Source organism: Apodemus sylvaticus, chromosome 20 (genome assembly GCF_947179515.1).
Source record: "Apodemus sylvaticus chromosome 20, mApoSyl1.1, whole genome shotgun sequence".
In the NCBI taxonomy this organism is placed as follows: Eukaryota; Metazoa; Chordata; class Mammalia; order Rodentia; family Muridae; genus Apodemus; species Apodemus sylvaticus.
The window spans coordinates 56,007,480-56,079,568 of NC_067491.1; the positions used below are offsets into that span (position 1 = coordinate 56,007,480).

The window sequence follows — 72,089 nt, forward strand, 5'->3', positions numbered from 1 at the left end:
GTCAGGCACTGGCAGAGCCTCTCATGAGACAGCTGTATCAGGCTCCTGTCAGCAAGCACTTGCTGGCATCCACAATAGTGTCTTGAGTTTGATAACTGTATATGGGACTGATGCCCAGATGGTTCAGTCTCTGGATGGTCTTTTCCTCAGTCTCTGCTCCACAGGTTCTCTCTTTGTCTTCTCCTGTGGGTATTTTGTTCCCCCTTCAAAGAAGGACCAGAGTATCCATACTTTGGTTTTCCTTCTTCTTGAGCTTTTTTTGGTCTGTGGATTGTATCTTGAATATTCTAAACTTCTGGGCTAATATCCACTTATCAGTGAGTGCATACCATGTGTGTTGTTTTGTGATTGGGTTACCTCACTCAGGATAATATTTTCTAATTCCATCCATTTGCCTAATAATTTCATGAATTCATTGTTTTTAATAGCGAAGTAGTATTCCATAGAGTAAATATACCATATTTTCTGTATCCATTCCTCTGTTAAGGGACATATGGGTTCTTTCCAGCTTCTGGCTATTGTAAATAGGGCTGCTATGAACATAGTGGAGAATATGTCCTTATTACATACTGGAGTATCCTCTGGGTATATGGCCAGGAGTGGTATAACGGGGTCCTCTGGTAGTATCTGAGGAACCGCCAGACTGATTTCCAGAGTGTTTATACTAGTTTGCAATCCCACCAGCAGTGGAGGAGTGTTTCTCTTTCTCCAATCCTCTCCAGCACCTGCTGTCACCTGAGTTTTTGATTTTAGCCATTCTCACTGCTGTGAGGTGGAATCTCAGGGTTGTTTTGATTAGCATTTTCCTGATGACTAAGGATGTTGAGCATTTCTTTAGGTGCTTCTTAGTCATTCAGTATTCCTCAGGTGAAAACTCTTTGTTTAGCTCTGTACTCTATCTATCTATCTATCTATCTATCTATCTATCTATCTATCTATCTATCTATATTTATTTATTTATATATACTCTTTATTTACATTTCAAATGATTTCTCCTTTCCTGGATCCCCCTCCCCATAAGTGCCATAAGCCCTCCTCCCTCTGCCCATTCCCCAATCAACCTCTTCCCACTTTCTGTCCTAGTATTCCCCTACACTGCTGCATCAAGCCTTTCCAGGACCAGGGGCCTCTCCTTCCTTCCTTCTTGGTCATCATATGATATGTGAATTGTGTCTTGGGCATTCCGAGCTTCTGGGCTAATATTCGCTTATCAGTGAGGGCATGCCATGTGTATTCTTTTGTGATTGGCTTACTGCACTTAGTATGATATTTTTCAGTTCCACCCATTTGCCTAAGAATTTCATGAATTCATTTTTTTTTATCTGAGTAGTATTCCATAGTGTAAATATACCACATTTTCTGTATCCATTCCTCCGTTGAGGGACATCTGGGTTCTTTCCAGCTTCTGGCTATTATAAATAGGACTGCTATGAACAAAGTGAAGAATGCGTCCTTATTACACACTGGAATATCCTCTGGGTATATACCCAGGAGTGGTATAACGTGTCCTCTTGTAGTATCATGCCTAGTTTTCTGAGGAACTGCAAGACTGATTTCCAGAGTGGTTGTACCAGCTTGCAATCCCACCAGCAGTGGAGGAGTGTTCCTCTTTCTCCACATCCTCGCTAGCACCTACTGTCTCATGAGTTTTTGATCTTAGCCATTCTGACTGGTGTGAGGTGAAATCTCAGGGTTGTTTTGATTTGCATTTCTCTGATGACTAAGGATATTGAACATTTATTTAGGTACTTCTCAGCCATTCGAAGTTCTTCAGGTGAAAATTTTTTGTTTAGCTCTGTACCCCATTTTTTAAATAGGGTTTTTGGTTCTCTGGAGTATAACTTCTTGAGTTCTTTGTATATATTGGATATTAGCCTTCTGTTGGATGTAGGGTTGGTAAAGATCTCTTCCCAATCTCTTGGTTGTTGTTTTGTCCTATTGACAGTGTCCTTTGCCTTACAGAAACTTTGTAATTTTATGAGGTCCCACCCGTCAATTCTTGACCTTAGAGCATAAGCTATTAGCATTCTGTTCAGTAAATTTTTCCCTGGGCGCATGTGCTCAAGGCTCTCCCCTAGTTTCTTTTCTATTAGTTTCACTGTGTCTGGTTTTATGTGGAGGTCCTTGATCCACTTGGACTTGAGGTTAGTACAAGGAGATAAGAATGGATCAATTTTCATTCTTCTGCATGCTGACCTCCAGTTGACCCACTACCATTTGTTGAAAAGGTTATCTTTTTTCCACTGGATGGTTGTAGCTCCTTTGTCAAGTTCAAGTGACCATAGGTGTGTAGGTTCATTTCTGGGTCTTCAGTTCTATTCCATTGATCTACCTGCCTGTCACTATACTAATACCATGCAATTTTTTGTTTTGTTTTGTTTTTGGTTTTTTGGATTTTGTTTTTTTCAAGACAGGGTTTCTCTGTATAGCCCTGGCTATTCTGGAACTCACTCTGTAGACCAGGCTGGCCTCGAACTCAGAAATCTGTCTGCCTCTGCCTCCCAGAGTGCTGGAATTACAGGCATGTGCCACCACCACCCAGCACCATGCAGTTTTTAAATACTATTTCTCTGTAATACTGCTTGAGGTCATGGATACTGATTCCCCCAGAAGTTCTTTTACTGTTGAGAATAGTTTTAGCTCTCCTGGGTGCTTTGTTATTCCAGATGAATTTGAGAATTGCTTTCTCTAACTCTATGAAGAATTGAGTTGGGATTTTGATGGGGATTACATTGAATCTGTATATTGCTTTTGACAAGATGGCCATTTTTACCATATTAATCCTGCCAATAAATGAGCATGGAAGATTTTTATGTCTTCTGAGGTCTTCTTTCATTTCTTTCTTCAGAGACTTGAAATTCCTGTCATACAGATCTTTCACTTATTTGGTTAGAGTCACACCAAGATACTTTATATTGTTTGTGGCTATTGTGAAGGGTGTCATTTCCCTAATTTCTTTCTCAGCCTTTCAGTATAGGCAGGCTACTGATTTACTTGAGTTAATTTTATATCCAGCCACTTTGCTGAAGTTGTTTGTCAGCTGTAGAATTTCTCTGGTGGAGTTTTTGGGTCACTTAAGTATACTATCATGTCATCTGCAAAGAGTGATACTTTGACTTCTTCCTTTCCGTTCTGAATCCCTTTGACCTCTTTATGTTGTCTAATTGCTTTAGCAAGAACTTCAAGTACTATATTGAATAAATATGGAGAGAGAGGGCAGCCTTGTCTAGTCCCTGATTTTAGTGGGATTGCTTCAAGTTTCTCTCCATTTAGTTTGATGTTGGCTACTGGTTTGCTGTATATTGCTTTTACAATGTTTAGGTATGGGCCTTGAATTCTTGTTCTTTCCAAGACCTTTAACATTAAAGGATGCTGAATTTTGTCAAAGGCTTTTTCAGAATCCAATGAAATGACCATGTGGTTTTTTCTTTGAGTTTGTTTATGTAGTGGATTGCATTGATGGATTTCCATATATTGAACCATCCCTGCATCCCTGGGATGAAGTCTACTTGATCATGGTGAGTGATCATTTTGATATGTTCTTGGATTTGGTTGGCAAGTATTTTATTGAGTATTTTTGCATCAATGTTCATAAGGGAAATTGGTCTAAAGTTCTCTTTCTCTTTTGGATCTTTGTGTGATTTTGGTATCCGTGAAATTGTGGCTTCATACAATGAGTTGGGTAGTGTTCCTTCTGTTTCTATTTTGTGGAATAGTTTGGAGAGTATTGGTGTTAGGTCTTCTTTGAAGGTCTGATAGAATTATGCACTAAAACTGTCCGGTCCTATGCTTTTTTCGGTTGGGAGACTGTCAATGACCACTTTTATTTCTTTAGGGGTTATGGGAATGTCTAGATGGTCTATCTGATCCTGACTTAACTCTGGTATTTGCTATCTGTCTAGGAAATTGTCCATTTTCTCCAGATTTTCCAGTTGTGTTGAGTATAGGCTTTTGTAGTAGGATCTGATGATTTTTGAGTTTCCTCAGTTTTTGTTGTTACTTCTCCCTTTTCATTTCTGATTTTGTTAATTTGGATACTGTCTCTGTGCCCTTTGGTTAGTCTGGCTAAATGTTTATCTATCTTGTTGATTTTCTCAAAGAACCAGCTCCTGGTTTTGTTGATTCTTTGTATAGCTCTTTTTGTTTCTACTAGGTTGATTTCAGACCTGAGTTTGATGATTTCCTGCCTTCTACTCCTCTTTGGTGTATTAGCTTCTTTCTGTTCTAAAGCTTTCAGGTATGCTGTTAAGCTGCTAGTATATGCTCTCTCCAGCTTCTTTTTGGAAGCACTCAGAACTATGAGTTTTCCTCTTAACACTGCTTTCATTGTGTCCTATAAATTTGGGTATGTTGTGCCTTCATTTTCATTAAATACTAAAAAGGTTTTGATTTCTTTCCTTATTTCTTCCTTGACCAGGGCATCATTGAGTGTTCAGCTTCTATGTGTATGTGGGCTTTCTGTTGTTTTTGTTGCTATTGAAGACGACCCTTATTCCATAATGATTTGATAGGATGCATGGGATTAGTTCAATCTTCTTATATCTGTTTAGGTCTGTTTTGTGACCTGTTTTGTGTTCTCAGTTTTGGAGAAGGTACTATGAGTACTGAGAAGAAGGTATATTCTTTTGATTTAGGATGGAATGTTCTATAGATATCTATTAAATCCATTTGGTCTAAAACTTCTGTTAGTTTCACTGTGTCTCTGTTTAGCTTGTGTTTCCCTTATCTGTCCATTGAGGAGAGTGAGGTGTTGAAGTTACCCACAATTACTGTGTGTGGTGCGATGTGTGCTTTAAGTTTTAGTAAAGTTTCTTTTATGAATGAGGGTGCCCTTGTATTTGGAGCATAGATGTTCAGAATTGACAGTTCTTCTTGGCAGATTTTTCCTTTGATGAGTATAAAGTATCCTGTGTCTTTTTTGATGACTTTTGGTTGAAAGTCTGTTTTATTGGATATTAGAATGACTACTCTAGCTTATTTCCTGGAACCATTTTCTTGGAAAACTGTTTTCCAGCCTTTTACTCTGAGGTAATGTTTGTCTTTGACACTGAGATGCATTTCCTATATGCAGCAACATGTTGGGTCCTGTTTATGTATCCAGTCTGTTAATCTATGTCTTTTTATTGGGGAATTGGGTCCATTGTTGTTAAGCGATATTACAGAATAGTGATTGTTGCTTCCTGCTATTTTTGATGTAATTTTTATGTTTGTGTGGTTATCTTATTTTGGGGTTGTAGAAAGAAGATTAATTTCTTGCTTTTTCTAGTGTGTAGTTTCCCTCCTTTTGTTGGTGTTTTTCTTTCATTATCCTTTGAAGGGCTGGATTTGTGGAAAGATACTGTGTAAATTTGTTTTGTCGTGGAATACCTTGGTTTCTCCATCTATTGTAATTGAGAGATTTGCTGGATATAGCAGTCTGGGTTGGCATTTATGTTACCTTAGGGTCTGTATGACATCTGCCCTGGCTCTTCTGGCTTTCATAGTCTCTGGTACGAAGTCCTGTGTAATTCTTATAGGTCTATTTTGTATGTTACTTGACATTTTCCCTTACTGCTTTTAATATTCTTTCTTTGTTTAGTGCATTTGGTGTTTTAATTATTATGTGATGGGAGGAATTTCTTTTCTGGTCAAATCTATATGGAGTTCTGTAGGCTTCTTGTATGTTCATGGGCATCTCTTTCTTTAGGTTAGGGAAGTTTTCTTCTATAATTTTGTTGAAGACATTCACTGGACCTTTAAGTTGGAAATCTTCCCTCTCTTCTATACCTATTAATCCTTAGGTTTGGTCTTCTCATTTTGTCCTGGATTTCCTGGATGTTTTGAGTCAGGAGCTTTTTGCATTTTTAATTTTCTTTGTTGTATCAATGCTTTCTATGGTATCTTCTGCATCTGAGATTCTCTCTTCTATCTCTTGTATTCTGTTGTTGATGCTTAGATCCATGACTCCTGACTTCTTTCCTAGGCTTTCTATGTCTAGAGTTGTTTCCCTTTGTGATTTGTTTATTGTTTCTACCTCCACTTTTAGATCCTGGATGATTTTGTCCAATTCCTTCACCTGTTTTGTTGTGTTTTCCTGTAGTTCTTTAAGGGCTTCCCCCTGTTTACTTGTGTTCTCCTGTATTTCTTTAAGGGAGTTATGTCCTTCTTGTAGCCCTCCATTAGCATCATGAGCTGTGATTTTAAATCCAAATCTTGCTTTTCTGGTGTGTTGGGGTTCTAGGATTTGCTGTTGTGGGAGAATTGTGTTCGGATGGTGCCATATTGCCTTGATTTCTTTTAGTAACGGTCCTACATTTACCTTTTGCCATCTGGTTATCTCTGGTGTTAGTTGGTCCTGCTGTCACTGGCTGGTGCTTATCTTTCCTGTGTGCCTGCAAGCCTGTCTCAGCACCCCTGGGTGACTGTTTTTCCCCATGGAACAGTTTGCTGTGGGCCTGCCCAGCTCCTGGGTTCAGGTGGGACCCTTGCAAACTCAAGTGACCCAAGTGACTCGGGTGTTCTCTGTGTTCCTGGCTGCAGCAGCCTGCTCAGTCGCAGGAGTGAAGATGGTGGCCTCGGCTCTAATCTCGGTACTTAATGCAGAGCAGATATCCCCTAGCAGACTAGGTGCCCAGATGGCGGTGGCAGTGCTGCCCAGCTCCTGCGCGCAGGTATAGCCCTGGCAGGCTGTGTCCCAAGCGATTTTATACTGAGGTGATCTCTGTGTCTCTGGCTGGATCTGTCTGCTAGGTCACAGGAGCAAAGATGATGGTGCTTCATTTCTAAAAGTGGGACTTCTTCTAAACGGGGCACTCCCCGCAGGGCAGATGTCCCCTTTTAGGGTAGGTGCACAGATGGCTATGGCACTGCCCAGCTTCTGGGTGCAGGTGGAGCCCTAGCAGGCCATGCCCCAAGTGATCTTTTTTTTTTTTTTTTGGAGTTGTTTTTTTGTTTTGTTTTTGTTTTTTTGTTTTTTTTTTTGAGACAGGGTTTCTCTGTATAGCCCTGGCTATCCTGGAACTCACTCTGTAGACCAGGCTGGCCTCAAACTCAGAAATTCGCCTGCCTCTGCCTCCCAGAGTGCTGGGATTACAGGCATGCGCCACCATCGCCCTGCTCCAAGTGATCTTATACTCGGGTGATCTATGTGTAGCTGAGTGGACCTGTCTGCTCAGTCAAAGGAGTAAGATGGCGGCCGGGTATAGTTGTTAGTCCTAAAGCCACTGTGTGTTTGGTCTGTAATGGTCTTGAGAAATCCTGTGTTTTTATGGCACAGCATGGTTTAATTAACTACTACTGACTTAGTTCCATAGTGTAATTTTTGTAAATGTTGACCTATTTCACCTTCAAAGACAATATATAAAATGCTGTACTTCAAAGTAAGCTCATGTGACATAATAACCAGAATATGCAAACTCCTTAAGACTGTATGTGATATCCATTTAATCTCTGATTACTTGAATCTTCCTTCTCAGGACCCTGTCACTGAGGAATAACATCCTTAGGGAATGGTCCCAGCCATATTTGAAGAATCATTATTTCTGATCAAATCCTTCATTTCTCACTTTATTTCTCACTTCAAGAAATGTCTGTTCTGCTTACTTGTCCTTCCCACTTACTATATGACTCAAATAATTAAGTATCAAGGCAGAAAACAAATTAAGTATAAGTTAAATCAATGTGTTCTGAAACAACATGGAACTTTGTCTCTTACTCTATGGGGAAAAATACATTCAAGGTGAATATATGACCTGTAGGTTTGAAATAGACTTAGTATATTGTATGATTCTTCTTCCAAGCACATGTGAAGCAGTGGCATCCCTGCTGTCTGTCAACAGCTTTGAAGAACCTTTAAGAGCTGCCATATGAAACACTGCAGTTAGAAAGTGTCTTCACAACAAGAACCCAGTGGTAAGACAGCCTCAAAAATGCAAACAAAGTCTGTCTGCTCTTCCTTTCACAAGTGATTAGCATCCGGAATACATAAAGATGGGACATAATGAGAGCACACTACTTCCTCATGTCTTCCAGTATCTAAGACCGAGCAGAGGTGAAAACAGTTCCTCACACAGACAAACATAACACACACCTATGTGCCTCTTTTATGGCTGTGAATGACTGGGTGGAGGAGAGCACATTTATACCCCCTGGTTCCCTTAGGCAAAGGTTGCACTGTGCTGTATTCACCCATTCATTAAGCTTGCAAAAGTACTGAGAAGATATGAAAAATAACAAACATAGGATACAAAGTTTTTTTTTTAAAGGTTCAAACTTCTACTGACAGAGAAAGTACAGCTTACATCCACATGGGATTCTATACCAACAAACTAAGGACAGAAAACATGCAGAAAATAAATGCAACAAATTAGCTCAGCTTTTATAGCAACAGAATCCTCTTCAAGAGGAATTCAAATCTACCTACTGTGGCCATTATGGAAATTAGTATAATATTGGATCAGAAATTACAATTCAAACTATGTGGTCCCTCTTTACCACTCTAGGGCCTGTAACCAACCTGTGTAACTCACCATCCTACAGTTTCATGCACATTTATGACCCTATAATCCAGGATAGTCAAGATATGAAAATCACACAAGTGGCATAATTAGATAGATGAACAAGAAATAGGAGATATATATTCTGCCAAAGCAACTGTGGGATTCACCCACTTAATGTAATGTTTGAATATGTTTTCTCTGATATCCATAATGATTCATGAAAGAAGCAAATTTACACTCATTCAGAGACTCTATATTAGGAAATGGTTTTCTGCACACTATCCAAACAAAAGTTCTTTTTATAGGCAAAGTTTTTTTTAAAAAGAAGAGATTGAATATGGAAACAAGATATGAAACCTAGCTGTTACCCAGCAATAGAAACAAGTCTGGAGGAAATCCCCATTCTGGATAAAGAAATATTTCATTAGAAGACACTAAACATAGGAATTGAATGACAGACAAAGTGACCAAGGTTCCTGAACTCAGTTTTATTGTGAATGTCAGTATCAGTATGGGTATTGGACTGAGTGGCTGTTGAGTCACTGTAAGTCATAAATTTTCTATAAATTTCATGGTGACCTTCTCACCCTTCATCTTATTGTGAAAGCTCTGAGGAAATCTACTAGAATCTTTGAAAATTGTATTCATGCAAATGGATGTTGACACAGGCTGGGGACCAATGTTGCTCAAGAGAATATTGTCCTTGGGGCATTCATGTCATGGACATGAAAGAAATTATGGCACCCAGGGCTGGAGTGCATGGCCTTCATAACATGTTTTCTTACTAGTCTTGAAAAATATTGCAGAACTCATATCCAGATCCCGAGGCCAGAATATTTCAGATGTATCTAGGGAGTATGACACAATATTGTATAAGGGAACTAGGGGGTATAAATGTGCTCTCCTCCACCAAGTCATTCACAGTCATAAAAGAGGCACATAGGTGTGTGTGTTATGTTTGTCTGCATGAGGAACTGTTTTCACCTCTGCTCAGTCTTAGATACTAGAAGACATGAGGGAGCAGTGTGCTCTCATTGTGTCCTTATTGCTTCTGAAGCTTTCTCTCATCTTGTGCGGTTTGACAGACATCAGCTGCTTTTGGAGAATAAAGTACAATGAAGATGATGATGGAGATATGAGAACTGACTGTTACTTTTTTCTTTTCCTGTCTCCGGAATTTGTAGATGAAAATTTTTATAACACTCTCATTGATTTTAGGTAAATCACTAGCTTCTCCATTTCCTCCATAAATGTCCTGAATAAGAAAACTGTCATGTTCTTCCATCTATAACTATGAGTTACAGATAATTTTCTCTTTTTAAAATCTTTATTTTAATATTTTCAAATGCATTTCATTGTAGTGTATATTTGTTATATTAGACTTCATTTCACTGAGATGTAAGGTAAGAGATCCTGCCTCCTCATGAATCTCCTTATGTTGAGTGTTGTCATTGCACAGTGTCTGATGATCTGACATGAAAACAGAATCCACATTCTGGCATGAGATTAGTATAAAGAGGCTGCATCACAGTATCTTCATCTTTCTGGCAAGGATTCCCTAATTCAATTTTTTGCACTTAGATGCACTATCATATCATCTGCAAATAAAGATACATTGACTTCTTTCTTTCCATTATGTATCTCCTTGTTTTATTAATTGTCTTATTTCTCTAGCTAAAACTTCAAGTGCTATATTGCACAAATATGGTGAAATATGATGAAAGTGAGAAACGTTGTCTTATTCGTGAATTTACTGGAATTGCTTTGTGATTCTCTCCACTTAACACTATGTTGGCTATAGGCTTAGTCTAATCTGGCTTTATTATTTTTTACATATGTCCCTTATTTCCTTAATTGGTCTAAGACATTTATGAGAAAAAGGTGTTAAATTTTGTAAAATAATTTTTAGCATGAGCTGATTACGTTTTTTTTTTTAAGTTTGTTTTTATGGTGGATGGCATTGATGTATATCTGGGTCTTCAGGATAAAATTTTCACTTTTCTCAAGAACCGCCAGATTGATTTTCAGACTGATTTTACTAGCTTGCAGTCCTACCAGCAATGGAGGAGTGTTCCTGTTTCTCCACATCCTTGCCAGAATCTGCTGTCACCTGAATTTTTGAACTTAGCCATTCTGACTGGTATGGGGTGGAATCTCAAGGTTGTTTGGATTTGCATTTCCCAGATGACTAAAGATGTTGACCATTTCTTTAGGTGCTTCTCAGCCATTTGGTATTCTTTAACTGTGAATTCTATGTTTAGCTCTGTCCCCCATTTTTTTCAATAGGGTTATATGGTTCTTTGAAATCTAACTTCTCGAGTTCTTTGTTTATTTTGGATATTAGCCCTCTATCAGATGTTGGATTGGTAAAGATCTTTTCCAAATCTCTGGGTTTCCATTTTGTCCTATTGACAGTGTCCTTTGCCTTACAGAATCTTTGCAATTTTATGAGGTCCCGTTTGTTGATCGTTGATCAGATTGTTGGTTGTTATTCTGTTCAGGAACTTTCCCCCTGTGCCGATGTGCTTAAGGGTCTTCCTCATTGTCTCTTCGATTAAATTTGGTGTATCTGGTTTTATGCGGATGTCCTTGATCCACTTGGAGTTGAGCTTTGTACAAGGAGATAAGAATGGATCAGTTTACATTTTTGTACATTTTGATCACCAGTTGAACTAACATCATTTGTTGAAAATGCTGTCTTTTTTCCCACTGGATGGTTTTAGCACCTTTGTCAAAGATCAAGTGACCATAGGTGTGTGGGTTCATTTCTGGGTATTTAATTCTATTTTGTTGATCTACTTGACAGTCACTGTACCGATACCATGCAGTTTTTATCACTACCTCTCTGTAGTACAGTTTCAGGTCAGGGATGGTTATTCCCTCCAGAAGTTCTTTTATTGTTGAGTATAGTTTTCACTATCCTGGTTTCTTTTGTTATTCCAAGAAAATTAGAGAATTACTCTTTCTAACTCTATGAAGAATTGAGTTGCATTTTTGATGGGAATTGCATTGAATTTGTCTCTTGCTTTTGGAAAGAAAGCCAGTTTTGCTATATTAATTCTAATAATCCATCTTCTGAGGTTTCTTTAAATTCTTTCTTCAGAGACATAAAGTTATTATTGTATAGACCTTTCACTTGTTTGCTTAGAGTCACACCAAGCTACTTTATATTGTTTGTGGTCATTGTGAAGGGTGTTGTTCCCCTAATTTCTTTCTTAGCCCACTTATCCTTTGAGTATAGGAAGGCTTCTGATTTGTTTGAGTTAATTTTATATCTGGCTACTTTGCTGAAGTTATTTATCAGCTTTCAGAGTTCACTGGTGGAATTTTTTGGGTCACTTCAGTATACTATCATATTGTCTGCAATAATGATATTTTTACTTCTTCCTTTTAAATTTGCATCCCTTTGATTCCCTTTTGTTGTCTAATTGCTCCGGCTAGAACTTCAAGTACTATACTATCTTAAATAGATAGGGAGAGTTGGCAGCCTGTCTAGTCTGGCTAAGGGTTTATCTATCTTGTTGATTTTCTCAAAGAACCAGCTCCTGTTATAGTTGATTCTTTGTATAGTTCTTTTGGATTCTACTTGACTGATTTGAGCCCAGAGTTTTATTTTTTCCGGCCATCTACTCCTTTTGGGTGCATTTACTTCTTCTTCTTCTTCTTCTTCTTCTTCTTCTTCTTCTTCTTCTTCTTCTTCTTCTTCTTCTTCTTCTTCTTCTTCTTCTTCTTCTTCTTCTTCTTCTTTTTAAAATATTTTTATTTTCTATATTCTTTGTTTACATTCCAAATGATTTTCCCCTTTCCCAGATCCCCCCTCCCCATATGTCCCATAAACCTTCTTCTCTCCATCCCTTCTCCAATCACCTCCCTCCTTTTTCTCTGTCCTTATATTCCCTTCCAATGCTAGATCGATACTTCCAGGATCAGGACCCTCTCCATACTTCTTCATGGGAGTCATTTGTTATGCAATTTGTGCCTTGGGTATTCAGGGCTTCTGGGCTAATTAATATCCACTTATCAGAGATTGCATTCCATGTGTATTCTTTTGTGACTGGGTTACCTCACTTAGGATGATATTTTCCAGATCCAACCATTTGCCTAAAAATTTTGTGAATTCATTGTTTCTAATTGCTGAGTAGTATTCCATTGTATAAATATACCACATTTTTGAATCCATTCCTCCTTTGAGGGGCATCTGGGTTCTTTCCAGCTTCTGGCTATTATAAATAAGGCTGCTATGAACATAATGGAGCATGTGTCTTTATTGCATGCCGGGGAATCCTTTGGGTATATGCCCAGGAGAGGTATAGCAGGGTCCTCTGGAAGTCTCATGTCCAGTTTTCTGAGGAACCTCCAGACTGATTTCCACAGTGGTTGTACCATCTTACAGGCCCACCAGCAGTGGAGGAGTGTTCCTCTTTCTCCACATCCTCGCCAACACCTGCTGTCTCCTGAGTTTTTGACCTTAGCCATTCTGACTGGTGTAAGGTGAAATCTCAGGGTTGTTTTGATCTGCATTTCCCTAATGACTAATGATGTTGAACACTTCTTAAGGTCCTCTCAGCCATCCGAATTTTTTCAGGTGAAATTTCTTTGTTAAGATCTGTACCCCATTTTTTAATAGGGTTATTTGGTTCCCTGGGGTCTAACTTCTTGAGTTCTTTGTATATATTGGATATTAGCCCTCTATCAGATGTGGGGTTGGTGAATATCCTTTCCCAATTTGTTGGTTGCCGTTTTGTCCTTTTAACAGTGGCCTTTGCCTTACAGAAACTTTGTAATTTTATGAGGTCCCATTTGTCAATTCTTGATCTTAGAGCATAAACTATTGGTGATCTGTTCAGGAACTTTTCCCCTGTGCCCATGTCCTCAAGGGTCTTCCCCAGTTTCTTTTCTATTAGTTTCAGTGTGTCTGGTTTTACATGGAGGTCCTTGATCCACCTGGAGTGAAGTTTAGCACATGGAGATAAGAATGGATCAATTCGCATTCTTCTGCATGCTGACCTCCAATTGATCCAGCACCATTTGTTGAAAAGGCCCTCTTGTTTCCACTGGATTTTTTGGTTCCTTTGTCGAAGATCAAGTGACCATAGGTGTGTGGATTCATTTCTGCATCTTCAATTCTATTCCATTGGTCCACTTGTCTGTCACTGTGCCAATACCACGCAGTTTTTAACACTATTGCTCTGTAGTATTGCTTGAAGTCAGGGATATTGATTCCCCAGAATTTCTTTTGTTGTTGAGAATAGTTTTAGCTATCCTGGGTTTCTTGTTATTCCAGATGAATTTGCAATTTGCTTTTTCTAACTCTGTGAAGAACTGAGTTGGGATTTTGATGGGTATTGCATTGAATCTGTAGATCGCTTTTGGCAAGATGGCCATTTTAACTATATTAATCCTGCCGATCCATGAGCATGGCAGATTTTTCCATTTTCTGAGGTCTTCTTCGATTTCCTTCTTCAGAGACCTGAAGTTCTTGTCATATAGATCTTTCACTTGTTTGGTTAGAGTCACACCAAGATACTTTATATTGTTTGTGGCTATTTTGAAGAGTGTCATTCCCCTAACTTCTTTCTCAGTCTGCTTATCCTTTGAGTATAGGAAGGCAACTGATTTTCTTGAGTTGATTTTATAACCAGCCACTTTGCTGAAGTTGTTTATCAGCTGTAGGAGTTCTCTGGAGGAGGTTTTCGGGTCACTTAAGTAGACTATCATGTCATCTGCAAATAGTGATAATTTGACTTCTTCCTTTCCAATTTGTATCCCCTTGACCTCCTTATGTTGTCTAATTGCTCTAGTTAGAACTTCAAGTACTATATTGAAAAGATATGGAGAGAGAGGACAGCCTTGTCTAGTCCCTAATTTTAGTGGGATTGCTTCAAGTTTCTCTCCATTTAGTTTGATGTTGGCTACCAGTTTGCTGTATATTGCTTTTATGATGTTTAGGTATGGGCCTTGAATTCCTGTTCTTTCCAATACTTTTAGCATGAAAGGATGCTGGATTTTGCCAAATGCTTTTTCAGCATCCAATGAAATGACTATGCGGTTTTTTCTTTGAGTTTGTTTATGTAGTTGATAGCATTGATGGATTTCCTTATACTGAACCATCCCTGCATCCCTGGGATGAATCCTATTTGATCATGGTGGATGATTGTTTTGATGTGTTCTTGGATTTGATTGGCAAGAATTTTATTAAGTATTTTTGCATCAATATTCATAAGAGAAATTGGCCTGAAGTTCTCTTTCTTTGTTGGATCTTTGTGTGGTTTTGGTATCAGCGTAATTGTGGCTTCATAGAACGAGTTGGGTAGAGTTCCTTCTGTTTCTATTTTGTGGAATAGTTTGAAGAGTATTGGTGTTAGGTCTTCTATGAAGGTCTGATAGAACTCTGCACTGAAGCCATCTGGTCCCGTGCTTTTTTTGGTTGGGAGACTTTCTATGACCCTTTTTATTTCTTCAGGTGTTATGGGACTGTTTAGTTGATCTATTTGATCCTGATTTAGTTTTGGTGTCAGATATCTGTCTAGGAAACTATCCATTTCCTCCAGATTCTCCAGTTGTGTTGAGTATAGGCTTTTATAGTAGGATCTAATGAGTTTTTGAATTTCCTCAGTTTCTGTTGCTATATCTCCCTTTTCATTTCTAATTTTGTTAATTTGGATACTGCCTCTCTGCCCTTTGGTTAGTCTGGCTAAGGGTTTATCTATCTTGTTGATTTTCTCAAAGAACCAGCTCCTGGATTCGTTGATTCTTTGTATGGCTCTCTTTGTTTCTACTTGACTGATTTCGGCCCTGAGTTTGATGATTTCCTGCCTTCTAGTCCTCCTGGGTGAAATAGCTTCTTTTTGTTCCAGGGCTTTCAGGTGTGTCAGTAAGCTGTTAGTGTATGCTCTCTCCATTTTCTTTTTGGAGGCACTCAGGGCTATGAGTTTTCCTCTTAGCACTGCTTTCATTGTGTCCCATAGATTTGGGTATGTTGTGCCATCATTTTCATTAAGTTCTAAAAAGTCTTTAATTTCTTTCTTTATTTCTTCCTTGACCAAGGTATCATTGAGTAGAATATTGTTCAGTTTCCACGTGTATGTGGGTTTTCTGTTGTTTTTGTTGCTATTGAAGACCACTTTTACTCCATAGTGATCTGATAGGAGGCATGGGATTAGTTCGATCTTCTTATATTTGTTGAGGTCTGTCTTGTGACCAATTATATTGTCGATTTTGGAGAAGGTACCATGAGGTGCTGAGAAAAAGGTATATTCTTTTGCTTTAGGATAGAATGTTATATATATATCTGTTAAATCTAATTGGTCCAAAGCTTCAATTAGTTTCATTGTGTCCCTGTTTAGTTTCTGTTTTCCTGATTGGTCCATTGAGGAAAGTGCAGTGTTGAAGTCACCCACAATTATTGTGTTAGGTGCAATGTGTGCTTTGAGCTTTAATAAAGTTTCTTTTATGAAAGAGGGTGCCCTTGCATTTGGAGCATAGATGTTCAGGATTGAGAGTTCTTCTTGTTGTATTTTTCCTTTGACCAGCAAGAAGTGTCCCTCAGAGTCTCTTTTGATGACTTTGGGTTGAAAGTCAATTTTATCTGATATTAAAATGGCTACTCCAGCTTGTTTCCTGAGACCATTTGCTTGTAAAATTGTCTTCCAGCCTTTTACTCTAAGGTAGTGTTTGTCTTTGACCCTGAGGTGTGTTTCCTGTAAGCAGCAAAATGTAGGGTCCTGTTTACGTATCCAGTCGGTTAGTCTATGTCTTTTTATTGGGGCATTGAGTCCATTGATGTTAAGAGATATTAAGGAATAATGATTGTTACTTCCTGTCATTTTTGACGTTATTTTTTAAATTTGATTGGTTAACTTCTTTTGGGTTTGATGAAAGTTTACTATCTTGTTTTTTCCAGGGTGAAGTTTCCCTCCTTGTATTGGTGTTTTCCTCCTATTATCCTTTGTAGTGCTGGGTTTGTGGATAGATATTGGGTAAACTTGGTTTTGTCATGGAATATCTTAGTTTCTCCATCTATGGTGATTGAGAGTTTTGCTGGATATAGTAGTTTTGGCTGGCATCTGTGTTCTCTTAGAGTCTGCATGAGATCTGCCCAGGATCTTCTAGCCTTCACAGTCTCAGGTGAAAAGTCTGCTGTGATTCTGATAGGTCTTCCTTTATATGTTACTTGGCCTTTTTCTCTTACTGCCTTTAATATTCTTTCTTTGTTTAGTACATTTGGTGTTTTGATTATTATGTGACGGGAAGTATTTCTGTTCTGGTCCAGTCTGTTTGGAGGTCTGTAGGCTTCTTGTATATTCATGGGCATCTCTCCCTTTAGGTTAGGGAAGTTTTCTTCCATAATTTTATTGAAGATATTTGCTGGCCCTTTAAGTTGTAAATCTTCACTCTCATCTATGCCTATAATCCTTAGGTTTGGTCTTCTCATTGTGTCCTGGATTTCCTGGATATTTTGGGTTATAAGCTTTTTGCATTTTGCATTTTCTTTAACTGTTGAGTCCATGGTTTCTATGGAATCTTCAGCATCTGAGATTCTTTCTTCTATCTCTTGTATTCTGATGTTGATATTTGCATCTATGTCCTCTGATTTCTTCCCAAGGCTTTCTATCTCCAAAGTTGTCTCCCTTTGAGTTTTCTTAGTTGTTTCTACTTCTGATTTTAGATCCTGGATGGTTTTGCTTAGCTCCTTCACTTGCTTGTTTATGCTTTCCTGTAATTCTTTAAGAGATTTTTGTGTTTCCTCTTTCATGACCTCAGCCTGTTGACCAAAGTTCTCCTGTATTTCTTTAAGTGTTTTTTGTGTTTCCACATTATTGGCTTTTGTATTCTCCAGGATTTCTTTCAATGATTTTTGTGTTTCCCTTGCAAGGGCTTCTAACTTTTGATCCATTTTCTCCTGAATTTCTTTAAGTATGTCCTTCATGTGTTCCTGTACCAGCATCATGACCAGTGATTTTAAATCCAAATCTTGTTTTACTGGTGTGATGGGGTATCCAGGACATGCTGGTAAAGGAGAATTGGGTTCAGATGTTGCCATATTGCCTTGATTTCTGTTTGTGACGTTCCTGCGTTTGCCTTGTGCCATCTAGTTCTCACTGGTGTTAGTTGGTCTTGTCAATGCTGGATTCACCAGTGCAAGCTGCCCCTTCTCAGGTGGCCTCAGGTGCACAGCTTACCTCCTGCACTGCCTGGATACAGGGTGCTGTTGCCCAGGCTGTTCAGATCCCGAAGCAGACACCTGAAGGCTCCCGCTGGGACCTGCTGGATTCACCAGAGCACACTGACTCCTCCCAGCTGGCCTCCTGGAAGCCCCTCTTGCCTCTTGCAGGACCTGGAGATGTGGAGTTGCCACCCAGGCTGATCTGGATCCGGAAGTGGAGAGATCTGAGTGCTCCCCCCAGAGGCCTCAGGACTGGAACCTAAGCTCAGTGCCACTGGAGCAAGCTGTGCGCTCCCAGACTGCCTCTGGGTGTACACCAGGACTCCAGCACTTCCTGGAGACCGAGTGCTGTGGCCCAGGCTGTTCAGATCCCAAAGCAGACACCTGAAGGCTCCTGCCTAGGCCTGCTGGATTCGCCAGAGTACACTGACTTCTCCCAACTGGCCGCCCAGAAGCCCCACATTTACTTCTTTTTGTTCTAGAGCTTTCAGTTGTGCTGTCAAGCTGCTAGTGTATGCTTTCTCCAGTTTCTTTTTGGGGAACTCAGAACTATGAGTTTTCCTCTTAGCCCTGCTTTCATTGTGCCCCCTAGATTTGGGTATGTTGTGCCTTTATTTTCCTTAAATTCTAAAATATCTTTAGTTCCTTTCTTTATTTTTTCATTGACCAAGTTATCATCGAGTAGAACGTTATTCATCATTCATATGTTTGTGGGCTTTCTGTTGTTTTTGTTACTTTGAAGTCTATTTTTCCAATTTGTTTTATAGTGAATTACATTGATGGATTCTCATATATTGATTCACCCCTACATCGCTCAAATTAAGCCTATTTGATCATGGTGGAGGATGTTTTAGTTGTGTTCTTGGATTTTGTTTGGAAATGTTTTATGGAGTACTTTTGCATCCATATTGATAAATGAGATTAGTCTGAAATTCTTTCTTTGTTGATTCTTTTTTTGGTTAGGGTATCAGTGTGACCCTGACCTCAGAGAGTTAATTTGACAATGTTATTTCTGTTTCTATTTTGTGGAATAGTTTGAGGAATATTGGTATTAGCACTTTTTTGAAAGTTTGGTAGAATTTTCTGCTAAAACCATCTGTTCATGGGCTTTTCTTAGTTGGAAGACTTTTAATTACTGATTTTGTTTCCTTAGGTGTTATCAGACAGTTAATATAGTTTACATGATCTTGATTTAACTTTGTTAATTGGTTTCTGTACAGAAAAACCACCCCTTTCATTTAGATTTTCCAATTTGGTGGAGTACAAGGTTCAGAAGTAAGACCTAATAAATTTTTTAATTTCCACAGTTTCTGTTGTTATCTCTCCCCTTTTATTTCTTTTTTTTATTCGATATATTTTTTTATTTACATTTCAAATGATTTCCCCTTTTCTAGCTCCCCACTCCCCAAAAGTCCTGTAAGCCCCCTTCTTTCCCCCTGTCCTCCCACCCACCCCTTCCCACTTCCCCATTCTGGTTTTGCTGAATACTGCTTCACTGAGTCTTTCCAGAACAAGGGGCCACTCCTCCTTTCTTCTAGTACCTCATTTGATGTGTGGATTATGTTTTGGGTATTCCAGTTTTCTAGGTTAATAACCACTTATTAGTGAATGCATACCATGATTCACCTTTTGCGTCTGGGTTACCTCACTTAGTATGATGTTCTCTGTCCATCCATTTGCCTAAGAATTTCATGAATTCATTGTTTCTAATGGCTGAATAGTACTCCATTGTGTAGATATACCACATTTTTTGCATCCACTCTTCTGTTGAGGGATACCTGAGCGTATGCTCTAAGATCAAGAATTGGCAAATGGGACCTCATAAAATTACAAAGTTTCTGTATGGCAAAGGACACCATCAAGAGGACAAATCGGCAACCAACAAATTGGGAAAAGATCTTCACCAATCCTACATCAGTTAGAGGGCTAATATCCAATATATATAAAGAACTCAAGAAGTTGGACTCCAGAAAACCGAACAACCCTATTAAAAAATGGGGTACAGAGTTAAACAAAGAATTCTCACCTGAAGAACTTCGGATGGCGGAGAAGCATCTTAAAAAATGCTCAACTTCATTAGTCATTAGGGAAATGCAAATCAAAACAACCCTAAGATTTCATCTTACACCAGTCAGAATGGCTAAGATTAAAAATTCAGGAGACAGCAGGTGTTGGAGAGGGTGCGGAGAAAGAGGAACACTCCTCCACTGCTGGTGGGGTTGCAAATTGGTACAACCACTCTGGAAAGCAGTCTGGCGGTTCCTCCGAAAACTGGGCACCTCACTTCCAGAAGATCCTGCTATACCACTCCTGGGCATATACCCAGAGGATTCCCCACCATGTAATAAGGATACATGCTCTACTATGTTCATAGCAGCCCTATTTATAATTGCCAGATGCTGGAAAGAACCCAGGTATCCCTCAACAGAAGAGTGGATACAAAAAATGTGGTATATCTACACAATGGAGTACTATTCAGCCATTAGAAACAATGAATTCATGAAATTCTTAGGCAAATGGATGGAGCTAGAGAACATCATACTAAGTGAGGTAACCCAGACTCAAAAGGTGAATCATGGTATGCACTCACTAATAAGTGGTTATTAACCTAGAAAACTGGAATACCCAAAACATAATCCACACATCAAATGAGATACAAGAAGAAAGCAGGAGTGGTCCCTGGTTCTGGAAAGACTCAGTGAAACAGTATTTGGCAAAACCAGAACGGGGAACTGGGAAGGGGTGGGAGGGAGGACAGGGGAAGAGAAGGGAACTTACGGGACTTTCGGGGAGTGGGGGGGGGCTAGAAAAGGGGAAATCATTTGAAATGTAAATAAATTATATCGAATAAAAAAAAAGAATAAAAAAAAATTCAGGAGACAGCAGGTGTTGGAGAGGGTGTGGAGAAAGAGGAACACTCCTCCACTGCTGGTGAGGTTGCAAATTGGTACAACCACTCTGGAAATCAGTCTGGCGGTTCCTCTGAAAATTGGCCACCTCACTTCCAGAAGATCCTGCTATACCACTCCTGGGCATATACCCAGAGGATTCCCCACCATGTAATAAGGATACAAGCTCTACTATGTTCATAGCAGCCCTATTTATAATTGCCAGATGCTGGAAAGAATCCCCTTTTATTTCTAATTTTGTAATTTGGATATTGTCTCTGTGCCTTTTAGATAGTTTTACTAAGGGTTTGTTTATTGTTTTGATTTTCTCAATGAACCATTTCTTCAATTTCTGTTTTTGTATCCCTCTTTCCTTTCTGATTTTGTTAATTTGGATACTGTCTTTATGCCCTCTGTTTAGTCTGGCTAAGGGTTTATGTATCTTGTTGATTTTCTCATAGAGCCAGTTCCTGGTTTTGTTGATTCTTTGTATAGTTCTTTTTATTTTTCATTGGTTGATTTCTGCCCTGAGTTTGGTTATTTCCTGCCATCTACTCCTCTGGGGTGCATTTGCTTCTTTTTTTTCTAGAGCTTTCAGATATTCTGTCAAGCTGCAAGTGTATGCTCTCTCCAGTTTCTTTTTGGAGTCACTCAGAGTTATGAGTTTTCCTCTTAGCACTGCTTTCATTGTGTCCCATAAGTTCATATGTTTTACCTTCATTTTCATTAAATTCTAAGAAAGCCTTTAATTTCTTGATTTCTCCCTTGACCAGGTTATCATAGAATGTTGTTCAGCTTCCATGTGTACGTGGGCTTTCTGCTGTTTTTGTTATTATTGATGACCAGCCTAAGTCAGTGGTGATTTCATAGGATGCATGTGATTATTTCAATCTTCTTATATATGTTGAAGTCTGTATTGTGTCCAATTATATAGTCCATTTTGGAGAAGGTACCATGAGGTGCTGAGAAGAAGACATATTCTTTTATTTAGAATGCAATGTATAGATATTTGTTAAATCCACCTGGTTCATAATTTGTTACTTTCACTGTGTCTCTTTTATCTTTTGTTTCCACAATCTGTCCTTTGATGAGAGTGGGGTGTTGAAGTCACTCTTATTGTGTGAGGTACAATATGTGTTTTGAACTTTTGCAAAGTTTTTTTTTTTATGAATGTGGGTGCCTTTATATTTGGAGCATAGATGGTCATAATTGAAAGTTCTTCTAGGTAGATTTTTCCTTTGATGGATATGAAGTGTCCTTCCTTGTCTTTTTGGATGACTTTTGGTTGAAATTCAATTTTATCTGATATTAGAATGGCTTCTCCAGCTTGTTTTGTGGGACCCTTTGCTTGGAACACTGTTTTTCAGCCCTCTACTCTGAGCTAGTGTTTGTCTTTGACACTGAGGTGCATTTTCTGAATGCAGCAAAATGCTGGGTCCTGTTTACATATCCAGTCTGTTTGTCTATGTCTTTCTATTGGAGAATTTAGTCCATTGATATTAAGAGATATTAAGGAACAGTGATTGTTGCTTTCTGTTATTTTTGTTGTTATTTTTATTTTTATTTTTTATATTATATATTTTTATTTTCTATATTGTTTGTTTACATTCCAAATGATTTCCCCTTTCCCAGTTCCCTGCTCCCCATATGTCCCATAAACCTTCTTCTCTCCACCCATTCTCCAATCACCTCTCTCCCTTTTCTCTGTCCTGGTACTCCCCTCCAATGCTGGATCAAGCCTTTCCAGGTTCAGGACCCTCTCCTTACTTCTTTATGGGAGTTATTTCTTATGCTAATTGTTCCTTGGCTTTTCAGAGCTTCTGGACAAATTAATATCCACCTATCAGAGATTGCATTCCATGTGTATTCTTTTTTAAAAAATTTGTGTGGCTATCTCCTTTTGGGTTTGTTGATAGAATCTTTTTGTTGTTATTTTTGTTATTTTTGGTTTTTTTGAGACAGGGTTTCTCTGTATACCCGTGGCTGTCCTGGAACTCACTCTGTAGACCAGGCTGGCATCAAACTCAGAAATCTACCTGCCTCTGCCTCCTGAGTGTTGAGACTAAAGTTGTGTGCCACCACTGGTCAACTTTGCTGAAAGAATCTTACTTTCTTGCTTTTTCTCGGGTGCAGTTTCCCTCCTTGTGTTGTTGTTTTCTGTCTATTATTCTTTGAAGGACTGGATTTGTGGAAAGATATTGTGTAAATTTGGTTTTGTCATGGAATATTTTGGTTTCATCATCTATGGTAATTGAGATTTTTGCAGGGTATAGTAGATTGGGCTGGCATTTGTGTTCTCTGAGGGACATGAGATCTGCCTAGCATCTTCTGGCTTTCAGAGCCTCTGTTCAGAAGTCAGGTACAATTCTGATAGGACTGCTTTTATATGTTACTTGACCTTTCCCCCTTACTGCTTTTAATATTCTTTCCTTTTTTGTGTGCATTTGGTGTTTTTAATATTATGTTATAAGAGGAAGTTATTTTCTGGTCCAATCTATTTGGAGTTCCATAGGCTTCTTTTATGTTTATGTGAATCTCTTTCTTTAGGTTAGGGTTATTTTCTTCTATAATTTTGTTGAAGATATTTCCTGGCTCTTCAAGTTGGGAATCTCCACTCTCTTCTATAGCTATTATCCATAGGTTTGGTATTCTCACTGTGTCCTGGATCTCCTGGATGTTTTGGGTTAGGAGCTTTTGGCATTTTGCATTTTCTTTGACCGCTGTGTCAATGTTTTCTATGGTATCTTCTGTGCCTGAGATTCTCTCTTCTATCTCTTGTATTCTGTTGGTGATGCTTGCATTCCTTTATTGTTTCTATTTCCATTTTTAGATTGTGGATAGTTTTGTTCAATCTTTTACCTGGTAGGTTTTGTTTTCCTGTAATTCTTTAAGGGATTTTTTTTTTTTTTTTGTGTTTCCTCTTTAAGGGCTTCTACCTGTATACCTGTGTTGTGATATATTTCTTTAAGGGAGTTATTTATGTCCTTCTTAAAGTCCTCTATCAGCATCATGAGATGTGATTTTATTTATTTATTTATTTTTATTGACTATTTTCTTTACTTAGATTTTAAATAAAAAATCCTTTCCTAGTTTCCCTCCTGAAAGCCCCCCCTATACCACCCCTCCCCCTGATCACCAACCCACCCACTTCTGCTTCCCTGTTCTGGTATTCCCCTCTACGAGATGTGATTTTAAATCAGAGTTTTTATTTTCTGGTGTGTTGGGGTTTCCCGGGTTCTCAATCATGGGAGAACTGGGTTCTGATGATGCCGAGTAGCCTTGGTTTCTGTTGCTTATGTTCTTGTCCTTGCCTTTTGCCATCTGGTTGTCTCTGGTGTTAGCTGTTCTTGTTGTCTCTGACTGTGGCTTGTCCTTTCTGCAAATCTTTGTGTCAGTGCTCCTTGGAGAACACTTCTCTCTGGGAATAATTTGGGTATGAAGAACTGTGGTACAGGGTCAGCTCTGGGGTTCAGAGAGAAACCAGAGGGATCCTGTCCTCAGCTGTTCCTTGGTACCTGTGTCCTAATTGCTTTGGGAGGATGCCTCTTGGGCCAGGAATTTGAACAGAAATGGTGGTCTTACCTGTGCTCGTTGGTGTGTCAGCTCTCCTGGGAGACCAGGTATCTATTGCTTGTATTTGTGTGTGTAGTGCTGTGGCACAGGATCAGCTCTGGGTGCAGACAGAAATTGGAAGTCTCCTGTCCCAGACCGCTCCTGGGTTCCTGTGTCCTGAGGGTTCTTGGCGGGTCCCTCTGAGCAGCAGTGGTAGTTTTTCCTCAGTTCACAGGCTTGTCTGCACTCCTTCTCTCCAGGGGCTATTTGGGTATGGAGCCCTGTGTCAGAGGATCAGCACAGGGACTGATGGAAACCCCTGTCTACTCTTTCTTTGGTGTGTTCACTTCTTTTTTTCTAGAGATTTCTGGTGTGCTTTTAAATTGCTAGTATAAGAACTCTCTAATTTCTTTGTGACAGAATTTAGTGTTGTAAACTTTTCTCTTAGCAGTGCTTTCATTTTTTTCTCATAAATTTGGGTATGTTGTGCCTTCATTTTCATTAAATTTTAGAAACTCTTTCACTTATTTCTTCTTTGATAAATTTGTCAATGAGTATAAAGCTATTTAATTTCCATGAGTTTGTGTGCTTTCTGTTGTTTCTATCCAGTTTAATCCATGGTGTTTTGATCAGATACAAGGGGTTATTTCGATTTTCTTGTATCTGCTGAGGCTTCATTTGTCATGGAGTTCTGTTGAGATTGGATCTTCTGATAATGTATTATTATGCTAAATACTAGCTCCCAAGGTCTGGTTGCCCATAGTGTTGAGAGAATCCTAAATAGACCCAAGAGATTCTATATAACCTTGCCCCCTAAGTTATCCCTGATTGGTGAATAAGGATGCTTATAGCAGAAGAGAAATAGGCCAGGTATTTGGGTTCCTGGGTTTGGAGGTGTGAAGAGAGATCATGACAAGAATAGACAGAAGGTGTTGAGAGGACAACGTGACATGGCATAGGACTGAAATTGACCATGAGGGCTGGTCAGTTGGATCTAAGATATGCCCAGATGGAACATGACAAATTATAATGCAGAGTTATTGGTGGGAAAGTAAATTCTAACAGTTTAGAGGGTAGATATCCTCCCAGGTCTAGTGGTATAAAGGTTATTATAAAACTAAAGGTTTTGTGTCTTTCATCTGGGAACTGAATCATCAAAGGCTGCATAGAACCCCCCCCCCAGCTTGATATTAAACATGAACTACAACAAATTGCCAAAGCAACGCAGAGGCAAGAACTCACATTTCACAAAATTGATTTCAGGTACTCAAATTTAAAGTGTATGCTGTCCCTTTAAGACTAGGAAGACTGGGAGAAATGGTTCCTTTGAAAGTTTGGGTTTTTCCTAAGCCTTGTGAGGTGGTAAGGGGGAGTCCGGGATTATTATGTATGTTGGTTTGGCATACATAATTCCAGGAGGTGATTCCTGGGGTTGAAGAGTAGACTTAAATACAGTTAAGTCTCCAACCCCAAACCAATTGGCAAATGTCAGAACTCATAAGCTACAAACTGGCAGACTCAGAAGCCAGCCTGGGCTCTTCCATGGTGCTGCTGTGTGTTGCTGTAGAGATGCATCCTAGTCCTGCAAATGTAGAAAGCCCTAGCTGTGCAGTGAGGCAGGCAAAGTCCTGCTGTGCAGAGAGCAGAGAGTGGGGCTTCATACATCCTGCAGTCAAAAGAATTATAGAGAATAACATGAATTAAGGTGTCAATGCTACCTTAAGCAGCTGGTTTCCTTGAATGTGGGCTCCCATGTGGAAACTGGTGACCGCTCAGTCTAGCAAATGGCACATGGTTCAAGTCAAAAACCCTCAGCGAATGAAAGGCAATTTGAATGAAGTCAAATAAAGAGAAAAATATTAAATTGATTTATACAAAGAGAACTGGGGATGTAGGATATTTATTTAAATAGATTTTAATTTTCAAAGAAGGATGAAAGAAATGGAAATTGATATAAATATTTTGAAGCATATATAGATAATAAATATATAAGTAAAGAAATAAGGAAATAAATCCAGGTCTTTGATCTGAATACTTGGGAGACAAAAGCAGGGACAGGTAGGTTCCTTGTGAGTTCCAGGCTTGCCTAACCTACAGAATTCAAGTCAGTCTGGCCTATGCAAAGGAACCGTGTCTCAATAAATCAATTAATTGTTTTATATTATCAAAATGAAGGCACTCATAAGCCAAATGATTATAATAGTATGGTGTACTACCTTTTAGATTGGACAAAATAGCTCAGGCCTTAAAAAATGGCGCGTGTATGTGTGTGTGTGTGTGTGTGTGTGTGTGTGTGTGTGTGAGAGAGAGAGAGAGAGAGAGAGAGAGAGAGAGAGAGAGGGAGGGAGAACTGCTGGGTTGAATCAATCCATTCTTTTTGTGACATCACATTGCTGAATTAAGGATATGGTGTTTGGAAGAGAGGCTCTATGTTTTGTTAACAGGAAAGAAGAAATAGGCTTTGGAATTTTTCCAAAATAATAAAGATCAAATTTGATAGATGGAGATTCCTTGAAAATCTCAGTTGCAGACAGGAGAAAATTAAAAAGACCAAATGCACTAATGATGTATAGTGCTAAACTCTCTTTTGAAACAACTCTTAAATATATACATACCCAGTCAGAATTTCAGCTTACATAACCGATAAATATTGTTACCTACAAAATTCTCATGACTAATTACACATCTTTTCATATGAATGGAGATTTATATTGCAGTTTGTTGAATATATGATCAAACTAATCTCTGAAGAAAAGACAGCTGTGGTTCAAGTCACAGGTTTTTTTTTTTTATGTTTTTCTAAAACGAGAATTGAAAGACAAATATATAGCAAACTGTCTTGTGTTCTAGTTCATGGATGGAATTCAGAGATCAAACATGTACTTTATGAATTTTCACTAAGTTAAAATATCTCATATAAGAGTGATCTGTATGAGTGATGAATTCTGAAAATAAATTCAGCTTTAAAGATCTCTTCTTCTATACCTTTATATTAGGATAGATAGATTTTAAACAGAAATATATAGGGGACATATTATAAATATTACTTTAATTGATTTGAATATTTTATCTGGGCAACATTTTTACATAATGCTACTGTGCTTTCTTTTAGAATACCATCATGGAAATATGAGTTTATTCTCATACTGCTTTTTGCTACTGATGAGATTAACAGGAACCCCTACCTTTTACCCAACATATCTTTGCTATTTACCTTCCCTATTGGCATGTGTTTTGATACATTGAAAATAATTGATAAAATAATTTTACCACAAAACAATAATCCAAAATTTCCAAATTATGTGTGTAGATTGTCCGCATGTGATATAGGACTTACAGGACCATCATGGACTATGTCTTCAAAACTGGAAATTGCTACCAGTTATCCAAAGGTGAGGCTCTCTGGAAAAAGAAGAGTTAACAGTTGGTCTGGGCCAATCCCAGGTTCCCACGGAGAATGAATGGGCAGCATGGGTCTGGATGTGCTTGTCTTTATATTCTAAAGTATTAAGGAATCAGATATTGACAGGACAGTAACGTTTATATCACAAGAATGAATGAACTGGAAAAATAAGAAAAAGTTTTGTTGAACATTCAGATTGTCAGAAGTATTATAGAAGTCAATAAGTATAATACAGAACATTTACAGGGTAAACTTATCGTCCTTTGTAGGAGTTCTGGAAGGTAAGTAACACAACTCATAGCTGAGAATGGACTTCCAGCCAATCATATTACTCACATTGGTTCCTCTGTTCTTCATACTTCAGATTTTCTTTGGACCATTTCATCCTATCCTGAGTGACAATGTCCAGTTTCCCCATGTCTACCAGATAGCACACAAGGATATATGTTTACCTCATGCCATGGTTTCTTTAATGGTTTATTTTACATGGAACTGGATAGGGTTGCTCATTTTGGATAATGACCAGGGAACTCAGTTTCTCTCGGATTTAAGAGAAGAGATGCATAGAAATGGAGTCTGTTTAGCCTTTGTGAATGTGATCCCTGATAGCATGCAAACATACATGACCAGGGCTGAAATATATGATACTCGAATCATGACATCTTCAGCAAAGGTTGTTATCATTTATGGTGAAATGGGGTCTACCCTAGAAGCCAGCTTCAGAAGATGGGTATATTTAGGTGTACAGAGAATCTGGGTCACCACCTCACAATGGGATGTCATCACACGTAAAAGAGATTTCACCCTTGATGCCTTCCATGGGACTCTCACTTTTGCACAGCATCATGTTGAGATTTCTAAATTTAGAAACTTTATGGAAACAATGAACACTTCTAAATATCCAGTAGATATTTCTCAAATGAGACAGAAGTGGAATTATTTTAATTGTTCAGGTTCCAATACCAACTATAGTTCAATGAATCATTATTCTTTCAACACTTCATTGGAATGGTTATCCCAGCATAATTTTGATATGGTCCTGAGTGAAGAAGGTTACAATTTATACAATGCTGTGTATGCTGTGGCCCACACTTACCATGAAGCCATTCTTCAACAAGTAGAGTCTCAGGAAACAGAAGAACCCATAGGAGTATTCTATGATTGTCAGAAGGTAAAGTATCTTACTTTCTATCATACTTTGTTATTTTTAAATGGCTCAAATGATGCTATAAATTTGTCAGAGACTACTCTCATTACTGGGATTTCTATAACTTAAAACTCCCTAACATAATTTTTTGTGGCTATATAAACTGGACAACATTAACATTCAATGTATGACAACATTTTTATAGGAAGAATATTTTTTGTTAGAATATTTCTCATTTTTTTGCTGAATTAATTTAATATTTTAAATAATAACTGGATTTTTTATCATAAAATCTTTCAGTGACAAGTAGATTTTTTCTTAAAAATAGAACTCACCTTAGTCAATGTCATGCATAATTATTTCATGAAATGTCAATTAATTATACAAACAATTATACAGACTTTCTTTTTATTAAATTTTTTATATGTGTGCTGTATTTACATGATTTTAAAAGCACCTGTCTTCCTTTCAACAACGTCCAGAACTTCCCTTCTTTTTTGATTTGATGGCTTCTATCTGGCTGTTTTCATATAAGTAATAAATGTTCACATCTCTGTCATTATATTACTCAATAGTTGGTAAGCATTTGTTCTGTCAATTTCTGTCATGAAATACAAATGAAGTATAAATATGTTTTTACCCATGAGATATCTTGTATTTCACTAGGTAGCACACCTTCAATACTGTTGCATTTCTGTAATTTATTATGAATTATTGGACATTCACTATGTCATTTTGCCTTAGTGGGTTGGCATATGTAATCATCTAATGATGTATCTCATTTAGATTGCTTCATTGCTGAAGAAGAGGGTATTTACTAATCCCGTCGGAGAATTGGTGAACATGAATCTCAGAGAAAACCTGTGTGCAGAATATGAGATTTTCAACATTTGGAATTTCCCTCAAGGCTTTGGACTAAAGGTGAAAATAGGAGGTTACTTCCCCCATTTCCCAAAGAGTCAACAACTGCACATATCTGAAGACTTGAAGTGGGCCATGGGAGAAACACCGGTGTGTACACTGTAATTTTTATTCTTTTTTGCATGTTTATTTAAAAAAAATTTGGAATTGGGTCATGGGCTAGAGGTAGAGAACAACTTCATGTCTTGTTTCAGAGTCAAGCACCCATGTTTGATTTTGATTGTTCACAAACTGCTGTAAGTCTACATATTGGAGATCCAGTGCCTCTGGCTTCCATGGACACTTAATTCCAACTTACCTCAGACTGCAAAAATATGTATAAAAAATTAAAATATAATAAAATGTTTAGCCTATTTAAATTTATAACTAGTTATAGACTGTGAAATTTTGTGATTCTGTGCGTATATCTTTATAAATGAATCAAGAATATTGTGTAATTTTATTTATTTTATTTTTCCAACAATGTAACTCTTGATATTTATTGGTAATTACATTATCAGAGTATAAACCAATATATTTTATTTCTGTTTTTAAATGTATGTTTCTTTCACTTTGTTTCTTTGTTTCTCTGTCTGTCTGTCTGTCTGTCTGTCTGTCTCTTTCTTTCTTTTTTTCTTTCTGTGTGTATATATGTGAGTACCTGTTCCTGTAGAGATCACTGGTGTTAAGTTCTCTGGAGTTGGAATTACATAGGGTTGTGAGCCACCATGTAGATGTGAGGAACTTAACTCAGGTCCTCTGGAAGACTAGTAAGTACTCTTAAGTACTGAACCATCTCTCTAGTGTCCCAAACACTTCCTTGCTTTGTCAGCCATGGGGACCTTGAAGCAATGGCACCTCAGAGACAATGAACATGCCCGGAGTATTTGGAATCAACCAGCTTGGCTTGGGAAAGAACTGATTTTAAGACCAGTGCACACAATATTTAAGATGAACCTGGAGTGCCGTATGGTGGCAGAAAGTAAAACCTGTAAAACACATTTAATAAAATAACAGTGAGGTTATGTAAAAAAGAAATAGTACCCAACTACAAACAAAAGAAAATGTTTAACAGCCAAAGCTTGAAAACTTGGAGGGAGAGAATAAGAGGCATTTCTGTAACTAAAATAAGTATCCTTGAGTCCATACTGATATTAGAAGTACAAGGTACAGGTTTGGCTCTGACCCTGACTCAAATCAGCTGTGCAAATACATTGGAGATGATTGGAGAAACTAGAGCATGGGCTGGTTATTTGATACTATGAAGTAATCGCCAAAAATGTTTTTTAAAGTATGATAAAATTATGGCTTTGTAATTTTGAAATCTCTTTATTAGCAATATTACTGACACATTTATGGGAGAGCAGTATATTTATGTTTGTATTATTTTTGTTTGTATTGTGTAAATAAATAGATGAAGAAGAAAGGACAAATGTCTTTCATAGGTTTCTGAACATTGGGTTTAACTAATGGTTGTGTTTCAGCGTGGTAACTAACTGCAATAGATGGGCTCCATCAATATCATACAGGAGCAGCAGAGTAAATGAACCTTGGACATATATATATATATGTATATATATATATAAATATATATATATTTATATATATATGAATAAAATTGTATTTAACAATATATTATAATACACAGCATATTATATATTTATATACTATAAATATATTTAACAATATACTATAAATATTTATATACTATGCAACTATATATAATATATACATTATTTATACTACACTAATATAAATTAGCTATGTCTTTCCAGAACCAGGGGCCACTCCTCCTTTCTTCTTGTACCTCATTTGATGTGTGGATTATGTTTTGGGTATTCCAGTTTTCTAGGTTAATATCCACTTATTAGTGAGTGCATACCATGATTCACCTTTTGAGTCTGGGTTACCTCACTTAGTATGATGTTCTCTAGCTCCATCCATTTGCCTAAGAATTTCATGAATTCATTGTTTCTAATGGCTGAATAGTACTCCATTGTGTAGATATACCACATTTTTTGTATCCATTCTTCTGTTGAGGGATACCTGGGTTCTTTCCAGCATCTGGCAATTATAAATAGGTCTGCTATGAACATAGTAGAGCATGTATCCTTATTACATGGTGGGGAATCCTCTGGGTATATGCCCAGGAGTGGTATAGCAGGATCTTCTGGAAGTGAGGTGCCCAGTTTTCGGAGGAACCGCCAGACTGCTTTCCAGAGTGGTTGTACCAATTTGCAACCCCACCAGCAGTGGAGGAGTGTTCCTCTTTCTCCGCACCCTCTCCAACACCTGCTGTCTCCTGAATTTTTAATCTTAGCCATTCTGACTGGTGTAAGATGAAATCTTAGGGTTGTTTTGATTTGCATTTCCCTAATGACTAATGAAGTTGAGCATTTTTTAAGATGCTTCTCCGCCATCCGAAGTTCTTCAGGTGAGAATTCTTTGTTTAACTCTGTACCCCATTTTTTAATAGGGTTGTTCGGTTTTCTGGAGTCTAACTTCTTGAGTTCTTTATATATATTGGATATTAGCCCTCTATCTGATGTAGGATTGGTGAAGATCTTTTCCCAATTTGTTGGTTGCCGATCTGTCCTCTTGATGGTGTCCTTTGCCTTACAGAAACTCTGTAACCTTATGAGGTCCCATTTGTCAATTCTTGCTCTTAGAGCATACGCTATTGGTGTTCTGTTCAGAAACTTTCTCCCTGTACCGATGTCTTCAAGGGTCTTCCCCAGTTTCTTTTCTCAGTGAAACAGTATTCGGCAAAACCAGAACGGGGAACTGGGAAGGGGTGGGAGGGAGGACAGGGGAAGAGAAGGGGGCTTATGGGACTTTCGGGGAGTGGGGGGGGGCAAGAAAAGGGGAAATCATTTGAAATGTAAATAAATTATATCGAATAAAAAAATTAAGAAAAAAATTAGCTATGTCTTATACAATTAATAATATAGTACATATGATTATAATCTAATATGTTACAACAAATATATTCAGTTCTGTTTCTCTAGAGAACTCTGACTACAGTACTGACAGGAAATTTTTGAACTAGTTGCTAAGTTTTCAGTAAACTAGGATCGATTTAAGGAATAAAGTCTCTTAAATGAAAAATATACTCCTATGCACAGAGTTATTTTTCTTATCAGTTTGTAGCTCTAGAAAAGATGCCATCAAACCACATAACCTTAAACTATTTTGACACTGATGGAGATATGGGTAACTATATTTACATTCCCAGCTATCCTTACATGGTTCTACGGACCACAGTAAACTAATATATTCTACATATGATTTGAGTTTCTCTTTTCTTGTACACACTCTATTGCTGTTCTTGTTAAGCAAGATTATCTGTAATTATATATCTGTCCCTATTTTACTTTTTTGCATGGCAATCTCTGACCTCCCACCTGGTCCCCACCTCACAGTAGTCTGTCGTTCCATTCTCCATCCCCTTCTTCTCTGAGAGGGTGGGCACCCCTTGGGTGCCCCCCACACTCTGGGTCAGAGTTATGACTGTGAGAAGACCTCCCTCTCCCTCATTTGAAGCCCTGTCTTTCTTCTGGAGGTAATCTGTGTAAGTTCCCTCTCCCTACTGTTAAGCATTTCATCTGGGTCATTCCCCTTTAGCCCTGTGAGTCTCTCATGTCCCAGGTCTCTGGTGCATTCTGGAGGTCTCCCCATCCTCCTATCTCCTGAGGTTGCCTGTTTCCATTTTTCTGCTGGCCCCCAGGACTTCAGTCCTTTTCCCTCCCTCAGTGTCAGATCAGGTTCGCTTCCCCCCTCTCCCCTGCCCTGTCCACTTACACTGCAATGTCCCTCCCTCCCTCCCTCCCTCCCTCCCTCTTCACTTATGGTTGCTTTGTTCTCCCTCCCAAGTGGGACTTCAGCTCTTTGACCTTTTTGAGTTCTGTACACTGTATCTTGGATATTCTGTACTTTTCTTCTTCTTTTTTTTTTTTGACTAAGAAAAAAATCCACTTATTAGTGAATACAAACCATGCATGTATTTTGTATCTGAGTTACCTCACTCAGGATGATATTTTCTAGTTCCACCCATTTGCCTGCAAAATTCAGGAAGCCCTTGTTCCTAATAGCTGAGTAGTATTTCATTGTGTAAATGAACCACATTTTCTGTATCCATTCTTCTGTCATGAGACTTCTAGGTTGTTTCCAGCTTCTGGCTATCACAAATAAGGCTGCTGTGGACATCATGGAACACATAACCCTGTGGCATGGTGGGTAATTTTATTTGGGTATATTCTCAAGAGTGGTATAGCTGGGTCTTAAGGAAGACCTATTTCCAATTTTCTGAGGAAAATTTTGCATTTCCCTCATGATTAAGAATGTTGAACATTTCTTTAGGTGTTTCTCAGCCATCCAGTATTCCTACATTGAGAATTCTTTGTTTAGTTTTGTACCCCATTTTAGTAGGGTTATTTGGTTCTCTGTAGTCTAACTTTTAGTAGGGTTATTTGGTTCTAACTTCTTGAGTTCTTTGTATATACAGGATATTAGCCCTCTATCTCATGTAGGATTGGTAAAGATCTTTTCCCAATCTCTTGGTTGTTGTTTTGTCCTATTGACAGTGTCCTTTGCCTTACAGAAGCTTTGCAATTTTATGAGGTCCCATTTGTCAGTTCTTGATCTTACAGCAGAAGATATTGGTGTTCTAATCAGGAACTTTTCCTCTGTGCCCATGTGCTCCAGGCTCTTTCCCACTTTCTCTTCTATTGGTTTCAGTGTATCTGGCTTTATGTGGCGGTCCTTGATCCACTTGCACTTGAGCTTTGTCCACGGAGATAATGGATAAATTTTCCTTGTTCTACATATTGACTCCCAGTTTTTGTTGAAAATGCTGTCTTTTTTCCACTCAATGGTTGTAGCTGCTTTGTTAGAGATCAAGTGAGCATAGGTGTGTGGGTTCATTTCTGGGTCTTCACTTCTATTCCATTGATCTACCTGCCTGTCTCTGTACCAATACCATACAGCTTTTTATCACTATTGCTCTGTAGTTGAGCTTCAGGTCAGGGACGGTGATTCTGCCAGAAGTTCTTTTATTGTTGAGAATAGTTTTCGCCATCCTGGTTTTTTTTTTTTTTTTTTTTTTGTTATTTCAAACAAATTTGGAAATTGATTTTTCTAACTCTATGAAGAATTGAGTTGGAATTTTGAGAGGGATTGCATTGAATCTGAAGATTGCTTTAGGCAAGATTGCCATTTTTACTATATTAAGCCTGCCAATCCATGAGCATGGGAGATCTTTCCATCTTCTGAGATTTTTTTTATTCGATATATTCTTCATTTACATTTCAAATAAGATCCCCTTCCTTGGAACCCCCTTCCCCCTGTTTCCCAATCACCCCCATCCCAGTTCCCAATCTTGGTATTCCCCTACACTGCTGCACTGAGCCTTTCGAGGACCAGGGGCCTGTCCTTCCTTCTTCTTGGCAATCATTTGATATGTGAATTGCTTCTTGGGTATTCTGAGCTTCTGAGATAATATCCGCTCATCAGTGAGTGCATACCATGTGTGCTTTTTTTTGTGATTGGGTCTCCTCACTCAGGATGCCATTCTCCAGTTCCACCCACTTGCCTAAGAATTTTATGAATTCATTGTCTTTAATAGCTGAGTAGTATTCCACAGTGTAACTATACCACATTTTCTGTATCCATTCTTCCGTTGAGGAATATCTGGGTTCTTTCAAGATTCTGGCTATTATAAATAGGTCTGCTATAAACACAGTGAAGCATGTGTACTTCTTACATGCTGGGGAATCTTCTAGGTATATTCCCAGTAGTTGTATAGCAGGGTACTCTGGTACTACCATGCCCTTTTTTCTGAGGAACCACCAGACTGATTTCCAGAGTGGTTGTACCAGCTTGCAACCCTACCAGCAGTGAAGGAGTGTTCCTCTTTCTCCAAATCCTTGCCAGCACCTGTTTTCTCCTGAGTTTTTGATCTTAGCCATTCTGAGAGGTGTGAGGTGAAATCTCAGGGTTGTTTCGATTTGAATTTCCCTGATCACTAAGGATTTTGAACATTTCTTTAGGTCCTTCTCAGCCATTCGATATTTCTCAGGTGAAAATTCTTTGTTTAGCTCTATACCCCAATTTTAATATGGTTATTTGGCTCTCTGGAGTCTAACTTGAGTTTTTTGTATATCTTGTATATTAGCCCTCTATCGGACGTAGGGTTGGTAAAGATCTTTTCCCAATTTGTTGGTTGCTGTTTGATTCTCTTGACAGTGTCCTTTGCCTTACAGAAACTTTGTAATTTTATGAAGTCCCATTTGTCAATTCATTTTTTAATCATTTTTTAAATTGAGTATCTTCATTTACATTGCCAATGGTAACATCTTTCCCAATTTCCCCCTCCCAAAAGCCCCCCTTCCCACCTATTCCCTACCCCTCCTCCCACCCCCTGCCTCCATGCCCCTCTACTCAACACACTCCTACCTCCCCCCAACTCCCCCCTGTCAGTTTCCCTTTATTGGGGCCTCTATTAAGCCTTTACCAGACGAAAGACCACTACACTCACTAATTCCCAAGAAGGCATTCCTCTGCCACATTTTTTGGCTGGAACTATGTGTACCCTTTGGTTGATGGTTCAATCCCTGGGAGTCTTGGGGTGTCTGGGTGTCCAAAGTCATTGTTCTTCCCATGGGGCTATATACCCCTTCAGCTCCTCTGGACCATCCTCCAGATCCTCTGTTGGGGACCCCAAGCTCAGTCCAATAGTTGGTTGCTAGTTATATTCAGGTAGCCTCTGTATTTGTAAGGCTCTGGCAGGGCCCCTCTGGAGACAGGCATGGCATGCTCCTTTTAGTACACGCTTCTCATCATTACTATATTAATCCTGCCAATTCAAGAGCATGGAAGATTTTTCCATCTTCTTATGTCTTCTTCAATTTTTTTCTTCAAAGAGTTGAAGTTCCTGTAATACAGATCTTTCACTTGTTTGGTTAGAGTCACACCAAGATACTTTATATTGTTTGTGGCTATTGAGAAGGGTATCATTTCCCTAATTTCTTTCTCAGCCTGTTCATCCTTTGAATAAAGGAAGGCTACTGATTTGCTTGAGTTAATTTTATATCCAGTCACTTTGCTGAAGTTGTTTATCAGGTTTAGGAGTTCTCTGGTAGAATTTTGGGGTCACTTACGTATACTATCCTATCATCTGCAAATAGTGATATTTTGACTTCTCCCTTTCCAATCTGAAACCCTTTGACCTCCGTTTGTTGTCTAATTGCTCTGGCTCAGACTTCCGAGTGCTACATTGAACAGGAATGGAGAGAGTGGACAGCCTTGTCTAGTTCCTGATTTCAGTGGGATTGCTTCAAGTTTTTCTCCATTTAGTTTGATGTTGGCTACTGGATTTCTGTATATTGCTTTTACTATGTTTAGATATGGGCCTTGGATTCCCGATCTTTCCAAGACTTTTATCATGAAGAGGTGTTGGATTTTGTCAAATGCTTTCTCAGCATCTAATGAAATTATCATGTCATTTTTTTTCTTTGAGTTTGTTTATATAGTGGATTACATTGATGGTTTTCTGTAAATTGAACCATCTCTGAATCCTTGGGATGAAGCCAACTTGATCATGGTGGATGATCCTTTTGATGTATCCTTCGACATGCCTAGCAAGCATTTTATTGAGTATTTTTGCATCAATATTCATAAGGGAAATTGGTCTAAATTTCTCCTTCTTTGTTGGGTCTTTGTGTGTTTTAGATATCAGTGTAATTGTGGCTTCATAAAATGATTTGGGTAGTGTTTCTTATGTTTCTATTTTGTGGAATAATTTGAAGAGTAATGGTGTTAAGTCTTCTTTGAAAGTCTGGTGGAACTCTGCACTGAACCCATAGTGCAAATAGGTTCAATGGACTAGTCATGGAGTTTTTTTTGTTGGGAGACTATTGATGACTGCTTTCTATATTCCATCTTTGTTCCTAAAGTATATTTCTTGTATACAGCACTGTGTATACTGTTTACACATCTATTCTGTTTACCCTATTTTTTTTATTGGTGAATTGCTTCCATTGATGTTGAGAGATATTAATGACCAATGATTGTTAGTTCCTGTTATTTTATTGTTTATGGTGGTATTGTGTGCATGTGTTTCCTTTCTTTTTTTTTTGCCATAAAATGATTTTTTTGTGTTTCTTTGGTGTAGTTACCTTTCTTGTGTTGGTGTTTTCTTTTTATCATCCTCTGTTCAGTTGAGTTAGTAGAAAGATAATTGCTTACATTTGGTTTTGTCAAATAATATCTTCATTTCTCCATCCATGGTGATTGAAAGTTTTACGTGCTATAGTAGTCTGAGACATCTGTGGTCTCTTAGGGTCTTCAAGACATCTGTTTAGGATCTTTAGAATCTCAGTTGAGAAGTCAGGTGTAATTCTAATAGTTTTACCTTCATATGTTACATTTCCTTTTTCCTTGCTGCTTTTAATATACCCTCTTTATTCTGAACATTTTGTGTTTTAGTTATTATGTGGTTGAAGAGTTTCCTTTTTTGGTCCAATCTATTGTGTTCTGTAAGTTTCTTGTATGTTAATAGCCTTTTCTTTTTTCTGTTTAGGGGTGTTTTCTTTTATGATTTTTGAAAATATTTTATATGCCTTTGAACTGGGAATTTTTACCCTATTATATTCCTATTATTCTTAGGTTTGGTCTTTTCATAGTGTCCCAGAGTTCCTGGATATTTTGAGTTAGGAATGTTTTACTTTTGGAGTTTTGTTTGTATGCATCATTTTCTTCTATTGAATTGTTTATACCTGCGATTCTCTCTTCCAGGTCTTATATTATGTTGTTGACTCTGGGGCCTATAATTATTGTTCTCTTTTCTAGGTTTTGCATCTCCAGGGTTGTGTCCATTCTTGTTGTCTCTATTGCTTCTATTTCTGTTTTTAGGTCTTGAGCAGTTTTATTCATTTCTTTCACAGATTGGATTCTATTTCCCTTTATTTTTGTAAGGGGTTTATTTATTCCCTTTTTAAAGGCCTCTATAATCTTCCTAATATTTTATTTAAGGTTATCTTTTTGTGATTCTGATTTATTAGGATAAAAAGCGATTGGCTATAGAAGCAGTTCTGGGTTCTGTTGATGCACTGGTTTGTGTTAATTTCATTCTTGCTCTTACCTTTAGTCATCTGGTTGTCACTGGGGTTGGCTGGCCCTGTAGTCCCACTGGGAGTAGTTACCTGCTGGGATTTATAGTCTTGTGTAGAAGCAAGCCACCCAAACACAAGGAGAGCTGTTGGCTTGGTTGTGAGTGTAGATCTTAGTTTGCAGGTAGCACTGTAGACTAGAAGATGGAGTTGGCTTTCTTACGTGGGAGTAGGACTCCCAGGCAGAGCTCTGGGCTAGGCAGTAAGGTATTAGTTCAAGACTGCAGGTAGAAGTATGGGCCAGCAAAAAGATGGAGCTCTGAAAAGATGGAGTAGGCATAAGAGATCTCGGTTTGCTGGGGTCCTAGCAGGCAGAGGATTGGGGTATGTGTATCTCACCTGGCTGTTCCCTATGAGAGCAGACCTCCCGAGAGACAGGCAGAGCTGTGGGCTGGGGAGAATGGTGCAAATCCTGATTGCAAGTAGAGGTATGGATCAGAAGGAAGATGGAGCCACCATGTAATTTTTTTTTGTGAAACATTTTTGTATATCTTAGCCTTTCATTGTAACTTTAATTTTATTATGTCTCTAAGGGTCTCTAGCCACCTACTATGAGCATAAACATTGAATAAGCCTTCACTATTTCATCCCAATTTTATTCACTAAATGTTATTTCCCCCTTTTTGATTTCTAAACTTTTCAAACACAAAAGTTTTCTACTAAGCAATCTGTGTGGATCACTTGAATTTAAGAAGAAACAAATTTTCATCTCTTCATACAAACATTTACACTTAGAATGTGAAAATACTTCCACGATATTTTATGGCCTTTAATTTAATTGCAGGTTTATGCAATTAAATGCTCAGATACCCTAATTTGGCAAATAATGCAAGAAAATAGAAGTGTATTATCACACAATTTTTACTGTCTTAATTATTGTTTTGATGCTGTGAACAGATACCATGACCAAGGCAACTCTTATTAGAAAAACATTTAATTGGGGTTGACTTACAGGTTTGGAGGTTCAGCCCATTATTATCAAGGGGGAAGCATGGCAGCATCCAGTCAGGCATGATGTAGGAAGAGCTAAGAGTTTTGCATCCTGTTCTGATGGCATACAGGAGAAGGCTGGCTTCCTGGGAGATAGGATGAGGGTTTTAAAGCCCATACCCACAATGACACACTATTCCCACAATGCCTTACCTTGAAATAGTGCCATTTCCTGGGTTACACATTTCTTTTTTTTTTTTTTTAAGGATTTTACTTTTTATTGATATATTTTTTATTTACATTTCAAATGATTTCCCCTTTTCTGGGTCCCCACTCCCCGCAAGTCCCATAAGCCCTCTTCCCTCCCCCTGTTCCTCCATCTACCCCTTCCCTCTTCCCTGTTCTAGAATTCTCCTATACTCTTGCACTGAGTCTTTCCAGAACCAGGGGGCCACTCCTCCATTCTTTTTGGACATCATTTAATTTTGGATTATGTCTTGGGCATTCAAAGTTTCTAGGCTAATATCCACTTATCAGTGAGTGCATACCATGATTGATCTTTTGAGACTGGGTTACCTCACTTAGTATAATGTTCTCCAGCTTCATCCATTTGTCTAAGAATTTCATGAATTCATTGTTTCTAATGGCTGAATAGTACTCCATTGTGTAAATATACCACATTTTTTGTATCCATTCCTCCATTGAAGAACACCTAGGTTCTTTCCAGCTTCTGGATACTACAGATAAGGCTGCTATGAACATAGTGGAGCATGTGTCCTTATTGCATCCTGAAGAATCCTCTGGATATATGCCCAGGAGTGGTATAACAGGGTCCCCCGGAAGTGTCATGCGCAGTTTTCTGAGGAACCGTCAGACTGATTTCCAAAGTGGTTGCACCATCTTGCAATCCCACTAGCAGTGGAGGAGTGGTCTCCTTTCTCCACATCCTCGCCAACACCTGCTGTCTCCTGAGTTTTTGACCTTAGCCATTCTGACTGGTGTGAAGTGAAATCTCAGGGTTATTTTGATTTGCATTTATCTAATGATTAATGATATTGAACATTTCTTAAGGTGTTTCTCAGCTCTCCAAAGTTCTTCATGTGAAAATTCTTTGTTTAGCTCCGTACCCCACTTTTTAATGGGGTTATTTTTTTCTCTGGGTTCTACTTTCTTGAGTTCTTTGTATATATTAGATATTAGCCCTCTGTCGGATTTAGGGTTGGTGAAGATCCTTTCCCAATCTGTTGGTTGACGTTTTGTCCTTTTGACAGTGTTCTTTGCCTTACAGAAACTTTGTAGTTTTATGAGGTCCCATTTGTCAATTCTTGATCTTAGAGCATAAGCTATTGGTGTTCTATTCAGGAACTTTTCCCCTATGCCCATGTCCTCCAGGGTCTTCCCCAGTTTCTTTTCGATTAGTTTCAGATGTCAGGTTTTATGTGGAGGTCCTTGATCAACTTGGAGTTGAGCTTGGTACAAGGAGATAAGAATGGATCAATTCGCATTCTTCTGCATGCTGACCTCCAATTGAACCAGCACCATTTATTGAAAAGACTATCTTTTTTCCACTGGATGCTTTCAGCTCCATTGTCGAAGATCAAGTGACCATAGGCATGTGGGTTCATTTCTGGGTCTTCAATCCTATTCCATTGATCTGCTTGCCTGATATTGTACCAATACCATGCAGTTTTTATCAGTATTGCTCTGTAGTAAAGTTTAAAGTCTGGGATACTGAATCCCCCTGAAGTTCTTTTACTGTTGAGAATAGTTTTAGCTATCCTGGGTTTTTTGTTATTCCAGATGAATTTGAGAATTGCTCTTTCTAGCTCTATGAAGAACTGGGTTGGGATTTTTATGGGGATAGCATTGAATCTGTAAATTGCCTTTGGCAAGATGGCCATTTAAAGTATATTAATCCTGCCAATCCACGAGCTTGGAAGATTTTTCCATTTTCTGAGATCTTCTTCGATTTCCTTCTTCAGAGATCTGAAGTTCTTGTCATATAGGTCTTTAACTTGTTTGGTTAGAGTCACCCCAAGATACTTTATGTTGTTTATAGCTATTGTGAAGGGAGTCATTTCCCCAATTTCCTTCTCAGTCTGCTTATCCTTTGAATATATAAAGGCTACTGATTTGCTTGCGTTGATTTTGTAGCCAGCCACTTTGCTGAAGTTGTTTATCAGCTGTAGGAGTTCTCTAGTAGAGTTTTTAGGGTCACTTAAGTATACGATCATATCATCAGAAAATAGTGATAGTTTGACTTCTTCCTTTCCAGTTTGTATCCCTTTGACTTCCTTATGTTGTCTAATTGCTCTAGCTAGGACTTCAAGAACTATATTGAAAAGATATGGAGAGAGGGGGCAGCCTTGTTTAGTCCCTGATTTTAGTGGGATTGCTTCAAGTTTCTCTCCATTTAGTTTGATGTTGGCTACCGGTTTGCTGTATATTACTTTTACTATGTTTAGATACGGGTCTTGGATTCCTGTCCTTTCCAAGACTTTTAGCATGAAAGGATGCTGAATTTTGTCAAATGCTTTTTCAGCATCTAATGAAATGATCATGTGGTTTTTTTCTTTGAGTTTGTTTATGTAGTGGATAGCATTTATGGATTTCCTTATATTGAACCATCCCTGCATCCCTGGGATGAATCCTACTTGATCATGGTGGATGATCATTTTTATGTTCTTGGATTCGGTAGGCAAGAATTTTATTTAGTATTTTTGCATCAATATTCATAAGGGAAATTGGCCTGAAATTCTCTTTCTTAGTTGGATCTTTGTGTGGTTTTGGTATTAGCGTAATAGTGGCTTCGAAGAAGGAGTTGGGTAGTGTTCCTTCTGTTTCTATTTGGTGGAAGAGTTTGAAGAGTATTGGTGTTAAGTCTTCTTTGAAGGTCTGATAGAATTCTGCACTGAAACCATCTGGTCCTGTGCTTTTTTTGGTCGGAAGCCTATCTATGACCCCTTCTATTTCTTTAGGGGTTATGGGTCTGTTTAGATGGTCTATTTGATCCTGGTTTAATTTTGGTAATTGGTATCTGTCTAAGAAAATGTCCATTTCCTCCAGATTCTCCAGTTGTGTTGAGTACAGGTTTTTTTTAGTAGGATCTGATGATTTTTTGAATTTCCTCGGTTTCTGTTGTAATATCTCCGTTTTCACTTCTAATTTTGCTAATTTGGATATTTTCTCTGTGCCCTTTGGTTAGTCTGGCTAAGGGTTTATCTATCTTGTTGATTTTTTCAAAGAACCAGCTTTTGGTTTTGTTGATTCTTTGTATGGTTCTCTTGGTTTCTACTTGATTGATTTCAGCCCTGAGTTTGATGATTTCCTGTCTCCTTCTCCTCCTGGGTGAATTCGCTTCTTATTGTTCCAGGGCTTTCAGTTGTTCCGTTAATCTTCTAGTGTAAGCTCTCTCGAATTTCTTTTTGGAGGCACTCAAAGCTATGAGTTTTCCTCTTAGCACTGCTTTCATTGTGTCCCATAGATTTGTGTATGTTGTGACTTCATTTTCATTAAATTCTAAGAAATCTTTGATTTCTTTCTTCATTTCTTCCTTGACCAAGGTATCATTGAGTAGAGTATTGTTCAGTTTCCAGGTGTATGTGGGCTTTCTGTTGTTTTTACTGTTATTAATGACCACCTTTACTCCATAGTGATCTGATAGGAGGCATGGGAGATTATTTCAATCTTCTTATATTTTTGAGATCTGTCTTGTGACCAACTATATGATCTATTTTGGAGAAGGTACCATGAGGTGCTGAGAAAAAGGTATATTCTTTTGCTTTGGGATGAAAAGTTCTATATACATCTGTTAACTCCAATTGGTTCAACGCTTCAATTAGTTTCACTGTCTCCCTGTTTAGTTTCTGTTTCCTGATGAGTCCATTGGTGATAGTGGAGTGTTGAAGTCACCCACTATTATTGTGTTAGGTGCAATGTGTACTTTGAGCTTTAGTAAAGTTTCTTTTATGAATGAGGGCAGCCTTGTATTTGGGGCATAGATGTTCAGGATTGAGAGTTCTTCTTGTTGGATTTTTCCTTTGACCAGCAAGTAGTGACCTTCCATGTCTCTTTTGATGACATTAGGTTGAAAGTCATTTTTTTTCCTCAAATTAGAATGGCAACTCTGGCTTGTTTCCTGGGACCATCTGCTTATAGAATTGTCTTCCATCCTTTTACTCTAAGGTAGTTTTTGTCTTTGACACTGAGGTGTGTTTTCTGTATGCAGCAAAATGTAGGGTCATGTTTACATAACCAGTCTGTTAGTCTATGTCTTTTTATTGGGGAATTCAGTCCATTGATGTTAAGAGATATCAAGGAGTAGTGGTTATTGCTTCCTATCATTTTTTATTTTAATTTTATACTTGTGTGGTTATTTTCTTTGGGTTTTCTGAAAGAAGCTTAATATCCTGCTTTTTTCCAGGGTATAGTTTCCCTCATTGTAATGGTGTTTTCCCCCTATTATCCTTTGTAGGGTTGGGTTTGTAGAAAGATATTGTGTAAATTTGGTTTTGTCATGGAATATCTTGGTTTCACCATCTATAGTAATTGAGAGTTTCGCTGGGTATAGTAGTCTCGGCTGGCATTTCTGTTCTCTTAGAGTCTGCAGGAGCTCCGCGTAGGATCTTCTAGCTTTCATGGTCTCTGGTGAGAAGTCTCGTGCAATTTTGATTGGTCTTCCTTTTTATGTTACTTTTTCTCTTACTGCCCTAAGTATTCTTTCTTTGTTTAGTACATTTGGAGTTTTGATTATTATGTGACTGGAGGTATTTCTGTTCTGGTCCAGTCTGTGTGGAGTTCTGTAGGCTTCTTGTATATTCATGGGCATCTCTCTCTTTAGGTTAGGGAAGTTTTCTTCCATAATTTTGTTGAAGATATTTGCTGGCCCTTTAAGTTGTAAATCTTCACTCTCATCAATGCCTATAATCCTTAGTTTTGGCTTTCTCATTGTGTCCTGGATTTCCTGGATGTTTTGGGTTACAAACTGTTTGCATTTTTCATTTTCTTTAACTGTTGAGTCCATGGTTTCTATGGTATCTTCAGCATCTGAGATTCTTTCTTCTATCTCTTGTATTCTGTTGTTGATATTTGCATCTATGTCCCCTGATTTCTTCCCAAGGTTTTCTATCTCCAATGTTGTCTTCCTTTGTGCTTTCTTAGTTGTTTCTACTTCTGTTTTTAGATCCTGGAAGTTTTTGCTCAGTTCCATCATTTGCTTGTTTGTGTTTTCCTCTAATTCTTTAAGAGATTTTTGTGTTTCTTCTTTCATGACTTCTGCCTGTTGATCAAAGTTCTCCTGTATTTCTTTAAGTGATTTTTGCATTTCCTCCTTATTAGCTTTTGTATTCCCCTGAATTTCTTTCAATGATTTTTGTGTTTCCCTTGTAAGGGCTTCTAATTTTTTATCCATTTTCTCCTGAATTTCTTTAAGTTTGTCCTTCATGTGTTCCTGTACCAGCATCATGACCAGTGATTTTAAATCCAAATCTTGTTTTTCTGGTGTGTTGGGGTATCCAGTACTTGCTATTGTTGGAGAATTGGGTTCAGATGCTGCCATAGTGCCTTGGTTTCTGTTAGTAACATTCCTACGTTTGCCTTTAGCCATCTAGTTCTCCCAGGCTTTAGATGGTCTTATTGTCACTGGCTGGTGCTTCGACCTACTGTGGATCTTTAAGGTTGTCTCTGCAACACTGGATGACTGGATTTCCTCTGGCACAGATTACTGATATGCTGCCTTCCTCTTTTGTGCCTTTGGAGCCCTTCTCAGTCTTGCCTCAAGCAATGTTATACTTAGCTTGTCAAGGTCAACCAGGTGTTCTCTGTCTGCTCTATTATGGAGTGAAGATGTTGTGGTAGGGGTCACTCCCTCTGTTGATTCTCACATAGGACACAGGTGCCGCGATGGACTGGCTTGCAGATGAACCGCCTATGTGCTAAGTTCCTGAGTGCAGGCAGACCCCTGGCAGTTTGCACCACCAGAGATCTAAAGCTCAGGATGATACAGTACCTAGTGACCCTTTTCTGTCCTGTCAGGCAGCGAGTATGGCCGCGGGGCTTCTCTCCTTCCTCAGCTCTCTGGGCTGGACACAGGCCCTGCGCCCGGCAGGCTGGCAGACAAACCCACCTATGTACTCAGTTCCTGAGTGCAGGCAGACCCCTGGCGGTTTGCACCACCAGAGATCTAAAGCTCAGGGTGATACAGTACCTAATGGCCCTTTTCTGTCCCGGCAGGCAGCAAATAACTCCTCTGGGTTACACATTTCAAGCCATCACAGTTATCTATACATACTTTATTTACATCAGGTTCCCACCTCTACATGCAGTGTGATCTGTAATCCTGGATTCAGGAGATTTCATCAGGAACAAACAGCAGACTGCTGCTTTGATTGTGTTCAGTGCCCAGAGAATGAGGTATCCAATGAGACAGGTATGTGTTTGTGTGCGGAAGAATTTGTTGATATCTTGTCTTTTACAAAATAGAAATTTAAATGAGTCTGAAAGGAAACTGGAGACATAAGACGTGTTTCAATATAACTGTTTTACTTATATCAAAAATATTCTGAACCCTGAAATGAACATGCACTGTCTTCTATAAACACACATTTTGTTCATATTATCATGGTTACATAATTTATATATTCCAAAGAATATTTAATGGAAATATTTTAGCTGTTATTCTGTCAGAAACATTTGTACATACTATTGCTATATATAGGTCTCATTGTCCTTGATCCTATGTACAATTTAAATTGACAACATGATCAGTACACAGTCTTGTTATCCTGAAAACCACATTGGATCCTGAGAGATACGAGAAGCTCCGGCTCTTTTTATTATTTAATGAAATGTATTTAAGTTATGAACTTGCTTGTAGAATAGAAGTACTTATTATGACAGAATTAGGGTAAGAGTGTAAAAACCAAAAATTCACACAAAGATGTGGTAGTTTTATTCTTTGGCCTATTGAGAGATAGAGGAAAGATTTGTAATATGTATTTGTTGCTTGACATATAGCTTGGAATATGTTGTTGAGAACATTAAAAGACTTTACCTCAAATAGTGCAAAGTGAGGAAATACATCTGATTTGATGATTGTCTTCTGAATGTCAAATATATGCAAAAATGTATGTATTCTGATATTGACATGCAAAAATCACTCACACCTACAATCATACATTCAAGGATATACTTTTATGCATACCACATATACATAATATTCTCCTAAGTATATTTTAGTTGAAAGGTAATTACATCCCCTTCTATTTCTCTATTCAGCACTATTAGCCTTGCTTCAAACTGTTATATATGTCTCCTCTATTCTAATATTAGTATCAAAAGGACAAGAGATACACTGTATATACATTAATTAAGAATAAATTCAGTACAAGGAGAAAAGAATAGATGGATTTTCTTTCTTCTATATGCTGACTACCAGTTGAACCAATACCATTTGTTGAAAAGGCTATCTCTTTTCCACTGGATGGTTTTAACTTCTTTGTCAAAGAGCAAATGACTGTAGTTGTGCAGGTTTATTTCTGGGTCTTCAATTACATTCCATTGATCAACCTGCCTGTCACTGTACCAATACCATGCAGTTTTTAACACTATTGCTCTGTAGTACTGCTTGATATCTAGGATACTGATTCCCCCCAAAGTTCTTTTACTGTTGAGAATAGTTTTAGCTATCTTGGGTTTTTTGTTATTCCAGATGAGTTTGCAAATTGGTCTTTCTAACTCTATGAAGAATTGAGTTGGGATTTTGATGGGGATTGCATTAAATTTTTATATTGCTTTTGGCACAATGGCATTTTTACTTTATTAATCTTGCCAATCCATGAGCATGGGATATTTTTCCATCTTCTGAGGTCTTCTTTGATTTTTTTCAGAGACTTGAAGTTCTTGGCATACAGATCTTTCACTTGTTTCGTTAGAGTCACACCAAGATACTTTACATTGTTTGTGGCTATTGTGAAGGGTGTCATTTCCACAATTTCTTTCTCAGCCTGTTCATTCTTTGAGTATAGGCAGGCTACTGATTTGCTTAAGTTAATTTTATACCTGGTCACTTTGCTGAAGTTGTTTATCAGCTGTCGGATTTCTTTGATAAAGTTTTTGGGGTCACTTAAGTATACTATCCTATCATCTGCAAATAGTGATAGTTTGACTTCTTCCTTTCCAATCTGTATCCATTTGACCTCCCTTTGTTGCCCAATTTCTCTAGCTAGAACTTCAAGCACTATATTGAATAGATATGAAGAGAGAGGGCTTCAAGTAGTGGTATTGCTTCAAGTTTCTCTCCATTTAGTTTCATGTTATCTACTTGTTTGCTGTATATTCCTTTTTAAAAAATTCTATATTCTTTGTTTACATTCCAAATGCTTTCCCTTTTCCTGGTCCCCCTCCCCATTGCCATGAGTCCCATAAGCTCTCTCCCCTCTGCCAATTTCCCAATCACCCCCTTCCATTTCTCTCTCCTGGTACTCCCCTACAATTCTGGATCAAGCCATTCCAGGACCAGGGACTTCTTCCTTCTTCTTGGGAATCATTTGATATGCTAATTATGTCTGGAGTATTCAGAGCTTCTGGGCTAATTAATGTCCACTTATCAGTGATTGTATTCCATGTGTTTTCTATTGTGATTGGGTTACCTCACTTAGGATAATATTTTCCAGTTCCAACCATTTGCCTAAAAACTTCATGAATTCATTGTTTTTAATTGCTGAGTAGTAGTCCATTGTGTAAATATACCACATTTTCTGTATCCATTCCTCCATTGAGGGACATCTGGGTTCTTTACAGCTTCTGGCTATTATAAATAAGGCTGCTATGAGCATAGTGGACCATGTGCCCTTACTGCATGCCGGGGAATCCTCTGGGTACATGCTCAGGAGTAGTATAGCAAGGTCCTCTGGTAGTGTCATACCCAGCTTTCTGAGGAACTGCCAGACTGATTTCCATCTTGCAATCTGATTTCCATCTGATGACCATCTTGCAATCCCACCAGCAGTTTAGGAGTGTTCCTCTTTCTCCACATCCTCGCCAACAGCTACTGTGTCCTGAGTTTTTAATCTTATCCATTCTGACTGGTGAGCAGTGAAATCTCAGGGTTGTTTTGATTTGAATTTCCCTAATGACTAATGATGTTGAACATTTTTTTTTAACTTTTTATTTCCAATATTCTTTGTTTATATTCAAAATGATTTTCCCTTTCCCGGTTTCCCCCTCCCCATAAGTTCCTTCTTAAGGTGCTTCTTAGCCATTCAAAATTTTCCAGATGAAAATTCTTTGCTTAGCTCTGTACCCCATTTTTAATAGGGTTATTTGGCTCTCTGCAGTCTAACTTCTTGAGTTCTTTCTATATATTGGATATTAGCCCTCTGTTGGATGTAGGGTTGGTGAAGATCTTTTCCCAATTTGTTGGTTACCATTTTGTCCTTTTGACAGTGTCCTTTGCCTTACAGAAACTTTGTAATTTTATGAGGTTCCATTTGTCAATTTTTGATCTTAGAGCATAAGCTATTGGTGTTCTGTTCAGGAACTTTTCCCCTGTGCCCATGTCCTCAAGGTTCTTATACAGTTTCTTTTCTAGTAGTTTCTTTTTTTTTTTAAACCTTGCTTGTTCTTTTTTCATTTGTTATATTCTTTATTTACATTTTAAGTGATTTTCCCTTTCCTTTATCACCCCTCCCTGAAAGTCTCATAAGCCCTCTTCCCTCCCCCCTTTTACCCAATCCACCCCTTCCCACTTCCCTGTGTTACAGAAACTTTGTAATTTTATGAGGTCCGATTTGTCAGTTCTTGATCGTAGACTATAAGTTATTGGTGTTCTGTTCAGGAACTTTTTCCCTGTGCCCATGTCCTCAAGGGTGTTCCCCAGTGTCTTTTATTTTCAATGTGTTTGGTTTTATGTGGATGTCCTTAATCCACTAGGAGTTGTGCTTAGTACAAGGAGATAAGAATGGATCAATTTGCATTCTTCTGCATGCTGACCACCAGTTGAACCAGCACCATTTGTTGAAAAGGCTATCTTTTTTCCCACTGGATGGTTTTAGCTCCTTTGTTGAGGATCAAGTGACCATATGTGTGTGGGTTCATTTCTGGGTCTTCAGTTCTATTTCATTGATCTACTTCCCTGTCACTGTACCAATACCATGCAGTTTTAAACACTATTGCTCTATAATACTGCTTGAGGTCGGGGATACTAATTCCCCAGGAGTTCTTTTACTGTTGCCACAATTACCCTGATACCAGAACCAAACAAATATTCAATAGAGAAAGAGAAATTCAGACTGATTTCCCTAATGAATATCGATGCAAAAATACTCAATAAAATTCTTGCCAATCGAATCCAAGAACACATCAAAATGATTATTCACCATGATCAAGTAGGCTTCATCCCAGGGATGCAGGATGGTTCAATATATGGAAATGAATCAATGCAATCCACGACATAAACAAACCTAAAGAAAAAAAAACCACATAGTCATTTCATTACATGCTGAAAAATCTTTTGACAAAATTCAGCATCCTTTCATGCTCAAAGTCTTGGAAAGAACAGGAATTCAAGGCCCATACCTAAACATAGTAAAATCAATATTCAGCAAACAGGTAGCCAACATCAAACTAAATGGAGAGAAGATTGAAGCAATCCCACTAAAATCAGGGACTAGACAAGGCTGTCCTCTCTCTCCATATCTTTTCAATATAGTACTTGAAGTCCTAGCTAGAGCAATTAGACAACATAATGAGGTCAAAGGGATACAAATTGGAAAGGAAGAATCAAACTATCATTTTTCGCAGTTCATATGATAGTATACTTAAGTGACTCAAAAAACTCCCCCAAAGAAATCCTACAGCTGATAAACAACTTCATCAAAGTGACTGGATATAAAATCAACTCAAGCAAATCAGTGGCCTTCTTATACTCAAAGGAGAAGCAGGCTGAGAATGAAATTAGAGAAATAACACCTTTCATAATAGCCACAAACAATATAAAGTATCTTGGTGTGAGTCTAACCAAAGAAGTGAAAGATCTGTATGACAAGAACTTCATGTCTCTGAAGAAGGAAATAGAAGACCTCAGAAAATGGAAACACTTCCATGCTCGTGGATCGGCAGGATTAATAAAGTAAAAATGGCCATCTTGCCAAAAGCAATATACAGATTCAATGCAATCCTCACCAATATTCCAACTCAGTTCTTTATAGTTAGAAAGAGCAATTCTCAAATTAATCTTGAATAACCAAGATAGTGAAGACTATTCTCAGCAGTAAAATAACTTCTGTATATTCCTTTTACTACGTTTAGATATTGGTGTTGAATTCCTGATATTTCCAAGACTTTTAACATGAAGGGATGCTGAATTTTGTCAAATGATTTTTTAGCATCTAATGAAATGCCCATGTGTTTTTTCATTGAGTTTGTTTATGTAGTGGATTACATTGATGGATTTCCATATGTTGAACCATTCTTGTATCCTTGGGATAAGGCCTATTTGATTGTAGTGAATGATTATTTTAATGTGTTCTTGGATTCAGATGGCATGGATTTTTTTTGAGTATTTTTGCACAGATATTCATAAGTGAAATTGGTCTGAAGTTCTCTTTCTTTGTTGGATCTTTATATGGTTTTGGTATCAGTGAAATTGTGACTTCATAGAACAAGTTGTGTAGTGTTCCTTCTGTTCCTATTTTGTGGCATATTTTGGAGAGTGTTCATATTAGTTCTTCTTTGAAAGCTGCTAGAATTCTGGACTAAAACCACCTGGCCCTGTGCTATCTTTGGTAGAGCATCTTTTTGGGTATGTGTCCAGGAGTGGTATAGTTGTGTCTTCAGATTGAACTATTTCCAACTTTTTGAAGAACCATAAAATTGTTTTCTAGAGAAGTTGTACAAGTTTGCAGGAGTGTTCACTTTTCTCCATTTCTGGGTCCAAAATGTGCTGTCACTTGAGTTTTTGATCTTTGCCATTCTGATTGCTGTAAAGTGAATCTCAGGGTTGTTTTGAGCTGCATTTCCGTGGTTGCTCAGCATATTGAACAATTCTGTAAGTGCTCCTCAGCCATTCAAGATGCCCATATTGAGAATTATCTTTAGCTCTGTACCCCATTTTTAATAGGGTTATTTGGTTGTCTGGAATCTAAATTTTTGAGTTCTTTGTATTTTGTGGATAATAACCCTTGTTCAGGGAAGATCTTTTCTCAATATGCAGGATATATATTTTTTTGTCCCATTGACGGTATCCTTTGTCTTACCAAAGGCTTTCAGTTTTTTGTGAAGTCCCACTTTCAAATTGTTGACTTTAGACTCTGAGACATTGGTGTTCTGTTCAGGATATTTTCTTCTGTTCCAATAACATGTTCAAGGCTATTTCCCCACTTTCTCTTCCATTAGATTCAGTGTATCTGGTTTTATGTTCTGGTCGTTGATACATTTGGACTTTAGTTTTGTGCAGGATGATAAATATGGATTGATTTCCACTTTTCTACATGCAAGTCACCAGGTAGACCAGCACTACTTTTTGAAGATTCTTTCATTTTCCACTTTATGGTTTTGGATTCTTTGTTAAAGATCAAATGTATATCACTGTGGGGATTTATTTCTGGGTCTTTGATTCTATGCTATTGATTCACCTGTCTGTCTCTGTATTAATATCATGTGGTCTTCATCACTATTTCTCTGTAGTACGGTTGCAAGTCAGGCATGGTTATCACCACAGAAGTTCTATTATTTTCTAGAATTATTGTGATTATCCTGTGATTTTTGTTTTCCATATGAGGTTGAGAATTGCTCTTTACATGCCCTTGAAGAATTGCGTTGCAAATTTGATAGGAATTATATTGAACCTGCAGATTGCTTTTGGTCACATGGTTATTTTCACTGTTAATCCTATTGCTCTGTGAACACTGGGGATCTTTCTGTCTTCTGAGTTCTTCTATGCCCTCTGTCAGAGACTTGAAGTTCATGACATACATATCTCTCACTTGCTTAGTTGTATTTACACCATGATATCTTATAATATTTGTGGCTATTGTGACTGTTTTTGTTTCTCTAATTTCTTTCTCAGCAATTATGAATTTCTACAAAGGATGGCTATTGACTTGTTTTAGTGTAATTTTATATCACGCCATTTTGCTGAAGTTGTTTATTAGCTTTAGAAATTCTCTGGTAGAATTTTGGGGATCGCTTATGTATATGATTACTTCTTCAAATAGTAATACCTTGACTTCTTCCTTTCTAATTTTTATCCCATTGATCCCCATTTGTTGTCTAATTGTTCTAGAAATAATTTCAAATAGTATATTTAGAAGATAGGGAGAGAATTAGCATCCTTGTCTTGCCCCTGATTTTAATGTTATTGCTTCAACATTCTCTCCATTTAATTTGATGTTGCCTATTGGCTCAGTGTATACTGTTTTTTATTATGTTTACACACATGTCATGAATTTCTGATCTCTTCAAAACTTTATTTATTTATTTTTATTTTTTATTTTTTCAAGTTAAAAATATATTATTTTATTTCATGCTCATTGCTGTTTTGCTTGCATGCATTTTGTGTGAGTATATTAGATCCCATGGAATAGGAGTTGAAGACATCTGTGAGCTCCCCCATGGGTTCAGGTACTTGAACCCTGGTCCTCTCACAGAGCTGTCAAAGGATGGTGTTAACTGCTGAGCCATCTCTCTACAATTCACTAACTTTTTAGTTTTTTTAAAATTAAACTAATGAAATTTATTTTAAAACAGAACTCAGTATCACCATTTTTTTAAGTCTTTGTTTTTGAGGTATGTTTCTTGTATGAAATAGAATGATGGATTTCTTTAAGTATCCAGCCTGTTAGCCTGTGTCTTTTTATTGGGGAGTTGAGTCTGCTGATGTTTCTAGAGAAGGCACGTTTCTAGAGAAGTGACAGAATATAATACTGCATCTTCAGGCAGCAGGATTACAAAAAATAAAACAAAACAAACAAACAAAAAACATTGGATTGTTAGAAGTTTTAAAATTCTGGAGCCTACCCTTATTGGCCCACTTTCTTCAACTCAGCCATAGCTTCTAGTCCTTTCAAAATGTGGAACTCAATAGTGGCTAAGCAGACAAATCTGACACTATGTGTGCCATTTTCATCCAAACAACCACATGCAACCCCCTTTTGGTTACTTACAGTTTTTGTCATAATAATAACGATGAAATTCATAATAAAATAAAGTTATTCTATTTTCATAAGTACTTATTATTTATCAGTTTCAAAACTTTTAAAGTCAAAATCAGAAAGCAAATTATATACTTAAACATTTAATGTCCTAGAGATTCACTGATTTGAAATCTTTTACATTATGATTTTTAAAAACTTTTATCAATATCAGAGATAATGCTTATAAGTAAGTGTCTTCTCTCTTTATCTTGAAAGTGGTATGTTACACTACCAGGGATGTACTGTTCCAGAGCAGCATGATATTACCGCTTCCTACAACATCAAAGAAAAGAATTGTTGCTGAACAACAAAATGTTTATTGTGATATCCTCTGATTAATACAGATACTAAATGATCAAGTGTATAATGAGGAAATTTATTAAGGTTTCTTGTTAATGTTCTCCAGCAGATCTGGAACAGTGTGTGAGCTGTCTACCTGATGAGTATGCCAACACAGAACACACACACTGCCTGAAAAGACATCTCTCCTATCTGGCCTATGAAGACCCATTGGGAATGTCTCTTGCTTGCATGTCCCTGTGTTTCTCTGTACTCACAAGTCTTGTATTTGGTATTTTTGTGAAATACAGTGATACTCCCATTGTGAAGGCCAACAACCGCAATCTCAGTTACATCCTACTAATCTCCATCACACTCTGTTTCCTCTGTGCTTTGCTTTTTATTGGGCATCCGAACATGGGTACCTGCATCCTGCAGCAGACCACATTTGGTATCTTTTTCACAGTGGCTTTATCTAGTGTCTTGGCCAAGACAATTACTGTGGTTCTGGCTTTCAAGATTACTACTCCAAGAAGAAGAATGAGATCAATGTTGATATCAGGGGCACCTAACTTTGTCATTCCCCTCTGTACCCTGCTCCAACTTGTTCTCTGTGGAATTTGGCTAGCAGTATCACCTCCTTTTATTGATACAGATACACAATCTGAACATGGGCAGATCACCATTGTGTGCAACAAAGGCTCAGTCATTGCATTCCACTTTGTTCTGGGATATTTGGGATCCTTGGCTGTGGGTAGCTTCACTGTGGCTTTCTTAGCCCGGAATCTGCCTGATAGATTCAATGAAGCCAAATTTCTAACCTTCAGCATGCTGGTGTTCTGCAGTGTGTGGGTCACCTTCCTTCCTGTCTACCACAGCACCAAAGGGAAGGACATGGTGGCTGTGGAGGTCTTCTCCATTTTGGCTTCCAGTGCAGGGCTTTTAGTCTGCATTTTTGTTCCAAAGTGTTATGTTATTTTGATAAGACCTGATTCAAACTGTCTTCAAAATTATAGGAATAAATTACTTTATTAAAACTTGCATAGTATTACATTTTTAGATTATACTTAAAATATCTGTGTTCATTTTCCTGGGAATAAGCACCTTATCCATTTTCAGATTTAATCAGTTGCCTGTTGCACTTTTTGTAGGGTTGAGGCCTTTTGATATTTTCTTCATCCAGTTTAGCATGTTCTTTTATGTCTTTCTTGTTTAGCTCACATTTTGGAGACATGTGGGTGAGAATATATGTTATAGCTTCTATTTCCAGAAAACATATCCTCACCACAAGCTCTATAATTCATTGACCCTCAAGATATTTGCTTTCTAGAGAAAGCATTCAATCTCCTGGATGAGGAGATCCTCAGCTGGATAGGAGGCAGATTCAGCTGAGCTTGCTCCCCTGTACTGTAAGTCAATGGCCATTACACGAAGTGGAAATAGTGTCTCTTTGCCAAGTTAGCTCTTAGAACTTGAGACAACAAAACAGCTTCCTCTTGGGCAAACAGAATAGTGCTAGAGCTTTGCTGTGGAGGATTGGTTGCAGTGTGTCAGAGAACTGTGTCACTAACACATTGGAAGCTGAATGCTCAGAAGGCCTTCTGGATTGTTTTTAAACAGAACAATGTGAAAACACTCAAGAGTGAAAAGTTGCATTTAATGGGTGATCACTTCTAGGTTCCTATTACCAGAATGATTTGAGTATCAGTCTGACTTTCCATATTTGGTAACATAAGTAAATGTTAAGACCTGGGATATTGTTTTAGCACCAAAATTTCTAGATCAACACACCAGTGAAGCCTAAGTGATGGATGTGAAAAGGAGGTGGAATGATTGATTGCAAGAGACAGAGGTAATGGGTTACTTCACAGAGGCATTGTTATCCAGAAGCAAAGGAACTGATGATTGTACGAACACATAGATTTTGGAAGCATGAATAATATATGCACAGGTACAAGCCATAAAATATCCTAGTAGTGCAAGTGGACATGGACTCCAAGTCCTATCCCTGAACAAATATTTTTCTTTTCATATCTGTGGACAAGAGAAAATCAGTTTTCTACAGTGTAGTTGTAGAGGTCATGTCATCCACATTTCAGAGAAGGGTCATGTCTTATGTTGTAGTTTAAAAGCATAATACATATTCAGAAAGACTAAGAACAAAAATTCAGGAGAAAATACATGCTGGTGAGGATGTGGAGGAGGAACATTCCTCCAGTGTTGGTGGGGTTACAAGATGGCACAACCAGTCTGGAAATCAGTCTGGCTGTTCCTCAGAAAACTAGTCATGATACTACTGGAGGACCCCACCATACCACTCCTGAGCATATACCCAGAGGATTCCCCAGTATGTAATAAGGATACATGCTCCACTATGTTTATAGCAGCCCTATTTATAATAGCCAGAATCTGGAAAGAACCGAGATGTCCCTCAGTGGAGGAATGGATACAGAAAATGTGGTATATATATACAATGGTGTACTATTCAGCCATTAAAAAACAATGAATTCTTGAAATTCTTAGACAAATGGATGGAACTGGAGAATATTATCCTGAGTGAGGTAACCCAATAACAAAAGAGCACGCATGGTGTGCACTCACTGGTAAGTGGATATCAGCCTTGAAGCTTGGAATACCCAAGACACAATTCACATATCAAATGATGCCCAAGAAGAAGGAAGGAGTGGCCCCAGGTCCTGGAAAGGTTCAGGGCAGCAGTGTAGGGGAATACCAGCACAGGGAAGTGGGAAGGGATGGATTGGGGAACAGGAGGAGGAAAAAGGGCTTGTGCGGCTTTCGGGGAGAGGGGATCCTTGAAAGGGGATATCATTTGAAATGAAATAAAGAATATATCAAATAAAAATAAAAGAAAAACACAATACAAATTTCATGTGATTTTCTTTTGTGTATGTTGTGGGGCACTTTTGTTTGTTTCTTTAGGTTTTGTTTCATCTTATTCTTTTTTGTTTGTTTGTTACAATTTCCATTTTAAACGTTGGTGTTTTTAAGAGATGGAAAAGATTTAACACAAAATTGGATTCATAGATAGGTGGAAACGATTGGCATGCCATTTGAAAGTGGGTGGGGAAATAGGATCAAATATATATGCAAAAAATCTAGTAAAATTAAATTAGACATATGTACATATATAGTATATCTAAATGGGTGCACATTCATATACAATCATTAAAGACATCTGTATGTCATTACAATTCTCCAACATCCACAGAGATGTTACAAGAGCCTCAGTATCAAACATGATATATTTTCCATGGTAATCCTCAAGGCTCTCAAATTATAAATGTGAATATTCAATTTGTTGCTTCCCAGGATTTGAAATTATCCCATGTTCCTTAAGACACCACACCTTTCAGATATAGGATATGAATGAATTGTGATGAAAATTACAAGGAAGCCTCCTCCCTAAAGAATAGAATTCAGAGTATCTAAAGGTTCCATAAAACTTCTGAGAGAAACAAATCCGTCATATTCACATGTAAATCATACAAAGTCAGAAAAAAAAAGATTTACAATAGCCACAAACAGCATAAAATGTCTTGAACTACTCCTAACCAAAAAAGTGAAAGCTTTGCTTGACAAAAACTTCAAGTCTTTCAAGGGAGAAGTTGAAAAAGGTATCAGAATTTGTAAAAATTTCCCTTGTCAATTAACATAGTAAAGTGGCCAAGCTTCCAAAACCATGATTCAGTGAAATCCCCATCAAAATTCCCTCCCCAATTTATTTGAGTACCTCAAAATGTAAATGATTAATTTCATGTGGAAAAAATATTCAAGATGGCCAAAACAATCCTGATTATCAAAAGAAATTTTGGAGTTTACCAATCCTGATTTCAAACTGCACTACAGAGCCCAGTGTCATTTTTACTTTACACAAGCTTATGGTAATGGTGTATTGCTGTTTTGCTGAAGACAACAGGTACACTAAACACTGAAACCTGGATTTACTGAGCAAGTGCTTACCTAAAAACTTCACTCTTATTGAGTATTCCTCATGGTACTCAATGGTACTTTGCATGTTTCCAGAGGAAAAAGATAAACCCCAAATTAGGTAAAAACCCTTTAATCTTCCATAGTGCCCTGTCTGCAAGATACACTAGTGAAAAACTGGAGCAAATCCCATGGGATTTGATTTAAGGTCTACCCTCAGAGATGGACCTGTTATATATACAATTGGCGTGGATATTGTTTTGATACTAGATTGGCCATATACATAGTGGGCAATTAAATACTGTTATGGAATGTAGCCATAAAATAACTCCTAACAACATTCTACTATAGTCATAGATCATTCTCAAGCTCAGACGTAATAAGAGAAATTGCCTTCTGCAGTAAATGCCTGAATGTAATTACAGTGACTCTCCATGTGCACATATTGAGAGACCTTGGAATGCTCAGTAATGAATTGCATGATTCCATCATTTCCTTTTCTGCATAGCACAGGGAACCCTGCAGAGAATTGTTAGGAAGATGTAAGTTTCAGCGAGGATAGAGAACACCAAGGAAACACATCCTTCTAAACATAGTAGGACAATTACATGTATGAATTTATAGACAGTTTGTCAGCATGGATAGATTTGACGTTGATGGCTTTCTAATGTTAAGTATGGAAGTCATTGTAAAACCTCAATCCTAATCAAGAAGCTATGTTCAAATGAAAAATAAAGTGACAGGTACAGAGAGAGGGACGGGGAGGAAGGGAGGGAGAGAGGGAGGAAGGGAGGGAGAGGGAGAGGGAGAGGGAGAGGGAGAGGGAGAGGGAGAGGGAGAGGGAGAGGGAGAGGGAGAGGGAGAGGGAGAGGGAGAGGGAGAGGGAGAGGGAGAGGGAGAAGAAACAAAAAATAAAAATCAGCTTGTTTTTCTGATTTCTATTAGGTATGCAAACTACTGAGAAGGTCAGGTCTTCTGACAAGCAGTAGATGATAGTCAACACAAAGCAAACACAGTAGTAATTTTCCTCTTATAACAGGACTTTTGGCTTTTTCCTTTAAGTGATTTTCTGTGCATGCCTATAGGTGTACACCTAAATATAAAGATGTGTGTCTTATGCTTTTTTTAGTTCTTGGTATGCTAATACAATGTTTTGTATTTGAATGCCTGCTTATTTTCTAGAGGTGGGGGCGAAGATGTGGTTTTCGTTTGACTGGGAGGTGTGGAGAATTATGGAGTAATTACGGAAGGGGAAACATGCTTGCTTTGTTTTGTTCTAGAGATATCAGGTGTGCTGATAATTTCCTAGTGTGGAAACTATCTACAGGGGCCTTCATGCTATGAATTTGTCTCTTAGCACTGCTTTCATTGTATGTTATATATTTGGGTATGCTGTGTCATTTTCATTAAAATCTAGAAAGTCTTTAATTTCTTTCTGTATTTATTCTCTGACCAAGTTATTATTTAGTAGAGAGTTGTTCAATTTCTACAACTATGTGGTCTTTCTATTGTTTTAGTTGTTATTGAAGACTACCTTTAGTGTATGGTGATCTGATAGGATGCATGGGAATATTTCAATCTTCTCATATTTGTTGAAGCTAGTTATTTTGATTGATTATATAGGCAATTTCAGAGACAGTGCCATGAGGTGCTGATAAGAAGATGTATTGTTTCGTTTTAGGGTGAAATGTTTTTGTGTGTTTCTTTAAATACATTTACTTGGTTCATAACTTCTTTTATATTCACAGTGTCTCTGGTAGTTACTGCTAATGACCTGTCCATTAGTGAGAGTGGGGTGTTGAAGTCCCCCACTATTATTATGTGAGGTTCAGTGTGTGTTTTGAGCTTTAGTAAAGTTTCTTTTATGAATATGGTTATTCTTGTACCTTTAGCATAGGCCTTCAGAACTCAGACTTTATCCTAGTATATTTTCCCTTTGGTGAGTAAGAAGTGTCCTTCCCATCTCTATTGATAACTTTTGGTTGAAAGTCTATTTTATTGGATATGAGGAAATCCAATCCAGCTTGTTTCTTGTGACCATTTGCTTGGAAAACTTTTTCCAATCTTTTACTCTGAGGTAGTGTCTGTCTTTGTTGTTGAGGTGTGCTTCCTATATGCAGCAAAATGCTGGATTCTGCTTACATATTCAGTCTCTTAGCCTGTCTTTTTATTGGGGCACTTGAGTCCATTAATCCTGAAGGATGTTAAAGACCAGTGATTGTTGGTTCCTGATCTTTTTGTTGTTAGAAGTGGTATTGCATGTGTGTGTGTGTGTGTGTGTGTGTATGTGTGTGTGTGTCTGTTTCTCTTCCTTTGGGTTTGTTGTGAGATGATTAATTTGTTCTGTTTTCTTGGGTATAGATACCCTCTTTGTGTTGGAATTTTCCTTGTAACATATTCTGTAGTGCTGAATTGGTAGATAAATATTGCTTAAATTTGGTTTTGTTATGCAATATCTTAGTTTCTCCATCAATGATGATGGATAGTTTTGCTGGATATAGTAGCCTCAGCTGAAATTTGTATTCTCTTTGAGTCTTCATGACATATGTCCCGGGGCTTTTAGAGTCTCTGTTGAGAAGTCTGGTATAATTCTGATAGGCATGCCTTTATATGCTACTTGGCCTATCCCTCTTACACTTTTAATATTCTTTCTTTGTTCTGTGCGTTTAGTGTTTTGATTATAATGTAACAGGATGACTTTCTTTTCTGGTTCAATCTGTTTGGTGTTCTGTACAGTTCTTCTACTTTTATGGCCATCTCCTTGTTTAGGTCGGGAAAGTTTTCTCGCATTATTTTGTTAAAGATGTTTCTTGTCCTTAGAGCTGGGAATCTTTGCTCTCATCTATTCCTATTATTTTTAGGCTTGGTCTATTTATTTTTTGCTTGATTTCCCGGATGCTTTGTGTTAGAAGCTATTCATGCTTTGTATTTTCTTTGACTGTTGTATCAATATCTCCTATGGCATCTTCTATGACTGAGATTCTCTATTTCTTGTATTCTTTTCATGATGCTTGCATCTGTATCTTCTGATCTCTTTCCTAAGTTTTCCATCTCCATGGTTGCCTTTGTTTGTGATTTCTTTTTGTTTCTTTTTCTAATTTTATATGCTGGATGGTTTTGTTAAATTCCTTCACCTTTTGGTTTGTGTTTTCTTGTATATCTTTAAGGGATTTATGTGTCTCCTCTTTACGTACTTCTCCCTGTTTACCTGTGTTCTCCTGTATTTCTTTAAGGTAGTTATTTATGTAGTTATTTATGTCGTCCTTAAGTCCTCTATCATCTTCATGTTATGGGATTTTAGGTTGGAGATTTGATTTTCAGGTGTGTTGGAATATCCAGGATTTTCTGTGGTGTGGGAAATGGGTTCTGATTGTGTAAAGTGGCATCAGTTTCTGCTGGTTATCTTTTTGCACTTGCCCTATGCCATCTGGTTAACTCAAGTATAAAGTGCCCTTGTTGTCTCTGACTGGATCCTGTCCCTCCTGTGTGCCTAGTTGTGACAGAGGCCCTGTGAGTCAAGCTGTCTCTGAGTGTGGGAGGGAATCTGGAGTGCAGGGTTTGCATACCACCAAATTTGTCTGTATTCCTTCTTTAAGAAGCTCTTTCTTTTCTCTAACTCTATTTATCCTAATTGCTCTCTATAAGTCATTGTAAAGATGCATAGTATCCTAGATACTCCTCCTTCAAACCAGTAACTGTAGTACTGTTTCAGCTGCAGTTAAAGAGAATTAAGAAACAATGTTTGGGACACAAGAACCCAGGGGTTAATTGTGCCTTGGGTATTCACTTATCTGTGAGTGCATACCATGTGTGTTCTTTTGTGATTTGTTTACCTCACTCAGGATGATATTTTCTGTTTCCACCCATTTGTCTAAGAATTTCATGAATTCATTGTTTTTAATAGCTGGGTAGTATTCCATTGTGTGAATATACCACATTTTCTCTATCCATTTCTCTGCTGGGGTTCTTTATTATAAATAGGTTATAATAAATAAGTTATGGTTATTATAAATAGGGCTGACATGAGCATAGTGGAACATGTGTCCTTATTACATGCTGGAGAATCTTCTGGGTATATGCCTATGGTTGGTATAGCAGGGTCCTCTGGTAGTATTATACCAAATTTTCTGAGGAACTGCCAAAGTGATTTGCAGAGTGGTTGTACAAGTTTGCAATCCCACCAGCAGTGGGACCCGAGTTCATAAATAAAAAGCACTGCAGTTAAAAATCCCATATTATTCTTCACATAGTAATGAGGGAAACAGAAATAACACAAAGCTTAAAATATAAACTGAAACACTCACTACTGAATGAGGGTATGAGAAGGGTAATGAGGGAGTTTAGGACAAGGTGTGGGAAGGGTCAGGAGAGATAGCCAGATGACCATGAGAATGAATGAAACCTACAACTGACATGGATATGAATGTGGAGGCACCTAGAAGACATGACAGAGACCTGGGGCAGAGGACGCTCCAAAGTATCAATGGAGGTGACCCTAGCTGAGACTCTTATTTGTAGAGATATGGAACTTAAAAAGGCCACTTCCTATATCCAGGTGGGAATCCAAGTAGAGAAATAGGGACACCAAGCCATCCACAAACTTTTGACCCAAAATTTATACTGTCTATAAGAAATTCAGGGAAGTGGGATGGAGGAGAGACTGAGTAAATGGTCAATCCATAAATGTCCCAACTTGAGGCCGTCCCATGGTCAAGTACCAATCCTATATACTACTCATGATAGTCTATTAGGCTTGCAGACAGGAGTTAGCATGGCTGTCCTCTGAGAGGCTTCACCCACCATCTGACTCAGAGGGATGGAGAGACCTACATCCAAACAGTGGATGGAGCTTCAAGACTCTTATTGAAGAGTTAGGATTTTGGGTCCCAAGAAGATATAAACTTTATAGGATGACCAATAGTAAACTAACTTGGACTCTTTGTGGCCTTTAGAGACCGAGGCACCAAACAAAGAGCATATACAGGCTAGACTCAGTCCCCACGCCCACCCCATGCACAGATGTAACAGATCTCTTTCCTAAGTTTTTTTTATTGCCATAGTTGTTCCCCTTTGTGCTTTTTAAAAAATTGTTTCCACTTCCATTTTTAGATCCTGGATGGTTTTGCTCAATTCCTTCACCTGTTTGGTTTTATTTTCGTATAATTCTTTAAGGGATTTTTGTGTTTCCTCTTTAAGGGCTTCTATCTGTTTATCTGTGTTCTCCTGTATTTCTTTAAGGGAGTTATTTATGTCCTTCTTTAAGACCTCTATCACCATCATGAGATGTGATTTTTAAATCCAAATCTTGCTTTTATGGTTTGTTGGGGTATCCAGGATGTGTTGTGTGGAGAACTGGGTTCTGATGTTGCCAAGTAGCCTTGGTTTCTTTTGGTATGGTTCTTGCACTTTCCTTTTACCATCTGTTTATCTCTGGTTTTAGTTGGTCTTGCTGTCTCTGGCTAGAGTTCATAACCTCCTGTGGGCCAGTAAGTCTGTCAGCACTCTTTGGATACTGGCTCTATTCTGTCACGACCTGTGTACAGAGGGCTTTGGTATAGCACTCCATGGTGTAGATGGTGATCGGAAGTATTCTGCTCCAGCTGCTTCACTGTTCCTGTGGCCTGTGTGCTGCTAGAAGATACTTCTCTGGACAGTTATTGGAGAGAAAATGAAAGCTCACCTCCAAGCCAGGGAATCCAACTCTCTCCTGTTGGGACCTGTGCACAGAGGGCCATGGAACAGCCCCAACTCCTGGGTGCAGATAGTTACTGAAATGCTCTAATCAAACTTTTCACATTATTGCCACTCAATTATAAATAGAATATGTATGCTCATATAAGTGAAAAAAACTTATTCATAACTGAAAAAGAGTAGAAATTTCTGTTTGGTTATTCATTATGCCCTTATCATTCTTCATGGGTTTATTTTTCTAGGTTATATGTAAGTCTTAAAAGTGCATAAAATCTGCTCTATACATCTTTATAACCCCTAATGTAAAACAATATTGAAGGCTAGATTAGCTGTAGTGAATGGTTGGTTTCAGTAAATCCAAAACGATATCAAATGTCACAACGTGTGTGTGTATGTGTGTGTGTGTGTGTGTGTGTGTGTGTGTGTGTATGTGTGTGTGTCTGAATTTCTCTGTCTCTACTCTTTCAACTTTCCTCACAATGCCCTATAATCTCCATTCCATACTATGTCCATTGTATGGTTGGTACCTGAAGGGGAAGTGTTCCCTCCCTCATCATGGGCCTGCAGAGGCACAGTGTTTCAAATCACCACACAATGTCTCTATCAATCATATTCCTGCCCTTCTTTCTTTTTTATTTTATTTTATTTATTTTTTTCTTTTTTTATAAAACACACATTGGAACTATGACTCAGATTCAGAAACTCTCTCTCTCTCTCTCTCTCTCTCTCTCACACACACACACACACACGCACACACACAAATATACAAATGATCACAAGAAGTTAGCTAACATACCTCCTCTAATATTTAACAAAACAGATTTCAACATGAAGTTAACTCAAATGAAATGGGAAATGATTCTTCATATTAATCAAAGTAAAACATCTACCAATATTATATTTACATTTTCAAATTCTATGCCTCAATTTCAAGGACACCCATATTTGAAAGGAAACATTACTAGTGCTTAAATCACACAGTAACACACACCCTGATAGTGTGAGGCTTCACTATCCCACCCTCCATAATTGTCTTGTTCACCAAGATAAAACTAAACACAGAAATAATAAATGTGACAGGCATGAACCAAAATGCCATAACACATATGCACAAAATTGTTTCGGAAGTCGGTGTGCTCCGGTGAATCCAGCGGGCCCCAGCAGGCGCCTTCAGGTGCCTGTTTTGGGATCTGAACAGCCTGGGCCACAGCACTCGGTCTCCAGGAAGTGCGGGAGACCTGGTGTGCACCCAGAGGCAGTCTGGGAGCTCACAGCACAGCTTGCTCCTGTGGCACAGAGCTTAGGTTCCAGCCCTGAGACCTCTGGCAGTAGCCCTCAGATCTCTCCGCTTCCGGATCCAGATCAGCCTGGGCGGCAACACCACATCTCCATGTCCTGCAAGAGGCAAGAGAGGCTTCTGGGCGGCCAGCGGGGAGAAGTCTGTGTGCTCCAGTGAATCCAGCAGGCCCCAGTGGGATCTGAACAGCCTGGGCAACAGCACCCTGTCTCCAGGCAGTGCAGGAGCTAAGCTGTGCACCAGAGGCCACCTGGGAAGGGGCAGCTTGCACTGGTGAGTCCAGCATGGACAAGACCAACTAACACCAGTGAGAACTAGATCACAAAAGGCAAACGCAGGAACGTCACTAACAGAAATCAAGGCAATATGGCAACATCTGAACCCAATTCTCCTTTACCAGCATGTCCTGGATACCCCATCACACCAGTAAAACAAGATTTGGACTTAAAATCACTGGTCATGATGCTGGTACAGGAACACATGAAGGACATACTTAAATTCAGGAGAAAATGGATCAAAAGTTAGAAGCCCTTGCAAGGGAAACACAAAAATCATTAAAAGAAATCTAGGAGAATACAAAAGCCAATAATGAGGAAACGTGAAAAACACTTAAAGAAATACAGGAGAACTTTGGTCAATAGGCTGAGGTCATGAAAGAGGAAACACAAAAATCTCTTAAAGAATTACAGGAATGCACAAACAAGCAAGTGAAGGAGCTAAGCATAACCATCCAGGATCTAAAATCAGAAGTAGAAACAACTAAGAAAACTCAAAGGGGACAACTTTGGAGATAGAAAGCCTTGGGAAGAAATCAGGGGGCATAGATGCAAATATCAACAACAGAATACAAGAGATAGAAGAAAGAATCTTAGATGCTGAAGATACCATAGAAACCATGGACTCAACAGTTAAAGAAAATGCAAAATGCAAAAAGCTTGTAACCCAAAATATCCAGGAAATCCAGGACACAATGAGAAGACCAAACCTAAGGATTATAGGCATAGATGAGAGTGAAGATTTACAACTTAAAGGGCCAGCAAATATCTTCAATAAAATTATGGAAGAAAACTTCCCTAACCTAAAGAGAGAGATGCCCATGAATAAACAAGAAGCCTACAGAACTCCAAACAGACTGGACCAGAACAGAAATACTTCCCGTCACATAATAATCAAAACACCAAATGTACTAAACAAAGAAAGAATATTAAAGGCACTAAGAGAAAAAGGCCAATTAACATATAAAGGAAGACCTATCAGAATCACAGCAGACTTTTCACCTGAGACTATGAAGGCTAGAAGATCCTGGGCAGATCTCATGCAGACTCTAAGAGAACACAAATGCCAGCCAAAACTACTATATTCAGCAAAACTCTCAATCACTGTAGATGGAGAAACTAAGATATTCCATGACAAAACCAAGTTTACCCAATATCTATCCACAAACCTAGCCCTACAAAGGATAATAGGAGGAAAACACCAATACAAGGAGGGAAACTTCACCCTGGAAAAAGCAAGATAGTAACCTTTCATCAAACCCAAAAGAAGTTAACCAATCAAATTTAAAAAATAACGTCAAAAATGACAGGAAGTAACAATCACTATTCCTTAATATCTCTTAACATCAATGGACTCAATGCCCCAATAAAAAGACATAGACTGACTGGATATGTAAACAGGACCCTACATTTTGCTGCTTATAGGAAACACACCTCAGGGTCAAAGACAAACACTACCTTAGAGTAAAAGGCTGGAAGACAATTTCACAAGCAAATGGTCTCAGGAAACAAGCTGGAGTAGCCATTTTAATATCAGATAAAATTGACTTTCAACCCAAAGTCATCAAAAGAGACTCTGAGGGACACTTCTTGCTGGTCAAAGGAAAAATACAACAAGAAGAACTCTCAATCCTGAACATCTATGCTCCAAATGCAAGGGCACCTTCTTTCGTAAAAGAAACTTTATTAAAGCTCAAAGCACACATTGCACCTAACACAATAATTGTGGGTGACTTCAACACTGCACTTTCCTCAATGGACCGATCAGGAAAACAGAAACTAAACAGGGACACAATGAAACTAATTGAAGCTTTGGACAAATTAGATTTAACAGACATATATAGAACATTCTATCCTAAAGCAAAAGAATATATACCTTTTCCTCAGCACCTCATGGTACCTTCTCCAAAATCAACCATATAATTGGTCACAAGACAGACCTCAACAAATATAAGAAGATCGAACTAATCCCATGCCTCCTATCAGATCACTATGGAGTAAAAGTGGTCTTCAATAGCAACAAAAACAACAGAAAACCCACATACATGAGGAAACTGAACAATATTCTACTCAATGATACCTTGGTCAAGGAAGAAAGAAAGAAAGAAATTAAAGACTTTTTAGAACACAATGAAAATGAAGACACAACATACTCAAATCTATGGGACACAATGAAAGCATAGCCCAGATTGCCTCTAAAAAGAAAATGGAGAGAGCATACATTACCAGCTTAATGACACACCTGAAAGCCCTGGAACAAAAAGAAGCTATTTCACCCAGGAGGAGTAGAAGGCAGGAAATCATCAAACTCAGGGCTGAAATCAATCAAGTAGAAACAAAGAGAACCATACAAAGAATCAACAAAACCAGGAGCTGGTTCTTTGAGAAAATCAACAAGATAGATAAACCCTTAGCCAGACTGACCAAAGGGCACAGAGAAAGTATCCAAATTAACAAACTTAGAAATGAAAAGGGAGATATAACAATGGAAACTGAGGAAATTCAAAAAATCATCGGATCCTACTACAAGAGCCTGTACTCAACACAACTGGAGAATCTGGAGGAAATGGACAATTTCCTCGACAGATACCAAATACCAAAATTAAATCAAGACCAAATAGATCATCTAAACAGTCCCATAATGCCTAAAGAAATAGAGGGAGTCATAGAAATTCTTCCAACCAAAAAAAGCACAGGACCAGATGGTTTCAGTGCAGAATTCTATCAGACCTTCAAAGAAGAGTTAACACCAATACTCTTCAAACTATTCCACAAAATAGAAATAGAAGGAACACTACCGAATTCCTTCTACGAAGCCACAATTACGCTGATACCAAAACCACACAAAGATCCAACAAAGAAAGAGAACTTCAGACCAATTTCACTTATGAACATCGATGCAAAAATACTCAATAAAATTCTTGCCAACTGAATCCAAGAACACATCAAAACGATCATCACCATGATCAGGTAGGCTTTATCCCGGGAATGCAGGGTTGGTTCAATATACGGAAATCCATCAATGCAATCCACTACATAAACAAACTCAAAGAAAAAAAACCACATGGTCATTTCATTGGATGCTGAAAAAGCATTTGACAAAATTCAGCATCCTTTCATGCTTAAAGTCTTGGAAAGAACAGGAATTCAAGGCCCATACCTAAACATAGTAAAAGCAATATACAGCAAACCAGTAGCCAGCATCAAACTAAATGGAGAGAAACTTGAAGCAATACCACTAAAATCAGGGACTAGACAGGGCTGCCCCCTTTCTCCTTATCTTTTCAATATTGTACTTCAGGTACTAGCTCAGGCAATTAGACAATATAAGGAGGTCAAAGGGATACAAATTGGAAAGGAAGAAGTCAAACTATCATTATTTGCAGAGGACATGATAGTCTACCTAAGTGACCCAAAAAACTCCACTAGAGAACTCCTACAGATGATAAACAACTTCAGCAAAGTGGCAGGTTATAAAGTCAACATCAGTGGCCTTCCTATACTCAAAGGATAAGCAGGCTGAGAAAGAAATTAGGGAAATGACCCCCTTCACAATAGCCACAAACAGTATAAAGTATCTTGGGGTGACTCTTACCAAACATGTGAAAGATCTGTATGACAAGAACTTCAAGACTCTGAAGAAGGAAATGGAAGAAGACCTCAAAAAAATGGGAAAACCTCCCATGCTCATGGATTGGTAGAATCAATATAGTTAAAATGGCCATTTTGCCAAAAGCAAGATACAGATTCAATGCAATACCCATCAAAATCCCAACTCAATTCTTCACAGAGTTAGAAAGAGCAATTATCAAATTCATCTGGAATAACAAAAAACCCAGGATAGCTAAAACTATTCTCAGCAACAAAAGAAATTCTGGGGGAATCAGTATCCCTGACCTCAAGCAATACTACAGAGCAATAGTATTAAAAACTGCATGGTATTGGTACAGTGACAGGCAGGAGGATCAATGGAACAGGATTGAAGATCCAGAAATGAACCCACACACCTATGGCCACTTGATCCTCGACAAAGAGGCTGAAAACATCCAATGGAAAAAAGATAGCCTTTTCAACAAATGGTGCTGGTTCAACTGGAGGTCAGCATGCAGAAGAATGCGAATTGTTCCATCCTTGTCTCCTCGTACTAAGCTCAAATCCAAATGGATCAAGGACCTCCACATAAAGCCAGACACTCTGAAGCTAATTGAAAAGAAACCGGGGAAGACCCTTGAGGACATCAGTACAAGGAGAAAGTTTCTGAACAGAACACCAATAGCGTATGCTCTAAGATCAAAAATTGAGAAATGAGACCTCATAAAATTAAAAAGTTTCTGTAAGGCAAAGGGCAGCATCAAGAGGACAGATCGGCAACCAACAAATTGGGAAAAGATCTTCACCAATCCTACATCAGATAGAGGGCTAATATCCAATATGTATAAAAAACTCAAGAAGTTAGACTCCAGAAAACCAAACAACCCTATTAAAAAATGGGGTACAGAGTTAAACAAAGAATTGTCACCTGAAGAACTTCGGATGGCGGAGAAGCATCTTAAAAAATGCTCAACTTCATTAGTCATTAGGGAAATGCAAATCAAAACAACCCTAAGATTTCACCTTACACCAGTCAGAATGGCTAAGATTAAAAATTCAGGAGACAGCAGGTGTTGGAGAGGGTGTGGAGAAAGAGGAACACTCCTCCACTGCTGGTGGGGTTGCAATTTGGTACAACCACTCTGGAAATCAGTCTGGCGGTTCCTCAGAAAACTGGGCACCTCACTTCCAGAAGATCCTGCTATACCACTCCTGGGCATATACCCAGAGGATTCCCCACCATGTAATAAGGATACATGCTCTACTATGTTCATAGCAGCCCTATTTATAATTGCCAGATGCTGGAAAGTACCCAGGTATCCCTCAACAGAAGAGTGGATGCAAAAAATGTGGTATATCTACACAATAGAGTACTATTCAGCCATTAGAAACAATGAATTCATGAAATTCTTAGGCAAATGGATGAAGCTAGAGAACATCATACTAAGCGAGGTAACTCAGACTCAAAAGGTGAAGCAGTATTCGGCAAAACCAGAACGGGGAAGTGGGAAGGGATGGGTGGGAGGACGGGGGATAGAAGGGGGCTTACGGGACTTTCGGGGAGTGGGGGGCTAGAAAAGGGGAAATCATTTGAAATGTAAATAAAAATATATCGAATAAAAAAAAAAGAAATCCCCCCCAAAGGAAGCCCCTATAGTTTAAGAAAAAAAAAAAAAAGAATTGTTTCACCTAGCACAAAAGAATATGTTTCCTTTTCAAACCTTTGGAAAACATTTTTAGAAACTGACCACATACCCAATCGCAAACCATGTCTCTACAGATAAAGGTAATTGAAATAACTCTGCACATCTGTTCAGGCAAACATTTATTGATTATAGCTGGAGATCAACAATGACAGAAACCACAGACCAGGCAAAAGGATGTAGAAAGACTGTAAGCGCCACAGTGCCCGGGGACACCAGGAGTACAAGGCCCTCTCAATGAACGAAGCAAGGTTCATGTGACATCACAGAGAATGAAAGAGGAAGAAGAGACCCTACAAAGGGTCTGAACCATGTCCATTGCATATACATTACAGATTTTAGGGTGGTATTTTTTAGAGTTCTGAGTGAATTAATGAGAAGGTAGATGAATTTTAAGAATACTGCTAGATTCTTTCCCTTCTTTTTATCTTCCTTGTCCTAGTTCAATATTATGGTTTTTATTTTATTTTATTATAACCTGTTATGTTTGGTTGTTATCTCATAGAATCCTGTTATTTACTAAAGAGAAACAGAAATGGACTTGATCAAGAAGGTAGAAGTGGTAGAGAAAAACTGGGAAGATTACAGCATCATAAAACTTTAATCTTGATACTTTGTTAAAAATATTTTTTTTAGTTTACTTATTTTTGTACTTATTCAGTTTACATTCTGCTCACTGATTGCCCTCTATCAGAACACCCCCTCCCATAGTCTTTCCACCAACGCCCTTCTTTTTTCTTCTCAGTGGGTGGTGGCTACCTTTGGTATCTCTACTTCTTGGTACTTCATTTGTCTGTTAGGCTATGTGCTTCCTGTACTAGTGTGGCCAGACATGGTAGCCCAGTAAAAAGTACATATCTCACATCCAGGCAAGAGATTTTGGGACATCCCTCATACCAGCTGTTCAGGACCCACATGAAGCCCAAGCTGCACATTTATTACATATGTGTAGGAATGACTAGGTCCAGACCATGTATGTTCTTTGGTTGATGGTTCAGTCTCTGAGAGCTCCAAGGGTCCAGGTTAGTTGTTTCTGTTGGGATTCCTATGGGGTTCCTATCACCTTAGTGGCTGCAATCTTTTCTCCTATTCTGCCACAAGAGTTCCCAAGCTCCATCTACTGTCTAGCTGTATGTATTCCTCTCAGAGTCAGATGTTGACTGGGGCCTCTCAGAGGACAGTCATGCTAGACACTTGTCGTCAAGCATAACAGAGCAACATTAATATTGTCAGGGATTGGTCCTTGAACATGGTATAGATCTCAAGTTATGCTGGTTATTGGTTGAGCATTCCCCCAGTTTCTGCTCCATCCAAAATTCCTGCATTGTTTTTTAGAAGGGAGACATTTTGGGTCAAAAATGTTGCTGATGAGTTTGTGGCCCTATTTCTCTGCCAGGCCACAAAATGCAGATTCCCCAGGCTTCATATTCCCAGTGCTGTGAGGCAAAGCTAAGGGTTTCCCATGTATTTTTGGTGGCTCTAC

General features: G+C 38.3%; 1 protein-coding gene across 1 annotated transcript; it reads left to right on the forward strand.

Moving 5' to 3' along the window:
• Positions 1-6,413: 6,413 nt before the first annotated feature.
• Positions 6,414-55,136, forward strand: LOC127670583 (vomeronasal type-2 receptor 116-like). The gene is made up of 7 exons (XM_052165080.1): positions 6,414-6,650; positions 9,478-9,695; positions 27,196-27,453; positions 27,820-28,657; positions 29,420-29,644; positions 45,934-46,057; positions 54,232-55,136. The coding sequence occupies exons 1-7, from the start codon at positions 6,414-6,416 to the stop codon at positions 55,134-55,136; spliced, it is 2,805 nt and encodes a 934-aa protein (XP_052021040.1).
• The last annotated feature ends 16,953 nt before the right edge of the window (positions 55,137-72,089 follow it).

Excerpts from the sequence above, each read along its gene's own strand:
- LOC127670583 (XM_052165080.1), top strand. The coding sequence starts at position 6,414 with ATGGAACAGTTTGCTGTGGGCCTGCCCAGCTCCTGGGTTCAGGTGGGA. Across the intron at positions 29,645-45,933 it reads GGGCCATGGGAGAAACACCG|GTTCCCACCTCTACATGCAG; the intron begins GTGTGTACACTG and ends TATTTACATCAG. Across the intron at positions 46,058-54,231 it reads TGAGGTATCCAATGAGACAG|ATCTGGAACAGTGTGTGAGC; the intron begins GTATGTGTTTGT and ends GTTCTCCAGCAG.